The sequence below is a fragment of the Cydia pomonella genome, chromosome 10 (assembly GCF_033807575.1).
Source record: "Cydia pomonella isolate Wapato2018A chromosome 10, ilCydPomo1, whole genome shotgun sequence".
Classification (NCBI taxonomy): Eukaryota; Metazoa; Arthropoda; class Insecta; order Lepidoptera; family Tortricidae; genus Cydia; species Cydia pomonella.
The window spans coordinates 23,636,924-23,692,498 of NC_084712.1; the positions used below are offsets into that span (position 1 = coordinate 23,636,924).

The 55,575-nt window shown below is 41.8% G+C and overlaps 3 protein-coding genes across 5 annotated transcripts; all 3 read left to right on the forward strand.

Annotated features, from left to right (window-relative positions):
- The first annotated feature begins 4,239 nt into the window (after nucleotides 1-4,239).
- LOC133521774 (uncharacterized) lies at nucleotides 4,240-18,842 on the forward strand. Its single transcript, XM_061856842.1, has 7 exons — nucleotides 4,240-5,068; nucleotides 7,945-8,042; nucleotides 8,467-8,695; nucleotides 9,024-9,209; nucleotides 10,208-10,321; nucleotides 10,840-11,754; nucleotides 18,297-18,842. Exons 1-7 carry the CDS (start codon nucleotides 4,820-4,822, stop codon nucleotides 18,840-18,842), a joined length of 2,337 nt encoding a protein of 778 aa, XP_061712826.1. The 5' UTR covers nucleotides 4,240-4,819.
- A 1,401-nt stretch (nucleotides 18,843-20,243) lies between these two features.
- LOC133522467 (uncharacterized) lies at nucleotides 20,244-24,941 on the forward strand. 2 transcript variants are annotated; one of them, XM_061857832.1, is made up of 4 exons: nucleotides 20,244-20,536; nucleotides 21,630-21,829; nucleotides 22,678-22,898; nucleotides 24,684-24,941. In XM_061857832.1, the coding sequence occupies exons 1-4, from the start codon at nucleotides 20,522-20,524 to the stop codon at nucleotides 24,875-24,877; spliced, it is 630 nt and encodes a 209-aa protein (XP_061713816.1). In that variant the 5' UTR covers nucleotides 20,244-20,521; the 3' UTR covers nucleotides 24,878-24,941. The 2 variants fall into 2 exon arrangements, with proteins under 2 accessions (XP_061713816.1, XP_061713817.1); XM_061857833.1 differs by having other exon boundaries at nucleotides 22,681-22,898.
- A 4,709-nt stretch (nucleotides 24,942-29,650) lies between these two features.
- Nucleotides 29,651-40,134, forward strand: LOC133522468 (uncharacterized). 2 transcript variants are annotated; one of them, XM_061857834.1, is made up of 5 exons: nucleotides 29,651-30,552; nucleotides 31,094-31,181; nucleotides 33,274-33,396; nucleotides 37,159-37,303; nucleotides 38,761-40,134. In XM_061857834.1, exons 2-5 carry the CDS (start codon nucleotides 31,134-31,136, stop codon nucleotides 38,862-38,864), a joined length of 420 nt encoding a protein of 139 aa, XP_061713818.1. In that variant the 5' UTR covers nucleotides 29,651-30,552; nucleotides 31,094-31,133; the 3' UTR covers nucleotides 38,865-40,134. The 2 variants fall into 2 exon arrangements, with proteins under 2 accessions (XP_061713818.1, XP_061713819.1); XM_061857835.1 differs by lacking the exon at nucleotides 31,094-31,181.
- Nucleotides 40,135-55,575: the final 15,441 nt, after the last annotated feature.

Consider the following 55,575-nt stretch of genomic DNA (forward strand, 5'->3'; position numbering starts at 1 on the left):
CGCCACGAGCGCAGGCGCGAGCGCAGCCTCTCCCGGGGGGCGCCCACAGCATTTAAACTGACTGCTGAGACAGCGGAGAAGCCCCGCGAGATCATGTTAGTCCACCAAAACCTACAGGGCTTCTCCAGCAAGGAATTAGAGGTGGGTCTGTTCTTAGAATCTCTAGATGTAGATATTATGTGTATTACGGAACACTGGCTCAAGGAATATGAATTGTTATTACTCAATATTTATAATTATGATATAGTTAGCTCGTTCAGTAGAAAGTCGGCCATTCACGGGGGCTCATTGATTATAGTGAAAAGAAAATTTAAATGCAAGGAAAGAAACGACATAGTCAAACTTTCTATTGAGCGAACTATAGAAATATCATGTGTGGAAATGGAGAGTCACATTATAATATGTGTCTATAGACCACCTTCGTCGGATTTTAGCCAGTTTGAGTCCGTGATGGAAGATGCGTTGAAACGAGTCTTTGTTAGCAGTAAGAAGATAATAGTTTGTGGGGACTTTAATGTTAATATATTAGATCCCACACATGCACACACTGTAAGACTTCTAAACCTTTATCAGTCTTTTGACTTGTTTCCGCTATTCAACGAGCCCACAAGGATTACAGCTAGCACGGCGACATGTTTGGACAATGTATTCTATAATTGTGAAGTTATAAAAAAAGAGATCTTTAGCTGCTTCAACTCTGATCACTGTGGTCAAAAAGCCTATTTCCAAGTCAATGTTATAAGACAACAGCAATCATTTACATATAGACCCATCACTGCCAGTCGAATGGAAAGGTTTAGAGAAGGTGTTATATCCAAGGTACCAGCACTGATTACAGGTGAGCAAGATCCTGATACACTATACAAGGAACTGTCGAATGTGATACATGACGTCCACAAGAATATTTTTAAAACAAAGACTCTAAAGCAAGGATCACTGAAAACAAGGTTTAGTGAATGGGCCACAGTGGGCATCCATAAGAGTAGGAATAGATTGTATGACCTGTATGAAATGAGGAGCATTAACCATGACGAGAATTTTGCAGAATATGTAAGAAAATATTCAAAAGTGTTTAAGAAAGTCTGCGCCGCGGCTAAGTCTGCCTTTATAGGTCAGAAAGTCAGGTCAGCTGACAATAAAGTAAAAGCTACTTGGACTGTAATAAACACTGAAACTGGAAAAACGAAACCCCGTGATGGCCACTACAGACTGAAAGTTCAAGACCGAATATTGTCTGCAGACCTGGATGTTGCTGGCGCCTTTCAACACTTTTTCACCAACATAGCCACAGATGCTACACGGAACTTGAACTCCTCTGTAGCAAAGGCTGGTGTTTACTTAGATACAAACAATGTCAAGAAATGCAGCATGGAATTATACTTCCAATATACTGACCCCCATGAAATCATTAAAACGTTCAAGTCCTTGAAATTAAAGAATACTGAGGACCTTTGGGGGATCTCTGTGAAAGTCATGCAATCTGTAATCGACGTAGTGGCACCGTATTTGGCCGATATATTTAATGCTTGTGTTAGAGAATGTGTATTTCCCGATCTGATGAAGTACAGTAAGGTCATTCCTCTATTTAAAGCGGGCAGCAAAGATGACCTTGGAAATTTTAGACCTATTTCAATACTTCCTGTTCTCAGTAAAGTGTTTGAAAAAATTGTATTAAACCAATTGCTTCGACATTTCAACTCGAATGAACTACTTCAAGATCGGCAATTTGGTTTTACAAGAGGTCGTTCGACGACTGATGCCGCCTCTGTACTAATCAAGCACATATACGACGCCTGGGAACACTCGCTAGATGCTATAGGTGTCTTCTGCGATCTGTCCAAAGCATTTGATTGCGTGGAGCATGACACACTTCTACACAAGCTGAAGCACTACGGTCTGTCAACGGAAGCTCTAAGCCTTGTTAAGTCTTACTTAAACCAAAGAACCCAGAAAGTGGTTGTAAATGGAACGGAGTCTACTGGAATGACTGTAAAGCTCGGAGTTCCACAGGGTTCAATTTTGGGTCCTTTTCTCTTCCTTGTATATATAAATGATCTGCCGAACCTTGTAAAACATAAATGTGAGATAGTCTTATTTGCTGATGACACCTCACTAATTTTCAAAGTTGACAGGAAACTGAGCGATTATAGCCAAGTCAATGAAACTTTGGAAAAGGTACTAGAATGGTTCACAGCAAATAACTTACTTCTTAATGCGAAAAAGACGAAATGTGTCAAATTTTCGCTGCCGAATGTAAGAAAATCTGAAACTATCATCACATTAAATGGCGAAACGCTGGACCTTGTCGAGAATACGGTTTTTCTGGGCCTTACTTTAGATAGTAAACTGCAATGGGCCCCTCACATATCTGCCCTGGCGAAAAGGTTGAGCTCTGCCGCGTATGCAGTAAGAAGAATCAGGCAGTTTACTGACGTGGAGACAGCTCGCCTAGTTTACTTCAGTTACTTTCACAGTATTATGTCTTATGGCATACTGGCGTGGGGCAAAGCAGCTGACATAGAAACCATCTTCGTTCTTCAGAAGAGGGCAATCAGATCTATTTATAACATGGCTTCTCGTGACTCACTGAGAGAACGATTCAAGGAAATAGATATTCTCACAGTAGCTTCACAATACATACTAGATGTGATAATGTATACGCATAAGAATATAAAGTCCTTTAAGAAACTGTCCGATATCCATAGTTATAATACGCGAAATAAACATAAGTTAGTAGTCTCCAAGTTTCGTCTACAGAAAGTTAAAAAATCGTTCATGGGAAACTGTGTAACATTTTATAACAAAGTACCCTTAGAAGCATGGAACCTGCCCTATACTTCATTCAAGCAATACGTCAAAAATGCACTTCTCAAAAAGGGATACTATTAAATAGATGACTACTTGGGAGACACGGAATCATGGCCAAGTATCCAGTCTCAAAAGCTGTAATAGTTTTGCGTGCAGTGTCCCGGAGAGGCATATGGCGCTGTTGTTTCTGGCTGTTCAACCTTATGTATTAATGTTTGTTATGTTTTAGTTATTTTGATGATGACATTGACATATTAAATACATAGTAGTTATGTATTCTGTAGAACTAGTTTTAAGATTGTTAGCTTAACAGTCTCTTGACGTGAAATATGTATTTCATACAATTTTTTTTTTTTTTTCTTTGACATTTGGAGAACCTTTACACCTCCAAATCTTATTATTGTGTATTATTATTTTTCTCAGACCGTGGGGACCTTATACATCTCCAAACTTAATGTATTAACCGTGGAGACTATACGTCTCTGTCATATTGTATAATATACTTGACTTGGTACATACTAGTTATGTACAGAATGTAGCATTAGTTTATGAGACTGCTAGTTTAACAGTCCAGACGCGGTTTATTTATTTAGTATAAATTTTATTTTGACACTTGGAGAGACTTTACACCTCCAAATTTTATTAGTATTAGTACTCTGACATTGGGGACCTTTTACATCTCCAGATTTAATGTGTTTTTAACCATAGAGACTATACATCTCTATTGTATTGTATTAATTATTTATTTTAAGATTATTATAATGTAATGTTTACCCAGGTATTGGCTGTTGTATTTATAAATGTTGTTATGTATTTTTCATGTCACTATATGATGTTACTATAAATGTTGTATTGACTTGTAAAAGAGCCCTTGAGGCCTACTTGCAGAATAAATTTTTGAATTTTGAATTTGAATTTTGAATTTGAATTTTGGGAAGGGTGGATGCAATTGATGCTTTATTCAAAATATACATTATTCAAAATATGTGACTTGGCCGTTTCACTAACATCACATGGGCGTCTCTTTTTCAACCTAGCGTTTTTCCAGCCTGGCGCTAGGGTCCGCTTTCCTACTTAATCTTCTCCACTTTGCCCGGTCTTCGGCATCCTCAGATGTGAGATTGTTCTCTTCCATGTCCGCTCTCACGACCTCCAGCCAGCGCTTCTTAGGCCTACCGCGGCCGAGTGATCTAGGGCCTTGGACAGTGAGGTTGAGGCATCTATTTCCGACGTAGTCTACTGGTCTGCGGCTTATATGGCCATATCATCGGCGGCGACTTCCTGCAGCTTATCCGCTACGTCACGAATTCCGAGGTTGCCACGGATGTGTTCGTTTCGTATGCGATCTAGTGCGATCACACATCCATCGCAACATCTTTCGGTGACGTGAAGCTGCTGGACATGTTTTCCGAGGAGAAGGAGGCGTAAGGTGAAAAATGTACTCACAATTTTTTATTATGCAATAGTTCTTGTAGTAACGAAACGGCCAAAATATTTTTACTAAGATGTAGAGTTTGTTAAGTTAGGGCTTGTAGAGCAAAGAATATAATACTCACTAGGAGTAGAGTAGAGTAGTAGTAGTTGTAGAGTTAAAAGCTTGGCTCTACATACAATCAAATAACTTTTTAACAGTGCGAGCGTTATGGTTTCATCTTGGTAACATTTTACATGAAAATGTTTTTTGGAGGGATCTCAATCTCACTTCTTTTTCACTATATTTCCTTATAAAAAATGGGTCAAGTTTTATTAAATGATTTGGATAATTCATTCATAATTTCCGAACGAAGCGAAGTTGATTTATGGCCCCTGTGGCAATGGCAACACCGACTAGAAGCGTCGAGGTGACACTTTGACAGGTCAGACGGCCATTGGCATCGTTTAATGTTTATGAACGGCTATCGCGATCGGTGAAAGAGCCCGCATCCAGCATGAGCCCGCGGGCGGCGACGGGCATCGACAGCGGCGGCGCGCAGAGGCTGGAGAGACGGGGCGCGTCGTGAGCCGCGGCGCCATGGAGCGCGCCGTCGTGCGCTCGAGCGCCAGGCTCAGCGGCGGCGGCGGCGGCCCCAGCAAGAGCAGCGGCGGCGACAAGGCCAGCAGCCGGGCCGAGGCGGCGCGCCGGGCGGCCGCGGCGGCGCTGGCGGCGGAGCGGCGCGCGCGGGCCCGCGAGCGCGCCGAGGAGGTGGAGGACAGCCCGAGCGTGCTGCGCGAGAAGTGCCGAGAGCTGGCGCGGGTCGTGCGCCAGGCCAAGCATCTCGTGGTCAGTTAGCACAGCTTACAGCATTAACGAATCCGTCAAAACCCCGACTTTATCAGATAACCTGCAGTATTAAAAGTAGCATGCTTAATTGACCATTGACAGATCTTACTTATCTCAATTGTTATAAATAACGCTAATGGTCAGTTTACTGCGTTGACTACTTTTTGTTTCGAGGAGTTTACTAAGGCCACAATTGGCCCTCCAAGAAAAGCAAAGTGTGTGTGACACAATAAATTGTATCTAGTCTCCCTAGTTTGTTTTGTTTACAACATATTCAGTTACATCAAACAATTGAGAAGTTGGGATTGTTACAGTAAAGTTGCCTCCAGAAACAAGCAAACTATTGAAAAGTCAATGTGCTTAAATGATACCACAGTTTGGCTAGTGTTGTTCATATCAATATTTTCAAAAAAGTTTGAATTAGAGAATATCATGAGAATTCCCAGTTAGGGGCGCTACTGTTGCACAGTCAGTTCAAATGTAAGTCATTTTTTTATGTTATTTTACAAATGTTTATTGGTATTTCAAAAATAGTGCAATTTTATAATTGTAGTTGCATGTTAGACCTAAAATAAATATAATTTTTATTTTATTTCATGGTAATAGTGACAACAGTTGGGTTAATATATTATAATTAAAAAATATTTTGGGTAAAATACAAATAAGGCCAACCCAAGTTCTCACATGTAAATGGGTAATTTTTTGAACAATTTAATGATAAATCAGATAGCCCCATGTGCAGAGTGTGCATGGAAAAAGGAAACAACAAAACACATTCTCTTAGACTGCAAACAGGTAGAAGTATACAGGAGCAAATACCAAGGGACTCATGTTTTTATTGAATTCCGTGAACTCTCGGGTATGAGTAAGAACATTTTAGGAAACTGAATGGCATAGATAATTAAAAAAAAAAAATTTTATATTTTTTTTATAATTCATAATAAGTATTTAAATGTTGCATATAGCGATGTTTTAAATTAAATTAAAAATGTTTATTTCGGACTCTGGTTTTAACACGGGCATTATATTTAACCCTTTAGTCCGTAGCGGCAACATACTTGAAACAATAACGCATCTCTACTATAAGAACTACGGTTCGAAATCAAATGACTAGAAAGGAATGTCAAATGGTTAAAGGGTTAGTTCAACCAAACAATTAAAAACGGGACATATCAATGTCATTTCGAGCATCAATCGTTCAAGAAAATATGTTTGTTTAGTAGCAAATGTATACACTCGTACTAAACACTAATCAATATGTAAACAGGCCCCTGAGGTAAGTGTATACGCTCGTAAGGGCCTTATAAATAAAATTAAGATAAAAATAAATTTTTGATTATCTTCAAAGTGGAGTTAATTAGAATACTGATGTCTTTGAGAAAGTTACTTAATTAAGCTCAGGAATGCACCCTTAATTTTAACGGAAATCAATAAAAACACGGTGTATATCTTAGTTTACACTCATACTAATTAAGGGGAAACTTATGTTGTACAGTCAGCTGCAAAAATATGTATCGAGAGAATCGTCTCATAAATATGGTACTACGCTCTTATTACACTGGAATAAGATGCTATGAGACATATTTTTAAGTAAGATGTGTACACCCATATTTTTACACTTGACTGTACCTAATTGGTAGCATAGTGCACAAACAAAAGTTCTTGATTGCAACTGTATGTGTTATTAGCAAAGAGAATTGATTGTCATAGAGAGGTAAAGTAAAAAAAAAACCTCTTAGTTTGACATCCAAAACAGATGGTGCTGTACTGCGCTATAAGTTTTGCGGTCACTCAATTGTCAAACATCAACACTAAGGCATTGATATCTCTAATGAAAATTGATTGTGAACATTTACTTGCCTAAAACACTTCATCTCAAAAAATAATTTTTAAAATAATTTTGTCCTTATGATAGGTTCATTTGGTTTAGGATGGCAGTTTAAGATTAATTACCTACCTGTAGACTCTTGGTCAACTCAAAAAGCTTACTAGATGCAAAAATAATCTATTATAATTACTACAGTGTTTGTACACCAAATTTTTTTTCCTATCACCCATAGGCAAAGCTCTATACGAGATGTTCCGTGTAAATCATTAAAACTGGTCTATTGATTTTGGTATTGCTTCAATTGTATGTAATCCAGAATAAGTTCAAAATATAGCTCATCCTACACATTACATTTGTAGATGTAGTGTAGGGACGCCCGGCCGGACACAGGCGGGCTGTCGATCACGTGTCGCTTTTTTGCCACGCAATCTTGAGACATTACATTTAGCACACATTGACATCAAACATCATGACAATCATTTGGTCATTGATAGAGCTAGGATCGGCAACGCGCATGTATCTCCTCTGGAGTTGCAGGCGTACATAGGCTACGGAGACTGCTTACCATCAGGCGGGCCGTATTCTTGTTTACCACTGGCGTAGTATAAAAAAATTGTAGTAGTCTAATATGTATTATACCATAACCAGTAGTTGGTATTCAATTGCACTATTTACAGAATGTGTACTTAAGTATATTGTCACAATAGATAAAAGGGGAAGCTCATTAGGTAATAAGGTTCTGTTTTTTACAATTTATCCGTTGATCTTTGACATGACTACTCACAAACACATTTTTTTTCTACATATAAATATAAATATTAAATAAATAAATATTATACGACATTATTACACAAATTGACTAAGTCCCACTCAGACAACGTTATATTATTATATAATATACAGGAAGAAATATCTGTGCTCATCACACAAATAAATGCCCTTACCTTAGGCATGATGAATACCCACTAGGCCAGACCGGTCGTCAAATAATGACATATTTTGTAACGTTTTTACTAAGTCTTCAAATAACTATAGTGTATGTGTACAGGTGTACACCGGAGCAGGGATCAGCACAGCGGCCGACATCCCCGACTACCGCGGTCCGCATGGCGTGTGGACCCGGCTGCAGCGGGGAGAGGACATCGGGTGAGTGGCTGCCTGTCCTACGGACTAGATATAGTTGTTGATGTGTATACAGTTGTACATCCCCGACTACCGCGGTCCGCATGGCGTGTGGACCCGGCTGCAGCGGGGAGCGGACATCGGGTGAGTGGCTGCCTGTCCTACGGACTAGATATAGTTGTTGATGTGTATACAGTTGTACATCCCCGACTACCGCGGTCCGCATGGCGCGTAGACCCGGCTGCAGCGGGGAGAGGACATCGGGTGAGTGGCTGCTTGCGCAGATCGCGCTAGTGGCGCGCGAGCTGTGCAAGTCCATGTGTTGGTGTCGCAGAACATGAGAATGTCTTGTTTGCAGTCGCGTCGAAGTCTCTAGCGCAAAGATGACGATATTGGCGCACATGCTCATGATCGTAGTGTCGTAGAACAGAGAGTGTCTTGTTTGCAGCCGCGTGGAGGTGTCCCGCGCGCAGCCCACGTTCACGCACATGGCGCTGACGGCGCTGGTGGCGCGCGGGCTGTGCAAGTTCGTGGTGTCGCAGAACTGCGACGGGCTGCACCTGCGCTCCGGCTTGCCGCGCCGCTCGCTGGCCGAGCTGCACGGCGACATGTTCGCGGAGCGCTGCGCCGCGCCGAAGTGCCGCGCCGTGCTGCTCAGGAATTTTGACACTACACAGGTACTTAATTATTAGAAACCAAAGCAATGAATTGAAAGCAGCTAAAATTATTGTGTATTATAGAATATTTTTTTTTAGGAAATTAATCTATTTTGTTAATGTATTCAAAATTTTCTAAAGTTCATGCAAAATATTAGTAGAAATCTATTTATCGCAAGATGGACCAAAACTTTTAAATGTACATACCTATTCGTACTTATCAGTAATTGACAGTGAGGTTTACTTGTTGTTTATTAGTATTGTGGATGATCGTTCCAAGTGTAGAGAACTTGATTTGTATGCGTTAACATAAATGAAAAAGCTACTTCTGCTGTGTTTGCAACGGCAGCGTACTCGGCGCTACTCCCACGGCACGCGGCGCACGTGCCCCGTGCCGCGCTGCGGGCGGCCGCTGCGGGACACGATCGTGCACTTCGGCGAGCGCGCGCGCGCCGCCTGGCCGCTCAACTGGGCCGGCGCGCTGCGCCACGCCGCCGCCGCCGACGTCATCCTGTGCCTCGGCTCCAGCCTCAAGGTAACGTCACACCACACTCGTGGCCGCTCAACTGGGCCGGCGCGCTGCGCCACGCCGCCGCCGCCGACGTCATCCTGTGCCTCGGCTCCAGCCTCAAGGTAACGTCACACCACACTCGTGGCCGCTCAACTGGGCCGGCGCGCTGCGCCACGCCGCCGCCGCCGACGTCATCCTGTGCCTCGGCTCCAGCCTCAAGGTAACGTCACACCACACTCGTGGCCGCTCAACTGGGCCGGCGCGCTGCGCCACGCCGCCGCCGCCGACGTCATCCTGTGCCTCGGCTCCAGCCTCAAGGTAACGTCACACCACACTCGTGGCCGCTCAACTGGGCCGGCGCGCTGCGCCACGCCGCCGCCGCCGACGTCATCCTGTGCCTCGGCTCCAGCCTCAAGGTAACGTCACACCACACTCGTGGCCGCTCAACTGGGCCGGCGCGCTGCGCCACGCCGCCGCCGCCGACGTCATCCTGTGCCTCGGCTCCAGCCTCAAGGTAACGTCACACCACACTCGTGGCCGCTCAACTGGGCCGGCGCGCTGCGCCACGCCGCCGCCGCCGACGTCATCCTGTGCCTCGGCTCCAGCCTCAAGGTAACGTCACACCACACTCGTGGCCGCTCAACTGGGCCGGCGCGCTGCGCCACGCCGCCGCCGCCGACGTCATCCTGTGCCTCGGCTCCAGCCTCAAGGTAACGTCACACCACACTCGTGGCCGCTCAACTGGGCCGGCGCGCTGCGCCACGCCGCCGCCGCCGACGTCATCCTGTGCCTCGGCTCCAGCCTCAAGGTAACGTCACACCACACTCGTGGCCGCTCAACTGGGCCGGCGCGCTGCGCCACGCCGCCGCCGCCGACGTCATCCTGTGCCTCGGCTCCAGCCTCAAGGTAACGTCTATCGAGGCTCCGACCTGTAATGTCGATTTTCATTAATAAAAATGTTAAAGACGGTCTCCTGAGACTACTTTCGCGCGACGATAAGACATATAATTGTGTACGCGCAGGTGCTGCGGCGCTACCCGCGGCTGTGGTGCATGGCGCGGCCGGCGCGCGCGCGCCCGCGCCTGTACATCGTCAACCTGCAGTGGACGCCCAAGGACGCTGCCGCCGAGCTCAAGGTAGACCCCTCATATGATATGGTTGCCAATAAATATAAATATCATTTTTGAGGTTTTTTCTAGTAACTTCATCGATTCGAAACCGTCAATTAAACGACTGTTGTTTGCTAAAAAAGTACAGCATCAGTGTACAACGCTCAATTTGTTATTATTTTTGCACAAAAGCCATTAAAATATAATAATATACAACTCATCTATTACAATTTTATTATGAATAGAAGTTGTTTTCATCGTGACAATGACTCCAGTTTACATCAAACAACCATATCAAATATTTTGGTTTGTGTTTTTTAGTAGTCACACTACTGTATATAAATGATAAACTTAAGCAGATGTCATATATTAAAGAAAAAGTGACGAAGCCAGTGGGGAAGGCTTCTTTATCCGTCGCGGCTAACGCCACAAACCCCTTAGGCCATCTTAGTAAAACCGGACGTGTTACGGCTTAATATATGACATCTACTTCAGTCCAGTGAGTCGTGGGCCGCCGGCGCCCAGTTGAGTGTGTGTGTGCGCAGATCAACGCGCGCTGCGACGCGGTGATGCGCGAGCTGGCGCGGCGGCTGCGCGTGCGCGTGCCGCGCTACCGGGCGGCGCGCGACCCGCTGCTGGCGCACGCCTCGCCGCTGGCGCCCGCCGAGCGCCACACCTGCTCGCGCGCCGCGCTGCCGCCGCCCGACGGCTCCACCTCCAGCTCCAGCTCCGAGCCCGAGGACTTCGACTCCTCCTCCGCCGACGACTCCGACGACGCGTTGCCGCTGACGAGGCTGCAGGAGCGCCTGCGCGGCCCGCGCCCGGGGGCCGATGGCCCCGAGGACGGACCTCGAGCCCGCGCGGCCGGGGTCGATGGACCTTCGGCACCCCCGAGGCCGAACGGATCCTGGTGTCAAAGAAACCCACCGGAACGCCCGCGGGAGCTCCCACAGATGGACGGGCTCCGGGAGCCGCTGCGGCCCGTGCCGGCGCTCAAAAGACTTCACCGCCCCGCGCGCCCGGCCGACCCGCGCCCTCCGGCGGAAGGCTCGGGGGGCCCGCGACGCCCGGCGGACCACTCGCGGGACCGGCAGCACCCGACGGAGCGACTGCGACCGGACCTAGAAAACCTAGAAAACTCGGTGAAGCACTTGCGACGCTCGAACACCCCAGAAAACAACTCGCGGCGCCCCCGAACCCCGGGGGAGCGTTTCCAAGGAACGCGGTGCTCCGAGGACCATTTGCGAAACCAAAAGTGCCCCCCGGACCGCTCGAAGGGCCCCCAGGCTCTGACAGATCGCCTCCGAGGTCCCCGGTCCCCGATGGATCCGTCGCGAGGCCCCGAGACCCCGGCGGACCGCTTACGATACCCAGAGATGTTGGAGCCCGAAGAAAAGAAGCCCAAGCTGGAGAACGGCATTTGCGCCGTGGTCAAAGAGGAACACCTGAGATCTTTTCATGTGAGTATGAACCTAGCCGGAGAAATTGTTTTTTGCGTAAATAATTTAATATTTGCTAAATTTAAAAGACTGAAACAATCACATTCCCCCAAAAATATACACCGTGGGCTCGAGTAACCCGACAGATGTTAACCACGCATTCCTTGCGTCTAATCTTGTCTGATGGATACAATTGTCAAAAAATATTTGAAAAAAATTTCCACTCTTTTTCCAAAATGTATTGTACTGCTGATCTATTCAAATATGGTTAACTGCTCAAAAAGAACCCTGTATAAACAAGTTTAATGTATTATCCTGAAATCAATTTGGTTTTAAAAAAGGTTACTCCACCGAAGATGCTATTATCCCTGTCTTAGAAAATATTAGAAATAGTTGATAAAAAAAGTGTCCGACCGTATTTCTAGACTTAAAAAAGGCTTTCAACACGGTATCTGTACACACTCTTATAAATACATCGGAAAGCATTGGCATCAGAGGAACTCTTCTATTTTTGTTAAGAGATTATCTTCAAAATCACAGGAAAAGAGTCAAAATAGAGAAACATGTAAGTGATGAATGTGATGTAACCTATGGAGTTCCCCAGGGGAACGTATAAGGTCGTACGTTCTTTCTAATATACATGAACCAACTTTGCAATCTGCAACTTTGAAATTGAGCTGGGGTCCATCATTGCTTACGCTGATGACAAAGCGCCAGCGGTTATGTTTTATGGAGATACCTGGAATGATGTGCGTAGGTTTGCGGAACTTGGACTAGCCAAAATTGCCCGCTGCTTTCAGGCAAACCTTTTTACCCTAAACACAGATAAATCAAACTATATGTTGTGTTAAATTTGAACCTTATGCATGCCTGTTTAAGTATATTCCCGCCTTCTCTTTCTATTTTATATGTCCTATCAGTCGCTTAATAAACTCGTACAAGATCACACGTCTTTCTGATTTTGTTAAATGCAAAAACCACAACTTACCAAAGTGAACCTTATTACAACCACCATATGGTCGCAATCGAACCGGATAAATTAGTGCATCGGACACCGGCCGCCCGGCGGCGAGAACAATAGCGAGGCGCATTCCAGAGATAAGGAGCCGGCAAATGCTAACGAATTGCACCTCAAACTAATGAGTTATATTGAATATAAACAAGTTTTATTGCTTAAAGTTATAACAACGTTTTATAGACTTGTACGTGAAATTGCAGTGTTTTATCGTTAACAATGACTGATAAACAAAAACAATTACTTGCTGTGCTTGAAGATAGTGCTATAGTGCTTCGGAAAACACAAACTAACTTAAAGAAATGCCCTAAAGAAAGATTAACCAAGGGTTACATCGAGTCTCGCATTAAAATGATTGATGAGTACTGGACTACGTTCAATAATGGACATCAAGAGTTGGTTAAGGCTACACCTTCGGACCAAAGGGGTGTTTTACCATACTTTTTGAATGAAGAGTTTTTTATTTACGAAGATTTATACAACGTACTCCGGGGAGATTTAATGGACAGACTTTCAAGTTTAGTGCAAGATACTTTAATGGAAACTTCTATTACGAATGCAAGCTATGCTATAGCAGGAACACAAAACAACTTTGTACGTTTGCCGCGGATCGAATTACCTACTTTTAGTGGAAGTTATGAAGAGTGGCCCGCGTTCAAGGATTTATTTATGTCACTCGTGCATAATAACAAGATGTTAAGTGATGTACAAAAGCTACATTATTTGAAGACAAGTATTACTGCCGAAGCATCGTCGTTACTGAGGCACATTCAAATTACGTCTGATAATTATTCACAAGCATGGCTGATCCTGAAAACAAGGTATGGCAACAAACGATTAATTTTGAACAATAATTTAAAGAAATTGGTTAATCAGCGTAAAATGACCACACAATCATCTGTTCAATTGAAAGTACTCTTAGATACAACGTCAGAGTGTTTACACAATATTCAGAACCTGAATGTTTCTGTTGACTCTTGGGATCCACTAGTGTTATTTTTGCTTGTTCAGAAATTGGACCCAGAGACGCATAAAGACTGGGAAGAACATGCTTATAAGAGTGACTCTGAACCCTTACCGAAGTGGAGCGATTTTAAGGAGTTTCTAGAGGCCAAATTTCGTACGCTGGAACTTCTTTCTAATAATACAAGGGAAGTGAAGTCAAACAAGGAGCGAAGTACATGCCATGTTGCCATACCTACCTTCGAGAACAGGAGTTGTGTAATGTGTAAAGAAAGTCATACATTATGTCACTGCAAGGAGTTTACCAAGATGGAACCTACGGAGAGAAGCGAATATGTCAAGAATAACAACTTATGTTACAACTGTCTAGTGCCAGGGCATTCAGCATCAAAATGTCGAGTACCTGTGTCCTGTAGAATATGTCACCGACGTCATCACTCTCTTCTACATCAACTAAAGCAGACTGAGCCTGTGGCCCCTACGAGTCCCTCACAACCACTGGCTTCATCATTACATGTTGTAGAAGACATAGAAGAAGTACAAGCAAACACAGTGATCGCGTTACATCTCACTACTAGACAGAAATCAGCACTACTAGCGACTGCTGTGGTGGAAGCAAGAAGCAACCAAGGTCACATCATTCCACTGCGCGCGCTAATAGACCAAGGTTCCGAAGAATCATTTATAAGCGAGAAAGCGGCTCAACTGCTCAAGCTTGACCGACAACATGTAAGGGGTAGCATCACGGGGTTGGGTCCTATGAGAACAGAAATCAACCACGTCTGTGAGCTACAAATAAAATCACAGTGGGATAAAACATTTGTCCTACCGGTCAAAGCTTATGTAATGTCGAAACAGCTGACCAAGAAGTTACCCAAGAAGCATATTGTTCAACAACCATGGCCTCATTTACAAGGATTACAGCTAGCAGATCCTAATTACAACAACTCGGGACCCATAGATCTCTTGCTAGGGGTCCGAGTATATGCTAGAATACTGCAAGCAGAACTAGTCAAAGGTCCACCAGGTACACCATGCGCACAAAGAACTGACCTGGGCTGGATTATTTTTGGAGAGAGTGATAACACATCACAAGAAGATTCTTACATCGTCATGCACCATCAGGTCGATATAGAAGACACACTGAAATCTCTATGGGAAATAGAAACAGACACTAAGAGAAAATACACCGAGGAAGAACAACTATGTGAAGAAATTTATGAGAAAACAGTCACTCGAAACCAAGAAGGAAGATACATTATGAAGCTTCCATTTAAGACTGAGAATCCAAGAGTACTTGATGGAAATACAAAAGAGATAGCTAAAAGGAGATTCATGCAATTGGAAAGAAAGTTTAAGCGTTCGCCGAACCTGAAAACAGAATACATAAAGGGTATTAATGATTACTTGGATGAAGGACATCTAGAAGAAGTACCAACTACAAGCATGTTCGCATGGACCGACTCTTCGATAGTGATCGCTTGGCTTTGTGGAGAACCCAATAGATGGAAACCGTTTGTAGCCAACCGCGTCGTAGAAATTGTTGAGAACTTAAACAACAAACACTGGTACCATGTGCAATCTAAAGATAACCCTGCAGATATCGCTTCAAGAGGAATGAAACTGTCCACACTTAAGAACTATGATCTGTGGTGGCACGGCCCGAGCTGGTTATCTGAAAAAGAAATAAATATTAGTAAACAAGAGGATTTTACAACAGATGAAGAAATAAAAGTACAAAAAATTCAAACTTACCTGAATATTGAGGACCTGGAAAAACAAGAAAAGGCATTGACTACACAATTTGTAGATTTTGATAAACTAACTGAACTACTTAAAAGTATTGTCTATTGCCGAAGATTCCTAAACTACAAGCAAAATCCAGATGGCATTGACAAAGATATAACTACAATGGAATTACAAAACGCCATGAATATTTGCATAAAAATGGCACAGCAAGAAGAATATCAAGAAGAAATAGTACGGTTAACATCAAATAAACAAGTCAAAAGAAAGAGCTGCTTACGATCCCTCGCCCCATACGTAGATGAAAACAAATTCCTCAGGGTGGGCGGTCGCCTCAGATATGCAAATATAGATGAGAACAGAAAGCATCCAATCATTCTGGGAAACAAGAACTTGTTAGTACCACTAATAATTGCTGATGCACATACGAGAACGCTTCATGGCACTATAGCTGAAATGCTATGCTACTTACGTTCTAAATACTGGATATTACGAGCAAAGTCCTTAGTCAAGAGACACATACAGAAATGCCTTACTTGTGCAAAACAAAATGCTACGTCGAAACCTCAAATCATGGGAGATTTACCGGAGACGAGAGTCACTCCTTCGAGACCATTTCTACACAGTGGAGTAGACTTTGCAGGACCATACCAGATATTGACGTCTAAAGGCAGAGGAGGAAAAACTGTGAAGGCATACATTGCTATTTTTATTTGTATGGCCGTCAAAGCAATTCACATTGAACTAGTTGGAGACCTTACTTCAGAAGCGTTCATAGCAGAATTCAAACGCTTCGTCGCTAGAAGAGGAAAATGTACTCACATGTGGAGCGACCAGGGTAGAAACTTTATAGGTGCTAACAAAGAACTTGTAGAAGCCTGGAATGAAGCTAAATTGAAATTTACCGGACCAATAGCAGAGACACTTGCAATCGAAGGCACACAATGGCACTTCATTCCAGCTTATAGCCCTAACTTCGGTGGTCTTTGGGAAGCTGGCGTCAAGTCCATAAAACACCATCTAAAGAGAGTTCTGACAACAAACCTGACGTTCGAAGAGATGACGACCGTACTTTACGAGATCGAGGCCTGTTTGAATTCTCGGCCCCTGTGTCCTCTCGATAACTCAGACCCTGAAAACGCTGAAATACTCACCCCAGGACATTTCTTAATAGGTGAAGCCCCTATAGTTGTTCCAGCAGCAGATTATAAAGAATGCAAAATACATACCTTGTCACGCTGGCAACTTACTCAGAAACTGCTGGCAGATTTTTGGCGTCGATGGCAAGATGAGTACCTATCCAGACTGCAACAAAGACCTAAATGGCTTAAAAAGAGAAGGAGTTTAAAATAGGAGATATAGTGCTTATTAAAACTGATAACTTACCTCCAGGCAAATGGTCACTGGGCCGCATTATGGACAAACACCCTGCTGAAGACGGTTTTACTAGAGTGTATAGTGTGAAATCTGGTAGTGCTATAGTGAAACGGTCTGTAACTAAACTATGTGCGTTGCCCGTTGATACTGAAACTTTGTAATGTCAATTTGATTCAATTTAAATTGTACTATTGTAAGGTTATGAAAAGGACGTAAGTGTCCTTTTGGTGGGCGGTATGTTGTGTTAAATTTGAACCTTATGCATGCCTGTTTAAGTATATTCCCGCCTTCTCTTTCTATTTTATATGTCCTATCAGTCGCTTAATAAACTCGTACAAGATCACACGTCTTTCTGATTTTGTTAAATGCAAAAACCACAACTTACCAAAGTGGACCTTATTACAACCACCACTATATGTATCTCAAAGTACAAAAGAACACAACCAGATCACATGTATACAATTGTAACAAACTGACCTTGTTCACCTATGTTCGGTGCATTGCACCTTCAACACGTTTATAGCCTCGTGCGGCGCGTGCATGCGCTGTCAGCAAAACACGCGTAAAGCAACAATTTACTTTAACCCATTTTTAGTGTACTTTTTGGTACCATCGCGGCCGGGGGCATTCATTTAACTATCATAACATTAACATTCATATAATAACATTTAATAATAACAATTAATAAACATTTTCGCTACTTTCTTTCTGACTTTTAACACTCAACGCGAACCCGAACCCGCACATGGTCCTTCGAACACCAGGACCTCGCGCGTTTTGATACTGTGGTTGATAGTCGTGTGAGGTGAACGAACTTTTTAAAACAACGAGTGAGGGTTGCAGCGTTGTTTGTTTTCAACCAATGCCTAGGTATTTAACAAAATCAACCAAAGTTGATTTTGTTAAATACCTAGGCATTGTTATAGATCAGCGATTAACATGGCATATGCACACAGAGCTAATCATGTCGCTTACTCGCAAACTCTTCTTCCTCGCGTTGTCCCGGCATTTTGCCACGGCTCACGGGAGCCTGGAGTCCGCTTGACAACTAATCCCAAGATTTGGCGTAGGCACTAGTTTTTACGAAAGCGACTGCCATCTGACCTTCCAATCCAGAGGGTATCCGGTTTCCTCACGATGTTTTCCTTCACCGAAAGGCGACTTGTAAATATTGATATATAGTATAGTTAGTATAGAGGATAGTTTTCAATTGTTTGGTTGAGTTAAATGTAATGTCCGTGTTACAACAACGCTATATGCAACATTTAATTACTTATATATATATATATATTACAAAATTACCCCTGCCATTTAGTTTCCTTAAACTCATGCTTTGAAGTTAACGGAATTCAATAAAAACACGGTGTATATCTATTACTGTATGCAAGTTCCTGAACCGTCTAAATAGGGCTTCGTAGTCGATGGTAGGGTACATTTTTAATTTCTATCTGTCTCGTTTCAGGTGTCACTCGCCGACGGGTCGGCTCGCATCCTCCTGCGCGCCGCGCACGCGCCCGAGCCCAAGGAGGAGGAGGACGAGGGCGGCGGCCTCGGCCTCCCGCGGCCCCCGCGGCCCCGGGGCCGCGCCGCCGGCCTGCTCAGACTCGACCCCAAACCTGCCGTCAAAGAGGAGGATTCCGAAAGCGAGGCCGAGCGGGCCGCGGCCGCTTTCATAGCGCGGGCCGTGCTCACGTGCAGAGGGAAGCTGTACCCCGGGCTGCACACGATCCTGGGCGCGGGGGTGGAGGCGGCGGCGGGGGGGTGCGCGTGGTGCGAGCGGCAGCACGGCAGCCGGCGCTGCCTGTGGTACCCGGCGCGGGAGCCGCTGGCGCCCGGCCGCGTGTGGCGCCGCGCGCGCGGCCGCCGGTACCTGTGCACGTGCTGCCCGGGGGGCCCGGGGGGAGGGGGGGGCCCGGGGGGTGGGGGGGGAGGAGGGGGCGACGACGACGCCGGCGACGGCGGCTGGTACGGGAAGGGCTACCGGAAGGGCCGGAGGAAGAAGCGGTAGCACGAGCCGGGCGCGTAGGCGCGCCGCTGTACATATTCCTATTTATTTTTTTAACGAGTGAAGGACCAATAGAACGGTCGTGTGCGAAGTTCTGACCTAATTGATTAAATGCGGCTCGAATGTACTTAGTGAGGTCCGAGTGAAGTGTGCGAGAATACTTGTGGCGTCAAAAACAACTTCGAAGTCAGCGTGGTCGCGTTTCGATCGCCCGTCCTCCGATGCGTCACTTTTGCACCTCCGTACCCGTTGGAACGAGACGGGCCTGGCGACGGACGACAAAGGGCGCCCGTGCCAACGCCGCTCGAGTTGTGCTACGAATACTTGTATCGAATCCGTCGAGCTAACTGCCAACTTGAACACGACAAAATTAAGGGGGGGGGGGGTCATTTTATTTATTTGTTTATTTATTGTAAACGTCATATTTTCACAAAAGTTTAACATTAATGATGACATCGCCACGCTTGGTGCCAGTGCCATGCGAGTTGTCTGTAATCATGTGAACGTGTGTCTGATCACGTATAGTCCGGTGTGCCGCCGGCCGCCGCACGTGGCCATGTATGAACAAACTACTGATAGTCGCAAATGAACAAATGTCGTGGATGTGTGTTTAGGAATTGAATTTAATTACGGATACTTAAATTAAACGATTGAACTAATGTTGTAATTAAAGTAACTAATTGTAATGAATTTGAACTGAATTTTGTATAAGTTAAGGGTAATCTTAGAACATGCATGGACAAATTGTGTCAACATTTTAATACATGAATTAAAATAATTAAGTGAACAAATCGGACTTAGTTTTACTTTTCTGTTTCCTTCACTTGGAGTTCATCCATCAATTATGTACTAATACGAATACGTTTATTCTGCTTAAAAATGTGGTACAAAAAATGATATAAAATTTTACCGTGGTTACACACATTCCACCAGAAACTGGCATGCAAAATTATCACAGAAAGTACCTAAATATACATTTAGAGTATTTAAATCTAATATTCTAAAGCACTAATCTAACGTATTACTAGAATGTCACAATTCCATTATTGAGTTAGTCCAAATAATGGATATTAACGTTGAAAGAAACTACTGCATAATCTCATAATTTGTGATTAAAGCGCCTACAACGCCATCTGTGATGTCAATAGAGAACTAACAAAAGTAGATTGCGTTAAAGTAATAAAAATCAAAAGCTTTCATGCTAAATGGAACAGGACCCGCGTGCCGACTCCCGGCACACTCGTTCAAGTGTGTTTGTTTACATCACACAGCGCGTCGGTCTATAAATAGCCTAACACGTGACGAACACACGCTGGCGCCGGCGTTGCGCGCTGCATCCTAATGTTAAAAGTTCCAAGTTTTGGTTTAACAAATAGACCACAGAATTCCTAGCTAATCATGAAACAATTTCAGAACTAAAAGAGTGTTAGCGTTGCAACATTGTGGTGATATTGATCCTTGAGTTATTTTATATTATATTTTGCAATCAATCTCATTCAGTAGCTGCCGGGCGCGGGGCGCGGGCCGCGAGCATCATTTGTGCGGAAGCTGTTATCTCTTGAGCTTCCGCCTCCGATGACGAGCCAATGGAATGATATATTACTCTTATTTTGTGGCGGGTTGTGCCACATAATTACCTACTTGCATAAGTGGTTTGTGAAGTTTTCAGTGTTATTTATCATATGTTGAAGTACCAGGTGAGTTTTATATCACATTTTAAAATAATCAATAGGTAAGTAACTTAGATAAATAACTAGCACTATAGTCCTTGGTCCTAAAGCATTAATGTTTTGAAGTACTTGAGTATTACAATATACATAGCTGACGTAGCAGAGTCAATTAGTGATCGAGGAACGCTTTTAGTTTCGCCAGGTGTCTGTCCGAATACTCCGGCAAATATGAAAGGTTTTTTCCTCAACCCCATAGTGTTTGAGGTCGTCGAATTTGCCTACTTATCGTTGAATTCTTTAGTTTGTATTTATTTTATATCATAGTTTGACTCGGGTCCTCACTAGATGGCATTAGTAGTAGCTGTTTTCAAATTTATTTCGTTTAATTTGGTTAGAAATCAACACAATATATATCCTAAAATATGTGAAATAACGTAAATTGTTAGTCTGACAAACACAACTTGTCAGTCAGTAGGAACCAGGATAACTATACACAAACAAAGGTTTTGGGTGCTAACTTACTAAGTAGTACTCGCGTTAGACTAACAGTATGTTTTCTCTGTCTACGTTTGAAAGGAAATTCGTGGGCCAAACTGTAATATTACGCAATAATAATAATATTTCGTGTAATATTATGTCAGTTTGCAAATGTAAATAATTGGTTAACCGATAACCCAAAAGATGGCGCTTTGCTCTCAAAGCGATTTTGTACATCGCGTTGTTAGGTCCTATCATAGAGAAATAAGAAGTAATAGAGTGCTCACTCCATACATCAGTTTTGGTACCAAAGATACCAAAATGCTTACTATTTTCGTAGTCGACATCTAGCATCGAGTAGCGGAACTCTCAGTACTGCTACTCGACAATAGATATCGCGCGGCAAACAAAGTCTAATGCTCAACCATTTTCCGGTAGTATTATAACCAGAGTAAGCGTAGGAGTAGGAGTTGAAAATAGAGTTCCGGTTAGAGATAGAATTTTTTTTCAAACGATATGAGTTGGGTTATATGTATATAATTCATCAGTTACTTTCTTGTACAAAAAATAATCAGGGAACATATTTTTACAAGTTGTCTGCTTTTATAACATTTATTTATTTAAATAAAACTTCGTTCGTCAGCAATCCCGCCCGTGGAGCACGTGGGGGCGCCGCCGCGTAGGCTGGCGCACTCGGGCGGCGCTGCTGCTGGCGCTGGCGGCGGCGCTGGCGCTGCGCGTGCGCGTCACCGGCGAGCTGTCGGCCGAGCTGCGCGCGCCGCCGCACAAGCTCGCCGCGCACCTGGCAGACTTCAACAGCCTGCGGCTCCTGTACCCGCACATGTGAGGGTTGTGCTATCTAGCGCTCTTACCCTACCCGCATACACAGAAACTTAATGATGTATGAAGGGGTCTTAGTTACGACCTTTTTTCATGCTTCAATAAGTCTCGATTTTTAGAAGTATTTTAAGCGCCGTCTTCTGGAGTCGAATTTATCAAATTAATAGCGACCCGCCCCGATTTGGCACGGGTAGAACCTTAACATATTATTTATTTATTTACACCTAAACCTTCCTCAAGAATCACTCTATTGATAGATAGATGGAAACCGCACGAAAATCCGTTCAGCAGTTTTTTAGTTTATCGCGAATATACAGACAGACAGACGCGTCGGGCGACGTTTTTTTTAAAAGGTGTAGGTATTAGTGATAAAGATGCGTAAGATGTATAATACTTTAATTGTAACCGACTATGTTTCCTATGAAATTATTAGATTTACTGTGCCAACTGCCAGGCGATCGATAAGAGCACGCTAAACGCAAACTCTACTTTTCATGATATTTTCTTGATTGCAGGATTTTTATTACTAATTTTTTTTTTTTTTTTTTTTTATATTATAGGACATTATTACACAAATTGACTAAGTCCCACAGTAAGCTCAATAAGGCTTGTGTTGAGGGTACTTAGACAACGATATATATAATATATAAATATTTATAAATACTTAAATACATAGAAAACACCCATGACTCAGGAACAAATATCCATGCTCATCACACAAATACATGCCCTTACCAGGATTTGAACCCGGGACCATCAGCTTCGTAGGCAGGGTCACTACCCACTAGGCCAAACCGGTCGTCAAAATTGTAATAAATATAATTAATTCTGAACTTAACTCTCCTGTCCAGCAGCTCATCCTGGAAGCTAGAGTCACAATGGACCAACTACACGTCGTGGCGCTACTCGCTGTCGTTCTCGTGCGGCGCCCGCTGCGTCGGCGCGGCGCACGTGCGCGCGCACGACGAGTACGCGTCCGGCCCGGCGCACGGCTCCGCGCAGGCGCACAGAGGGGACTTCAGCATACAGACGTGCCGCACGCTGCCGCTGCTCTTCTGGCCTGATTTCTGCGGTGCGTAGGTTGTCGTTCAGTTGTCGTATACGAGTACCTGGCCGGCCCGGCGCACGGCTCCGCCATGGCGCACAGGGGACCTTCAGTATACAGACGCGCCGCAAGCTCCCGCCTGATTTCTGTGGGACGTGGGTTGTCGTGGGATGTACGCGGCCGGCGGCCGGCCCGGCGCTAATTGGGACCGTGCGAAGTGCGTGGTGGGGGTAAGTAAAGCGATCTCAGCGCATAAGGTGGTAAAAATTTGAACTAACTGCAGATAGCGTCTTTAACATTTCGTACAATTATATGGCTCGAAATGAAACTTTGATTTACGATTACTCCTGAAATATTCATTTAACTTGTATGGTGTAAGGGACCATTGTAATCTGTATGAAATGCTTAATATAACTAACGTATTTATTTTGATAATTGTTAATAATGTATCCATGTAAATAGCTTTGCAAATGCCACATATTACGTGATCTTTTTCTAGAAGTTAAGAATGGATATAGTAAGTTATCCTTAAAAGATAGACATTTCACATCGCGGACTTTTTTGTAGACCTATGAATGAGAAACAACCCCACCATACATTGTGTTGTTATAGCTCAAACGGATTAGGCAGCGTTTTCGATTAAAGCTCCTAGCTAGCGTAATTTTTTCCGACAACATCGTTATATTTCAAACAATTTACACAAAACCTTAACAAGTTATATCCTTAAACCTTTCTCAAGAATCACTCTTTTGATAGATGAAAGTCTTATGAAAATCCGTTCAGTAGTTTTTAGTTTTGGAGTAGTTTTATAAGATGTAGTGAATTGACGTTTTCCCCTAGAATTGCGGACACTAGGTTGCGTGACAGTCGTGCACGCTCCCAATAGGCTCCGCGCAGGCACACAGCAACGCAGTGCCAAGTTATATTGAGAATTAAAGATAGATTATTTTTCAAGTGGGCATATTACAATTCAGATTTTAAATTCACCAGGAACAATGTACTAAACAATTTTTTGTCAAGCACATACGTCTGCAAGCGATACTGAACCTGACCGAATCAGCCGCCGCCGCCGCCGCCCCGAGCGAGCGCGAGCGCGAGTGCAGCCTCCACGCCGTGCAGTGCACGTCGCACCAGCACCGGTGACACAACCTTTAGGAATGATAAGTGTAGTGTGAGTGCGCGAAATCGCGCGAAAAGTGTCAGTGAAGGAGAAATAAATAGTGCGCGAGTGCTAACATGTCATACACGCGAGATGAGTGGAACGAAACATATGGACAGGGGAAGCTCCCCAATTTTAAGAAACATATCATTTAATGAATAACATTCTAGTTTTAAAACGATTGTACAATCACCTTGTATCATTATTTTAACATTCTCATCTCATCTTATCGTTTGCCCCCCGCAAGATGTTCGGTGCATTGCACCTTCAACACGTTTATAGCCTCGTGCGGCGCGTGCATGCGCTGTCAGCAAAACACGCGTAAAGCAACAATTTACTTTAACCCATTTTTAGTGTACCTTTAGGTTCCATCGCGGCCGGGGGCATTCATTTAACATTCATAACATTAACATTTAATAATAACAATTAATAAACATTTTCGCTACTTTCTTTCTGACTTTTAACACTCAACGCGAACCCGAACCCGCACAACAAGTAATTAAAAAAGTAATTTAATAGCTATAAAAATTGTGCTACCGCGCACGCAGACATATCTGATAAAAATGAGAACGTGAGGTTGTTTGCAACTTGTCGTACGTGGTGTTGTCAAATGGTAACCGAGACCTATTTTAAGTCGGAGTGTTATGTTACAGAGGAGCTAGAAGTGGAGTGGTTCGTCGGCGGCGGCGCGGCCGGCGCGGACGGCGCGGCCGGTGCGGCGCGGTACGCGGAGCGTGCGCGCAGTCGGCGCGCGCTCGGCGCGGCGCTGCTCGGCTGGCTCGGCGGCGGCGGGCTGGCCGACGCGCGCGCCGACCACTTGCGCGCGCTGCGGGAAACTGTCCACTGACGTCTCTCTCTGACTAAATCACTAACTTGTAGAAGGATATTAATAAATTTTGTAATATTATAATACTTCACTGTCTTTTATTGATGTCCAGGCATATTATCATACCCTATTGTTGAGAAGCGGGCGAGCGAGCTTTGCGGTGGTTGTTAAAAGTCCAGAAAATATGCCAGAATGTTTATTACACTGTTATGTTACATGAATTATGTTAAGTACAAAACTGTTACAATGTTAATGTTAAAATTGTTAGGAATGCATCCGGTCGCGACGGTTCCGAAAAGTGCATTGACTTGTGCAAACGGCCGCATCGCCAAACTAAACTGGGTCGCGGGCGCCTGTCCCGTGTTCACGTGTTCGGTGCGTGTGCACTGAACATCTTGCCGAGGGCAAAAGTAAGAAATTAACAATAGAAATTTAAATTATAAAAATCATAAAATGGAAGTATATCAATAAAACGTGTACAAATGTTGTATAAAATTACAAATAAAATTGTATAAAACTTAAAGTCGTATTAAGAATTGTTACGTTCACATAGAATCGTCACTAAACGCAATTTTTCTTAACACTGGGGTCGTGCCCCTCTCTGTATAGAGAACACTATCGCGGTCATTTATTTGCACTCGCGCACTTTCACTAGGCTCACTAGATTTAACACAGTCGATGTTGCGCCTGGGGGGCTGCGGCTGCGTCCCAGCCTCCCGGCTGGGGACCTCCTCGGCCGCTTGTCTTGACGTTGCTGCTACAGTCTCTCGTTGCGACTGCATCCTTCGCCAGCCGAGGAAAAGGATTATTATCGCTCCGACTATCAAAATACCGTAGATGAGGGTATAGTGGTGTATATTATGAATGGACACCCCATTTGATAAGGGTTGTTCTTCTTTCATCATCTTAATTTTCTGCTCTATGCTTTCCCATAATAAGGCAGTGCCATCATCTTTGCCATCTGTGATCGTTTCCATTTCCATAATCTGAACTGTTATGTTAATTACGTGATTAATTGGGGCAATATCCGGAACTTCTGCATCAGGGTTTATGTTGAGTGTGCTCTCCTTCTTGTTGTGGGTGTATACAGTCAATTTTTACTATACAACCTTCGGGAATGTTTATAATGTTTGCGCCAGTCAGCTGATGTGCGGTAACTTGATCTTTACACAAATTTCGTAGGTTACACTTGTCACAGCAAAAGGATAGGTATTGGTTTATCCTGGATAAGCTTATCCATTTGTTTTGGCAGGTAATAATATTAGTTTTACACCTATCTACGGTGTTAACTTCTCTTACACAAAAGTCCACTTAAACCCTTTAGACTGTGCGACCAGCAAAGAGTCGTATAATTTATTGGTTCCCTTTATTCCTAAATAATACTCTAACTAAACTCTTCTATTTTCGCACAGACTCGAAAATTGCAGTTCTTGTGTGCTTGTCTCACTTGAAGATAGGAAACACCTACATAAATAACAAAAATACCTACTTCATTGTACTCAAATATTTATAGTTTTGAAACATGTTTTCTAACTTCTTTTTAATTCTAATATACGCTACATCTATACAATTCGACAACTTTATTGTTCGCTGCATTTTTTGTTTTGTAGATTTCGTGTAAATATTTATTTCATAATATTAAGGTATGTCTTTCCCATCACGGAACAATGGTGTTCCGGACCTTTGGGAGGCGTGCGCGGAGCCGAAGCCAACACGTAGAGGCCCTTTTGACACTTTAATGAAATGTAAGGGGTACACCTAGCGGATATTGCCCTTGCCCGTGTCATGGGACGCACGCAGAGGCAGCACCCGCCAGGGTGTAAGGACTATTTCAGGGTTGATGGAATCTAAAATGAACTGGGCTATTGGGTGAAAGCGATGGACTAAATACTGGGCTAGGGGATAAAAAACCGGACGCCTGCCTAATAAAACGGTATTCAATTTTATTTCCGGCAGACGGTGACTCGCCCCCACAAGATGGGCCCCCACAAAAAGCGACATCTAGGATGGCTCAAGGGCAACACCGGTGTGAGCGGCTCAGGGGTGTCGAGAGGTGTACGCCGCTTTCTACCCAGTGGCTGCGAGCAGCCACTGTGCCAACTCGCGTCTTATGCAATTTTTCACTTCCACCCCTGAAGCTTATAGCTCTAACGACTCCACTCTGGCCGGCCATATTAAGGTTGTTATTGTTTGTGATTCAAAAGATCCTTCCTTCGTGATCGTCCTTCTATCGGTCCTCTTTCCAGATAAACGTTTTACTTGTTATTAGTTATTGTATTGCTTTTGATATAGTTAACGTCCATAATACGGTCAGTAGCGGCTTTTTTGTAACTTTTTTGCAAGCTGCAAACTGAACTTCGGATAGGTATCGGGAACTGGACTGAACTGATTCTGAATCTTGCTTGCTTGCACTTCCTGATTTCCGAAGTTCAGTCTAGGGGATCGTCTTGATGAATGACCTGATATCTGATCTACTACTCATTAAGACCATTTTCGTCGATGACTTCGTACAGAAAAGTAAGTTGGAATCAAATATATGTCAAAACCTATTGGGAGCGTGCACGACTGTCACGCAACTTAGTGTCCGCAATTCTAGGGGAAAACGTCAATTCACTACATCTTATAAAACTACTCCAAAACTAAAAACTACTGAACGGATTTTCATACGACTTTCATCAATCAATAGAGTGATTCTTGAGGAAGGCTTAAGTATATAACTTGTTAAGGTTTTGTGTAAATTGTTTGAAATATAACGATGTTGTCGGAAAAAATCACGCTGGCTAGGAGCTTTAATCGAAAACGCTGCCTAATCCGTTTGAGCTATAACAACACAATGTATGGTGGGGTTGTTTCTCATTCATAGGTCTACAAAAAAGTCCGCGATGTGAAATGTCTATCTTTTAAGGATAACTTACTATATCCATTCTTAACTTCTAGAAAAAGATCACGTAATATGTGGCATTTGCAAGGCTATTTACATGGATACATTATTAACAATTATCAAAATAAATACGTTAGTTATATTAAGCATTTCATACAGATTGCAATGGTCCCTTACACCATACAATTTAAATGAATATTTCAGGAGTAATCGTAAATCAAAGTTTCATTTCGAGCCATATAATTGTACGAAATGTTAAAGACGCTATCCGCAGTTAGTTCAAATTTTACCACCTTATGCGCTGGGATCGCTTTACTTACCCCCACCACGCACTTCGCACGGTCCCAATATCTTTCTGAATGGTTTTTTATCTGAAAAAAGCAAGAAAGCATCACTAACTTGGCAAAAATCAGAGAATGAAAGTGCCGCGAAATCATCTCAAATTTTATTATATTATGAAAATAAGGCGTCCCATGTCCCAAGGCTCTCAAAATGTCTGCACACCTCTTGGGATTGAGCAAATTCGGTTTAAACACATTACAGGACAGTAGGCGTATTAAAACGATTGCTGGGATTTAATTTCTCAAAGCGCTTTTTAGGGTTCCGTAGTCAACTAGGAACCCTTATAGTTTCGCCATGTCCGTCTGTCTGTCTGTCTGTCTGTCTGTCTGTCTGTCTGTCTGTCTGTCTGTCCGAGGCTTTGCTCCGTGGTCGTTAGTGCTAGAAAGCTGAAATTCGGTATGGATAAATAAAACAATAAAGCCGACAAAGTCGTATAATAAAATCTAAAAATTAAATTTTTTTGAGGGTACCTCCCCTACACGTAAAGTGGGGGTGAATTTTTTTTGCTTCAAGCCTACGGTGTGGGGTATCGTTGGAAAGGTCTTTGAAAACTAATAGGGGTCTTTAACAAACATTTTTTGATAAAGTGAATATAATCGGAGATAATCGCTCCGAAAGAAAAAGAAAATGTGTTCCCCCCCTCTAACTTTTGAACCATAGGTCCAAAAAATATGAAAAAAATCGTTGAAGTAGAGCTTAAGAAAGACATTAAATGAAAACTATAGCGGACATGATCAGTTAAGCTGTTTTTGAGTTATCGCAAAAAGTTTCCCCTTCATAGTAAAAAGACTTACTTTAATTAGGTACTGATTATGCAAATTTGCCTATTTGTTTAACTCGCGTGAAAGGTACCGTTTCATCCCTTGGTTAACAATTCACTATACTTTAAGCTCCAGTTTAGCTTATTGTGACAGAAGAGTCTAACTACGGAACCCTACACTGAGCGTGGCCCGACATGCTCTTGGCCGGTTTTTTTTTATCTAATTTGATTGGCCTATAGGTACGTTCAATCAAAAAACGCAACCAAATCTAATGATGAGCCACGCCTTCCTTCATTTTGCTTAAACATTTTCTATGACTTTTAGTTACATTACATTAAAAATAAATTTATAAATTTTAACTTCTAAGAATAAGAATAGGACTTCTTAATTGAGTGGCGGCTCACACAATACACCGTCGTTCCCAATTTAATTACTAAAAGGTACCGGCGGCGGGTCGTTAGCGTTACCGGGCGCGGGAAAGCTCACGCATTTCCATCGCTTTGGTAAGCGAAGCACAACTCTGCAACTAGGCAACAGCGACATTTCATTCATGCGTGTACCTTGAAATACATATCTTGATAGTGCTCTGGACCGGAATTCGACTCATGGTAAGTGTTGATCTCTCGTTTCGTTTCGTTCGTCGGAAAAATCGAGTGTCAATCAATCAAAAATCAAAATCATAAATATTTTATTACCTTAAAAAGTTTTTGACAACATAACAATAAGGTAGACGTCTTATTAAGTAAAATAATACCTGTATCAGGAAGTCCCGCTCCTCTATAACAATTTGTCTATATATAATTAGTTATGGTCTAGTCCAGGGGTTCCCAAAGTGTGCGCCGCGGCGCCCTGGTGCGCCGTAGAAAGTAAAGAGGGGCGCCGTGAGTTCTATCATTATCCGAAACCACAAATATTCGCGGGTACCTATTTGAGCGCTCGCATCGGTAAATAATATAGCGTCGTGTCACTCTTTTTCGACCGTGATTTTAAATTTACAAGGGCGCCGTTGCAAAATACTAAACTTGTAACTGCGCCGCATGTTGAAAAAGATTGGGAACCCCTGGTCTAGTCTAAAAATAACAAAGTTAGGTATTTTAACGTTAAATTAGTAAAAGCTATTCTATCAAATTGAATTATAAATTCATAAATCTGTTAGAGAAAATAACGCCTGCTGCTAGCCCATTATGCGAATGGGGAGGTATACATGAACGGGAAAAAACTCTAGTGGGTAAAATGCGAATGGAAATAATGCTATACGCGGAACTAACGCGTTTGGGGTGTAGATGGAGCTTCGTGACTTGTCGAATTCCTACATTGTACGGTTCATCTGCCGCTGCACTCGTGAGCCGCTCAGAACAACATACATAGGTCCTGCATCGGGCGGGGTTTGTCGCGAACATCGAAATTCGTAAATCGTCTATTTGCCACATCCGTCCTGCGTTATCGAAGTGACAGGGACGGATACACCGAATCTACATTTCAGATATTTCCCGTAGACGCCCTACTGCAAGCGGGTGAGATGCCTCCCCTGCACCCTGCACCCTGCAGCCGGCAGCCTGCACCCTGCCCCCACCTGTCCAGACGGGCGCCGGCCGGGGCTCGAGCGATACGTCTATCCAATCTGTCCGCTATCAAGGTACTGCTAAAATAACAGGCTGTAATCAATACAATCCAAAGCGTCAGGACACATTGTCGCACGTCCTTTAAATAAGGTAAGGTTTTATATATGTATATCTCTTATTGATCGAGCGTTAGCGGAGGTCTCCGTTTTAGCTTGGGAAAAAATGCAGTCGTATGTCCGGATGTTTTACTCTGCACTTGCAGGTCGCAGGTCGCAGGGGGCTGATTTTTGAATGTCGATCGCTCGATCTCATGTTCTCCCTTTAATAATATCCCCACTACTAACTAGCCATTTAAATTCTACTAATAGAATTTAAAAAAAGCGGCCAAGTGCGAGTCGGACTTGCGCATGAAGGGTTCCGTACCATTTATGACGTATTAAAAAAAATCTACTTACTAGATCTCGTGTAGAGGAAGTACCTACGCGAAATTCCCGATTTTTTTTATCTTATCACTTTGTCGCAGTTTTTGATTTATATTTCCAATTATCCATAAACCAAATTTCAGCTTTCTAGCACTAACGACCAGGGAGCAAAGCCTCGGACAAACAGACAGACAGACCGACGGACATACCAAAACTAGGTACCCTAAAAAATTGAAGGAATTATAACAGGAACACTTTTGGCGTTGCAGAGAACCGTACGAGGACAGAGGGCAAGGATAAGCATAAGGCATGCAGTCGATAGTGGACGCCGCGTTCTTGCTGTACTTCGCCAGTGCGGTACGTTCCGTGCCACTCACCTACTGGGCCTTACACAGTTGTCATTTACTTTATTTTACTTTTTGGTTACCAACAAATGCAAACCGAAATAACTGTCACATATCCACACGATTTCCGGTTTTACGGCACAACTGCATTGAAAATACGGGATTCGAGGTTAAAATACGGGACAGGCCGTTTTTAGGGTTCCGTACCCAAAGGGTAAAACGGGACGCTATTACTAAGACTCCGCTGTCCGTCCGTCCGTCCGTCTGTCACCAGGCTGTATTAGTTGAAATTTTCACAGATGATGTATTTCTGTTGCCGCTATAACAACAAATACTAAAAAGTACGGAACGCTCGGTGGGCGAGTCCGACTCGCACTTGTCCGGTTTTTTTTATTAAAAGTATTAAAATTTGCCGCAATCAATTAAGAACGTGATCTTCCATTTGGATACAAAAACAGAAAACGTTTTTCCACTTCTAAATATGTACCATTCTCCGTGATTTTTAGGGTTCCGTGCCAAAAAGGTACAAAAGAAACCCTTATGGTGCGATTCTGTCCGTCCGTCCGTCTGTCACATTGCTAAATTTCTCGATAAGTACTTAAGCTATCGATTTGAAATTTGGAATAGTAATGATTAACGGTAACCCAGACATATTATAAGTGTATTTTTAATTATTTATATTAATTATGGAAAATTCCCAATATAAAGAGGGGGCAAAATTTCAAAGTCTAGTTACTAGGTCAAGTGGCGTATCATTTGAAAGAGCTCAAATTGAATATTACAAAACAATTTTTTTTTCATACTGAGAAAATATTGACTCCCCCCCCCTCCTTATCTCCGATGTTTACGAATGAATAATTATGATTTTTTTACATAATAATAACATTATCTTATCATAAAGATTACAGGAAAAATAAAATCAGACCTCTATCTTGATAACTTTCTTTTAATTATCAAAAAACATTTTGTAATTTAATTTGCAATTTAATCCCGTTTGCGGGTGTTTATTATAGTTGAAATTCCTATGAGATTACACTAAAGTCAATAGTCTTTCGTTACAAGAGAAAATTGAAATTTGGTACGGAACCCTCGGTGCGCGAGGTAAACGAACTCGCACTTGACCGGTTTTATTTAGTGTTTTATTGACACAATGAAAAACTAGGTTTTCCTTTTCTTCAAAATTCGCAAATGAAAAACTTTTTTTTAAAGCGAAACCTCTAACTAACCCTAGAATATATTGCGTTAAGGTGAAACGGTCGACATCAAAATCAAAGCAATTTGTCATGATTCAGTTAGTGGAAACTGTTTTCTCTCGAAATGGAAATTCATAGAAAAAGTACCGTTATTTCGTTAGAAACAAAAAGCTATACTTCCCTCTAGGTTAATTACCTACACAATTGCAAAATTTCTTAATGAAAGACTAAAAACACAATATTAAATATTTAAGGAAACACAATATGAAAGGAAAATGTGAAATATATAATAGGCCTATTCATCTGTGTGAGATGTTTTAAGCAGCATCCTGGTAACGACACTTGCGTTCGTGGCTGTATAGCCCTATGCGAGAGAGGATCCCACGTCCACACACGCGGCAGGTGTATGCTTGCCCAGGTGGGCGAGGGTTGGAGGCCTGCTCGTGGCGTCTCATACGTTTCTCTCTTAAAGAGGTAAACCAGGCATCGTCGTGTTTGGCTTGACCATCGTGAACAGCACGACGCCGTACGGGTTTACTCTCATCGCTAAAGCTCTGCGTTCCCTCTCGATGTCTGCATCATCACGCAGATCTTCGGTAACCATTTATTTACCACGGTATTTAAAAGACCTCACCCTATTTAGTTCCTGTCCATCAAGAAGAATGGGAGGGACATACGATGGGCTCTTGGTTCTCGCTTAAGAACCATATATTCGCGGGCGTACGATTCGCAAATGTCAATAAGTATTTTCAATCCCCCTATCGATGGGCTCCGCAACGACAGCAACACCATGATGTACTTAGTTAGTAGTGTTTCTTCTTGAAATAACACAAACTGAAATTAAAATAAAATGGATTCTTCTGACATACCTACTGGCGTAAACTATTATTTACACTTACTTCTTGGTTGCAGATAATATATTCAATAGCAGTGGGCGCTAGGGTGGTGACAGAAATGAAGATCGACATGCCCGGCGACATCATGAAGTTTACTCAGGCTATATGCTTGCTGTCACTGTACGGGGATACACTTATGGTACTTAATGTACCTAGTTCTCTTTCTCCTTTGTGACAGCGACAGTTCCGCAAAACCGTAGAAAACATCGCGGTCGCCTTAGATTAGTTACGCACAGATAAGAGTGTCCGATCATCCCTATTGAAGCCATTTCAACTATTACGACATCATGTCGCACTCGTCCGAAGGGCCCTCGTCCCGGTTGTAAATTAAAACATACGGGAAAGATGGCTGTTTGTGCGGTGAATGGGTTTCACAAGTCATCATTAAATATAAACTTATCGCCTGATATTACATTTAATTTTAAGTATCGAGTTTAATATGATTTTTTTACGTAATTGTAAATACAAATACCAATTACTTCGCCAGCCGCCATTACTTATAAATGTAGCCAGTAAAATGAATAATTTTGCCTCCAAATGAGGCATAACGTTTACATTCTAAAATTAATACGCATATTTTAAGTTCCTTGTATTAGTTGTATTATTATAGAAAATTATATTTTTCATTATTTTATTTCAAAGTATGTTTCTTTGTATAAAATTTCAATTTAAATTCTTACTTTTATTTGATGTAATGTTCGCTTATATAATACCGAACCGAGTCGGCTCGTGAGGTACCTGTTTGTAAATATGTATAGAACTTTTTTATAGTATTTTTTGCACATTTGTAAAATAAAATTTAGTACTATTGATTTTATGGCAAGAATGTTAAAATCCCCTACTCTAAGGGAAATAAATAAATACCTTTTAATATATTTTGTACAAATGTGTGTGTGTTGCTGAGCGTAAGACACGAGCATTGCACGTACACATCTATCATGTTTCGACTTCACTTTTGGCAGATTAACCGTTTGGGGACTATCGGTCTATGCGTAATAGGTCAATGGCGGTCGCTGTGTTCGAGCGAGATGCGAGACACGAAAATCTAAATTTCATTATCTGCCCATCGCTCGAATTTCGAGTTTCACGGTAGGCCCTCAGTAACGAGGGAGCTTAGAGTCAGGCGTAGTTAATTTGGCAGCGATTTTGATACCCAGCCCAAGTGCTAGTGCCAGTGCAAGTGCAGCGGCTGAGCAAGTGTTATTTTAAACGTCATAATTCTATGAAATTATGATGTTTACTTAACACTTTCACAGTCTGTGATATCAAAATCGCTGCCAACTGAACTTGGTCTGACTCTACATACACGGCGCTATATGTATCGCACCTGCATGTTTCCGCCACGGTAGAAGATGTGGTGGAATATGTCCGCAAGAAAATCCGTCACGAGCTGAAAGTATTCCAGCTGCGATCGCGGCATTACGTGCACTCCAGCTCGTTCGTGGTGCGCGTCCCGCGGCCGCTGCTGGAAACCATCGCGAGCACGGACTTCTGGCCGAAGAAAGGTGTGATATTTCGGCGGTTCCGTGGGGATCTGCCGAATCCCGCACCAGAATAGGTGGCGCAACCCGAAAACTGCGTCGTCAAAATGATATTTATATTTTAAGATTTTTATTATGTAGTCTGTAAGGTATGTATATATGGGCCATAGTGCCTGAAAATAAATGATATTTATATTTAATTTTTAATATACTCGCTGTCACTACAAATCCTCAACCCACCGTGTTCAGAATGTGTAGTGACGACGTATCATATCACACAATAACTAATACTCGTAGTACCCGGGCGGGGCGACGTGGCCCAGCAGGTAACTGACGATATTATGTAGTAACGTATCATATCACACAATAACTAATACTCGTAGTACCCGGGCGGGGCGACGTGGCCCAGCAGGTAACTGACGATATTATGTAGTAACGTATCATATCACACAATAACTAATACTCGTAGTACCCGGGCGGGGCGACGTGGCCCAGCAGGTAACTGACGATATTATGTAGTAACGTATCATATCACACAATAACTAATACTCGTAGTACCCCGGGCGGGGCGACGTGGCCCAGCAGGTAACTGACGATATTATGTAGTAACGTATCATATCACACAATAACTAATACTCGTAGTACCCGGGCGGGGCGACGTGGCCCAGCAGGTAACTGACGATATTATGTAGTAACGTATCATATCACACAATAACTAATACTCGTAGTACCCCGGGCGGGGCGACGTGGCCCAGCAGGTAACTGACGATATTATGTAGTAACGTATCATATCACACAATAACTAATACTCGTAGTACCCGGGCGGGGCGACGTGGCCCAGCAGGTAACTGACGATATTATGTAGTAACGTATCATATCACACAATAACTAATACTCGTAGTACCCGGGCGGGGCGACGTGGCCCAGCAGGTAACTGACGATATTATGTAGTAACGTATCATATCACACAATAACTAATACTCGTAGTACCCCGGGCGGGGCGACGTGGCCCAGCAGGTAACTGACGATATTATGTAGTAACGTATCATATCACACAATAACTAATACTCGTAGTACCCGGGCGGGGCGATGTGGCCCAGCAGGTAACTGACGATATTATGTAGTAACGTATCATATCACACAATAACTAATACTCGTAGTACCCGGGCGGGGCGACGTGGCCCAGCAGGTAACTGACGATATTATGTAGTAACGTATCATATCACACAATAACTAATACTCGTAGTACCCCGGGCGGGGCGACGTGGCCCAGCAGGTAACTGACGATATTATGTAGTAACGTATCATATCACACAATAACTAATACTCGTAGTACCCAGGCGGGGCGACGTGGCCCAGCAGGTAACTGACGATATTATGTAGTAACGTATCATATCACACAATAACTAATACTCGTAGTACCCGGGCGGGGCGACGTGGCCCAGCAGGTAACTGACGATATTATGTAGTAACGTATCATATCACACAATAACTAATACTCGTAGTACCCCGGGCGGGGCGACGTGGCCCAGCAGGTAACTGACGATATTATGTAGTGACGTATCATATCACACAATAACTAATACTCGTAGTACCCGGGCGGGGCGACGTGGCCCAGCAGGTAACTGACGATATTATGTAGTAACGTATCATATCACACAATAACTAATACTCGTAGTACCCGGGCGGGGCGACGTGGCCCAGCAGGTAACTGACGATATTATGTAGTAACGTATCATATCACACAATAACTAATACTCGTAGTACCCGGGCGGGGCGACGTGGCCCAGCAGGTAACTGACGATATTATGTAGTGACGTATCACATCACACAATAACTAATACTCGTAGTACCCGGGCGGGGCGACGTGGCCCAGCAGGTAACTGACAATATTTTGGAACAAACACACTATTTTGCAATGACACTCGGATTCTGATTTTGAAAAAGACCTGTGTATTTATTGACAATCTGTGGAGTAATTAATAGAATCAGGCGTTACTTTGCGGAAATCCATGCTAATTAAAGCAAGAAATATTACTTTGCTAATCCGCAAAGTCAGACCAGTCAGTCAGTTGTCAGTTGTCGGGTGTCAGACCGTCAACATCTCCAGCATCTCCTGAGGATGCCTCGTAGAGAGGCGAAACACGTGTCGAGTTTTGTACTTTTGGTGGTGGGTTGTTATATTTATTTGCGTATTTATTTTTGCGGTGGGAGGGTGGGAACATTAATTGCATGTAAAAATACGCAAGAAAGTATAACGGGTTAGCACTGTTTGACTAACACGTTATTTTCTCGTGGATTAGCAAAGTAATATTTCTTGCTTTAATCTGTGGAGTGTCGTGACGACACGTTCACACTTTGTCACGTCAAAATCGGTATAGAGTTAGCTTATTCCGACTAAACAATATTTGGTTTTCCAGCCCTTTCACGCATCAAGCCACTGGATGGCGGTGGTGAAAGAGTACGCGTGCGCTGTCCTTCACTTCGTGGTACTGCTGGCCACCTACGTAGTCCCCGGCTGCGAGCGCCCCGAGGACGAGTACAAGCGCGCCTCGATGGCGGTCGGTGAGTGTCTTAACCGTAATAACTTCTTGCTTAGCATCCATTTCAGTTAAATAATTAAATGTATACATATACTTGAATAATCACTCAATCAGGTAAATTTAGTTCTGCCTCTCGTCGACGGATGGCGTTAGTAGTAGTAGAAATAAATTACTTTCTGTCGTGAATTGATTGCATTAGGCAAGTAAGTTTAATTTAAATAGATACCTTATACTTAGTGTTTATTATAAATTTATTATATTTGTCAGAGTAAATCAATGTTATTTTTACGTTTTAGTTATTTGCGTATTGCGTATGAAAACTGCCACCCTACTGCTAATTATAATTTCAAAACGTCCAATTGGACTGTTTTGAAACGTCAATTTGACTGAGCGCAGTCTTTAAATTCTTGCTTGCTAGCCAGGATGAAAAATAACAGATGGACAAATATAGCTATGAATTGGAATCCAAAAATTGGCAAAAGAAAAAAGGGCAAACCAAACACAAGATGGGAAAAAGACCTCATAGAAACAATAGGAAAAAGTGGAATGAAATGGCAATAGATAGACAAAAATGGAAGAAAATGGGTAGAAAACGGCGTACACCTCTCGACACCCCTGAGCCGCCCACACCGGTGTTGCCCTTGAGCCATCCTAGATGTCGCTTTTTGTGGGGGCCCATCTTGTGGGGGCGAGTCACCGTCTGCCGGAAATAAAATTGAATACCGTTTTATTAGGCAGGCGTCCGTTTTTTTTATCCCATAGCCCAGATTTAGTCCATCGCTTTCACCCAATAGCCCAGTCCATTTTAGATTCCATCAACTCTCAAATAGTCCTTACACCCTGGCGGGTGCTGCCTCTGCGTGCGTCCCATGACGCGGGCAAGGGCAACATCCGCATACCCCTTACATTTCATTAAAGTGTCAAAAGGGCCTCTACGTGTTGGCTTCGACTCCGCGCACGCCTTCCAATGGTCCGGAACACCATTGTTCCGTGATAGGAAAGACATACAAATAATAATAAAAGACTAATATTTATTTATCATGTCGACGAGAACAAATATAATTAAGAAATAAATTAACGCTACATGCCCATAGAAAGTAGTTCTATCACATCACAGTGCCACCCGCCATCGGCCTGGTGTTGATCGTTCCACCCTATAACCTAAATAGTCGTGCACTGTGCGGTTTAAGAGAAACTTCCTCCCGCGGACGCTCCGGCTGTGGAATGAGCTCCCGCTGAGTTTTTCCCGAGGGTCTACAGTATGAGATTCTTCAAAAAAGGAGTGTACAGGTTTTTAAAGGGTCGGCAACGCATATGTAACACCTCTGGAGTTGCAGGCGTCCATAGGTTATTGTGGCTGCTTACCATCAGGCGGGCCGTAAGCTTGTTTGCCACCATCGAGGTATAAAAAAAAAAGTTTCGTATCCATAGAATCTGCTTAGGGTAGAGTATTTATTCTTTGATATCGATTGATTTCAGGTGCGTTAGCGCACTACGTGTCGGCCTTCCACCTCATCTACAAGGGCGAGGGGGAGGCGAAGGAGTCCCCCTCCCCCCGCCGCCCTCCACCGCGCGCTGCTTAAAGATTCAAGCAGATTATTTTTTAATTTATTTATTAGTAACAAACCGTCGTTTACAATTAAGTTTTCAAAAATATTGCTTAAATTAAGACTTGGATTTTCCTTATTTTTATATAAATTGCAGTCTATAAAACAACAAAAAACATAATGTAATTCATAATGAATTTATTGCATTTATAATCATGTTAGTTAGGTAGCTAATAGTTTGTAGGTACACACAGGTGGATTCATAAGAACTGGCGCGTGATTTGTATTCAACTGTCGACTTTCTCATATAAAATCCACGCCAATGTTCATGCATCGACCTGCACGTATGATAGATAAGGAAGCAATAACCCTCTATCAAATAATTACGCCATCATTAAAAGTGGGTAGCTTCATTTCTAACTTGACATTCCGACTCCGACTCGGCACAACACAAATACTATTTTTAATACAAACCGAACATGAAACCAAAAATAGTTCTTTGTTTTATGAGCAGAGTTTTTGTTTAACCCCGTGCCACTATGGATACCCGTGCAAGCGAAAGTTTCCGAAATTGAACCACGAGCGTAGCGAATGGTTCCAAAAGTGAAATATTGAGCGTTGCGAGGATTTTAATGCACGGGATAAACAAAATTAGGTCGCGAGCTAAACAAAAAAAAATTTCATCACACCATTCACATCAACGCGAAAAAAACATTGAATGTAAAACATTTCAAATCAAATCCAAATTAAAATCCCTTCCTTTAAAAGTCTAATCTACCACTCAAAATTACTTTGCAGCTCAATTCAATGTCATTTTAGGATTATCATTTTGACCAGCGAACCTTGAAGACATTTTTCTTTATCATGATTCGCTGCCCACACTTAGTAACATATCTGAGAATTTCCCTCCTTATAAACAGTAGAGTAATAAAAAAAAAACAATTCAAACAAGACGTTCAGCCACAATTGAAAATTGTGTAAAAATATTTCAAACAGCTATTAAATGAATCAAATTAAATATTTTTAAACATGAACAAAAATACTAAATTATAAACGTTAATATTTTAAAAGTAAAACTCATAAACGTCATACCTATTTAATTCGTATGAATTAGTAACTAAAAAAAGAAGCTATAACTCCCTTCACAATACATATTTCCCACGGGAACAATGTAGGCCTTTGATCCTTCAGTACATCCGCATGAAATAAGATCTTTTTCGAGCAAGTGTGATGTAACAGCTTTTAACGGGCCCTCTTTGTTCGAAAACACTCAGACCTATTCCCGACAAAACCCGAAACAGCAAAAACTACAGGGTGGGCAAATAAGAAGTATACATTTTGTTTTTAAATTTTAACTGTATTAAGTTCAAAAATTATAAGGTATTGTTTTAAAAATATATTCTTCAGGGTTGGCAAATTCATGCGAAACATAATGTCTGGCATATGTCCACCTCTAACAGCAGGCAAATGTAAGCCCTTATCATCCCAATGTTCAGCATCTATTCGCACATTTTTGGCATTATCTTAGTACATTTGTGTCGAATAGTCGGTTTTAACTGTTTAAATTTCATCAGCTCGTTAGCATAGACACGTAATTTTAGATAGCCCCACAGAAATAAGTCAAGAGCTACAAAATTTGGTAATTCACCAATGCCAATCACTGTCACTTTTTTTTTTTTTTTTTTTTTTTTTTTTTTTTTTTTTTTTTTTTTTTTTTTTTTTTTTTTTTTTTTCAAAATTAATCGAGCAAACAACGTGTTTTAAACAACAGAAACATTTGAGATAAAATTGCTTGCTGCTAGTGGTATACATTTGGCAGAAATTATCTTCCGTATACAATTGCCAACCCTGAATAATATATTTATGAAAAAATATTTAATAAAATTTCCACTTAATGTACTTAATTAAAATTTAAAAACAAAGTGTATCATTCTTATTTGTCCACCTGTAGAAGCCAATATAAAAACAAATTACTACCACCAAAATGTAACTAAGCTATTTTTAAAAATGGGCCACTATCAATATATATTATAGTGTATTTAAATTTTCAATAAACTCCCGGACAGTAACAAACCAGAATCAAGTGATAAAATATTTAAAAATAAATTAAAAAACATGTTAATTCATAAATGCTAGGTACTATTCAATTGAATGCTCAATTGAGCAGTTTTTGAGCAGTTGGCGAAGTATAGTAGCGCAAACACTTAATAATAACAATTTAAAATATTTTAATTGGCGATCGGTCTGGCCTAGTAGGTAGTGGCCCTGCCTATGAAACCGATGGTACTGGGTTCGAATATCGGTAAGGGCATTTATTCGTCTGCTGAGTACGGATATTTGTTCCTGAGTCATGGGTGTTTTCAAGCCTTCTTAAACTTACTCTGGGGCTTAGTCAATTTGTGTAAGAATGTCCAATATTTATTTATTTTATTTATTCATTTATTTATTATGGCATCGAATTTTAAATGATTGCATTAAACATTATTATTATTAATTTTATTTATTTATTTACTTTAAATTACTAGTGATAAAAACTGAATGCATGGAATGTTGTTGAATTTTTATCCTATATTTGCTTTTACAATGTTATTATTATTCGATTTTTTATACACACTATTTACGGTCGATATATTATGACGAAATGTTTTAATAGGTATTAGATAGTAAGTTACATATATCAACATTGTGTGTCCGAACAGAGTGTCATGAATTGACTAGCTTTAACTGTAACATCTTATTTTGTAATTATGTTCATGACTATGCAATATGCAATGAAATGAAATGAAGTGTCATTTTAATCAATAAAATAAATAAATAATATCATGTTTTATTGTTAGCTATTTACATACAGTCTAAATAGACTAGATTATCGGGTTTTATTTTGCGCTTGTGCAAGACAAGGTGGCCGTATCTTCAATCTTCATTGATTTTATATTCAGCTGTCCCATTCCGTTTTGCTCAGCGAAATTTAGAAATAATTACACTGTCCGACTAGTAGGAGATAAGTTATAAGTATCAGATACATATAAATATCTACCCTCATCTGTTGTTTATTTGTGATATTTCGTCACTTCATTTTTCAGATACAAATTTATTTTAATCATGTGGTTCCTTATTGTACAGGTAGCATCGCACACATTTAAGAGTAACCTATTTTGATTAAAACTGCCAAAGCAACTTCCGGTTACTTCCAGCTACCCCTCGCCGGCACTCTTAATTTTTTTGCTTTTATTTTGGGTTTTTCACTCGAAGTGACACGTCTGAACACAAAATGAACCAGAAGTGAAAAATGAATTCATTAGTGAAACTTTTCATTCGCATCTTTCACTCACACTCCGAATGAAGAATGTGAAATGTTCACATGTGGGTTCGACCATAGATCTCAAGAAGAACCATAATTGAAGCCTCGTATAAATTGCTGAGGGAACTAGCCGATGAAGCTCGAATCGTATTATACCAGATGAACAAAATTCTCGGGATATAATTTCAATAGTGTAGGTACTTATTAAGCATAAAAAATAACAATTGAATAGCTCTTATTCTTAAGATTTTATTTATTTCTAAAAAAACCCGTTTCCATCACTGACTCACTCACTCACTCCTCACCGATGATCATCAAATCTTTTAGGGTTGTTCCTGAAGTCCGAGGAAGCTGAAAGTTGGTATGTAAGATAGTAATAGTATTAGTACGCAATAAACAAATTCAAAAACCTGAAATTTTTTAACCCCTGAAGAAGTGAAAAGGTGGTGGAGTTTTGTATGGGGAATCAATAACCGCTGAACCGATTAATATATAGTAATCCCAAAATCACCCCGTAAGGGTGAAAAAGGGGATGGAATTAGGCGTCAAAAAAAGGGGGTTGGAGTTTATATAGGTATCAGTATAAAGCTGACTGTATAAAAGATACCCTCAGATACGTATTTCAAGGTTTTTAAAAGTAAATCAACCCCAACCCTTTATATTAGAGGATGGAAGATTGTCCTAAGCAACTTACAAAAAAAAGTAAAATACCATCAAAAATATTTTCATGTAAAATGTTGCCAAGACGAAACCATAAGGCTCACACTGTGAGAAAGTTCAGATCTTTTGACTCTTGTAGAGCCAAGCTTCTAACTACAAGCTATACACCTTAGTCAAAATATGTAGCTTGGCCGTTTTGTTACCACAACAACTATTATATGTATAATAAATAATAATTAAGAGTGAATAAATTCTTCACGTTACGCTCATGTGACTGTAGGGAAACGGCTAAGCACGTATTTTGACTAAGGTGTAGAGCTGACGTTCGGATTCCGACCGCAGCTGCGTTACCTGGAAATATTTAAACACAGTTTTACGACACCTTTGAAATACATACATACGAGTCAAACTGAAAACCTTTTTTTTGTTTTTGTTTTTTTTTTTTTGTTTTGTTTTTTTTTTTTTTTAGGAGTTTTACGAATGTGTTGAAAATTATACAAATCAGCTTTATGCAGACAGCCTTCAGACCTTAATCGACTGCTATAACTTCATTCTTGATTGGTATCAACTCACTTGATTAAATAACTGTCTGTGTTAATAAAAGTTGTTCAGTATGGCCTATAAATTCACTTGTAATTTAATTAGGTAAATTTAGTTCTGCTCCTCGTCGCCGGATGGCAGTAGTAGTAAATGGTTTTTTTTTTTTTTTTTTATATCGTTAAACAGAATGCATTAGGCACGTACAGTCAAGTGTAATATATATATATACACATCTTACTCAAAAATATGTCCCATAGCATCTTATTCCAGTGTAATAAGAGTGTAGACCATATTTATGAGACGATTCTTTCGATACATATTTTTGTACTTGACTGTACATATAGAACAATAAAAATGTCTTATCTACTTACTGTTTTTTATTATTATTATTCTTCTCTGCCTGGTCTCTGCTTACCCGTCCGGGAAATAGGCGTGATTATATGTATGTATGTATTATTATTCTTATTTAGGGTTACATAGCTAAGTAGTAACTGCCTACTAATTCCTTTGGTTATTTTTTATACTTAATTTTAAGTTTGATATTATTCATATTTAGATTTAGGTGTAAGTTTAGTTATAATGATTTAATTTTATTTAATGGTTTTGCTAATTAGTAAATTATTTATGATAAGAAATCGTTTTACATAAAGCCGACAGATGGCACTTACCTAGCATGGCGTCGTAGATAGATCGCGCTGTTAAGATTTTTCCGCAAAGGGCCTGCTCATTTCGGCAGTACATAGGTTAGGTACGGTTCGGAGTTAGGTTAGGTTTTGAGTTAGGTTAGGTTTTGAGTTAGGTTAGGTTTTGAGTTAGGTTAGGTTTTGAGTTAGGTTAGGTTTTGAGTTAGGTTAGGTTTTGAGTTAGGTTAGGTTTTGAGTTAGGTTAGGTTTTGAGTTAGGTTAGGTTTTGAGTTAGGTTAGGTTTTGAGTTAGGTTAGGTTTTGAGTTAGGTTAGGTTTTGAGTTAGGTTAGGTTTTGAGTTAGGTTAGGTTTTGAGTTAGGTTAGGTTTTGAGTTAGGTTAGGTTTTGAGTTAGGTTAGGTTTTGAGTTAGGTTAGGTTTTGAGTTAGGTTAGGTTTTGAGTTAGGTTAGGTTTTGAGTTAGGTTAGGTTTTGAGTTAGGTTAGGTTTTGAGTTAGGTTAGGTTTTGAGTTAGGTTAGGTTTTGAGTTAGGTTAGGTTTTGAGTTAGGTTAGGTTTTGAGTTAGGTTAGGTTTTGAGTTAGGTTAGGTTTTGAGTTAGGTTAGGTTTTGAGTTAGGTTAGGTTTTGAGTTAGGTTAGGTTTTGAGTTAGGTTAGGTTTTGAGTTAGGTTAGGTTTTGAGTTAGGTTAGGTTTTGAGTTAGGTTAGGTTTTGAGTTAGGTTAGGTTTTGAGTTAGGTTAGGTTTTGAGTTAGGTTAGGTTTTGAGTTAGGTTAGGTTTTGAGTTAGGTTAGGTTTTGAGTTAGGTTAGGTTTTGAGTTAGGTTAGGTTAGGTTAGGTTAGGTTAGGTTAGGTTAGGTTAGGTTAGGTTAGGTTTTTTTTTTTTTTTTTTTTTTTTAAAGAGTTAATACTGTCAATTAAAGCCACAGGGCCCTCGCTATAGATACGGGCGACCCTGTGGCTGTGATGACGTGAGAGAAGTTTTGTATGGCTTTTGATGTCGGGTTTGGCATTGCAATCGAGGAGATTGCAATGCTCGGGTTAAAAACCAGACTTTTTAGACATTATGATGCTGTGTGATATATGATTCCCGCAGAGATACGGGCAACCATATATCCTGATGTATTATTTATTTATACGGGTGTGTATTTATCTTTTGTAATGATGTGTGTTTAAATTTAATCATAGTTGATTCTATTTTCTATATTAGCTTTAGCTGCAGCAAGACGAGGACAAATGTGATTTACGGCGGTATGATTTGTGGCGATCTGTGTATTATGTTTTGAGTTGTGACTATTGCAATTATAGCACTTAGGTATGGTGTTGCGGTTGGGACAGGCTTTGTAAGTATGTGTGGATTCTGCGCAGTGGGAACAAGGTTTAATTGTGGATTTGCAGTGGACACGTGTGTGTCCGAACTGCAGGCAGTTGAGGCACTGCTTAAACGGAGAGTGCTCCGAAACGTGAACACGTTGATGCTCAACGTTGAGCCGACCCAGTACCATTATGGCTCTCCATACAGCAGGCGAGCACTTCATAACCGCATTGTATAAGTTATTGTTGCGGTTATTCGCGACGAAACACAGCTCGAGCCGATTGTCTTCGCTCAGGGTTTCTCCCACCGATGGGTTCTGAGAGGATATGATTTCAACAAGTTCTTCCTTGAGGGTATCCTTGTATATCCCCTTCAGAATAACCATCGGCGAGAGGGTCCTGGCAGGCTCAGCTTTAACGTTGTTGGTGTTGTTAAGCCTGCTCAGTGTTTCGTCGCGTTGAGCTTCGGTTTCAAATTCGAATCGTACTTTGGAATTGGCGAGAGGTTTAATTTTAGTTGGTGCATAGGTTTTTGTTTTAAATGATATTTTGCTTCTGATCGTGCCCATTGCCTCAGTAGTGTTTTGGGCGGTTTCTACTGTCGCAACAAGTGCAGGATTGTTCTTCTTAGTTTTAGCTGCAGATTTAGCTACAGCGCTATATGTTGGGCGTCCTTGATCGGTAGGGGTGTCGGGTTTTGCCCCACCGATGGCGCCTTTTACCAGTTCGCTGAGGGCCTTCTGTTCCTCGCGAATCTGGTCCAGTTGCGCTTGGACCGTCTCTACGACTTCCACCGCTTTCTCCTGCAGTCTGTCATCGGGATCTGTTTGTATCCCTTTTGATGACCGATCTGTGGGAGTAGGAGTTTGTAATAAAATGCCCCGGATCTGCGCACGCATCTGGTTGGCGTAGCTTTCGAATATAGCTGGGACATTTTGTGCCGAGATCTTTATCTGCCGTTTGTTTTCGACAGTTATACTGCGGTGAGTCTTTGTGGTTTCTAAATTTTCCAGAATCTGCTTACATTCAAATTCTAGATCTCCGGCCAATTCGTCGATCAACCCTAACACCGGGTGGATGTTGTCGCGTGCAGGCGACGGCGAACGTACAGGCTGGGCAGGAGTGCCCGGCGGTATGGTGAAAAGGTTGTCGAAGTTATCTAAAAGATCAAGATTATCTAGGCTCAATGAGCTCATTTTGTAGGATTAATGAGTTTAATTTGATACAATTACTAAAAACTTTAAAGAGAAATCAAAATATCTTTATGATAGGGAGTCGCAGAAACAATCGGAAAGACGGAAAAGATGACGCTAATTGGGTTCTATTTAAGACAGCAAACAGAATTAATTTACATTAAACCAAAACGAGACTATGAATTTATAAAGGTAAAAAATTTTGTGACAAAAAAGTAAGTTTTGAAAATTTTGTTAGAAAAAGGTGATTATTATTTCAAAAGTTGACAAGATTATGAAGGAGATAAATTTTAGGAAACGATAGACACAAAAATGGGGAAAATCGGAGTGATAGATTTGAAGATACGAATTTTTGAAGTTTGAAGATTTTTGAAGTTTGACCAAAAAAGGGGAAAATGGGATTATCTCCGGAACCAGAAGGGTCCCGGAGGTCGGGATAGTCTTGAAAGATGGGGAAAAATTAGGGGATCATATATTCCAAAAACGAGTGAGATGCGGTTATGTTAAGGTAGTTTGCGAAAGCTTGGTTAGGTTAGGTTAGGTTAGGTTAGGTTAGGTTAGGTTAGGTTAGGTTAGGTTAGGTTAGGTTAGGTTAGGTTAGGTTAGGTTAGGTTAGGTTAGGTTAGGTTAGGTTAGGTTAGGTTAGGTTAGGTTAGGTTAGGTTAGGTTAGGTTAGGTTAGGTTAGGTTAGGTTAGGTTAGGTTAGGTTAGGTTAGGTTAGGTTAGGTTAGGTTAGGTTAGGTTAGGTTAGGTTAGGTTAGGTTAGGTTTTTTTTTTTTTTTTTTTTTTTTTTTTTAAAGGTTTTAAGTGTCAGTTGTAGACACAGGGCCCTCGCTAGGGATACGGGCGACCCTGTGCCCGAGGTGACATTTGCGATGGGGTTTTTATGTTTTATGCGATGCCGGGTCCGGCATCACCATCAGTCGAAACAATGGTGATGCTCGATTTTAAAGACCCGGCGTTGTTTTTCTGTTTGGGCTTAGATGGACCCATGGTCCCCGCATTGATTACGGGCGGCCATGGTTCCAGGTTGGTATATACGTTTTGTTAAGTTACTTGTTGATGCGGTGAAAGTTGTTTTGTTAGATTTTTAGTTTGTGTAATAGTGTGAGATTTGGTTTGATTTTTGGTTTTGAATTATTGGTTTGGTTTGGACGTTGAATAGAAATAGTTGAGATTTTTAGATTGTTAATTGGTTGTGGTTGGAGGGACCGCAGTAAAGATAGATAGATAAAGGCACTCAGCGGACGCTGCTGCCCGTCCGCCGGTTTTCCCTTAGTCGCCTTTTACGACACCCACGGGACGAGATGGGGTGGTGCTATTCTAACGCCGGCACCACACGGCGAGGTTAGGTTAGGTTAGGTTAGGTTAGGTTAGGTTAGGTTAGGTTAGGTTAGGTTAGGTTAGGTTAGGTTAGGTTAGGTTAGGTTAGGTTAGGTTAGGTTAGGTTAGGTTAGGTTAGGTTAGGTTAGGTTAGGTTAGGTTAGGTTAGGTTAGGTTAGGTTAGGTTAGGTTAGGTTAGGTTAGGTTAGGTTAGGTTAGGTTAGGTTAGGTTAGGTTAGGTTAGGTTAGGTTAGGTTAGGTTAGGTTAGGTTAGGTTAGGTTAGGTTTTTTTTTTTTTTTTTTTTTTTTTTTAAAAGGTTTTATAGTGTCATTTGAAGACACAGGGCCCTCGCTAGGGATACGGGCGACCCTGTGTCCGTGGTGACATATGCGAAAAGCTGGTATGTTTTATGCGATGCCGGGTCCGGCATCACCATCAGTCAATAGCGATGATGATGCTCGAGTTGAAGACCCGGCTTTATTGTTATGATTTCGATGGACCCATGGTCCCCGCATTCAGTACGGGCGGCCATGGGCCCAGGTTGAGTTTTGTGAAGTTGTTTCATGTTTTAGTTTTAATTGTTGTGATTTTATTATGGTAAGGTTGAAATTTGTAAATTTTGATTGTTGTGTTTTTATTTGGTAAGTTATGTTTTTTATAATTGGTTTAGTTAGTAGTTTTTGATTTTTTAGGTTGTCGTGATTGGTTTAGGTTGAAGGGACCGCAGTAGACTTTAAAAGATGCACACAACGGACGCTGCTGCCCGTCCGTCGGTTTTCCCTTAGTCGCCTTTTACGACACCCACGGGACGAGATGGGGTGGTGCTATTCTAACGCCGGCACCACACGGCGATCGGTTAGGTTAGGTTAGGTTAGGTTAGGTTAGGTTAGGTTAGGTTAGGTTAGGTTAGGTTAGGTTAGGTTAGGTTAGGTTAGGTTAGGTTAGGTTAGGTTAGGTTAGGTTAGGTTAGGTTAGGTTAGGTTAGGTTAGGTTAGGTTAGGTTAGGTTAGGTTAGGTTAGGTTAGGTTAGGTTTTTTTTTTTTTTTTTTTTTTTTTTTTTTTTTTTTTTTTTTTTTTTTTTTTTTTTTTTTTTTTTTTTTTTTTTGCTGCTCCTCCAACATTATCGGAGACTTTTTCTAGCTATTTATACTTTCATACCAGTTCCCGCTTGTATGCCTCTCGTACTTACATGCTTCATACTGATCTTTCTTTCATTCATCTCTTTCGTTCCATGTGTGGGTAGGGTCCCACCTATCAGCTTATTTATTACTACTTTTTCGGGAAAATAAAGGAAAACAGGGCAGAATTTATTTCTGAATAGCGCTTTACATACAGTTTATATAATTACATGCTTATATCTATTTCGTATGTTACATTAATTATTTCTATTTATAACTACTTTTATACAATACAATACAATAGTGCGTTTCTATTGACATGCGAGTTTAGCTGTTTTACCCTTATAATTATTTATTCCTACCGAGCTTATTTATGTTTTTCTTAAATATATTTACTATATTTTAAAAACATATATTTCTATCTAGTTTTATTCCGTTTTACAACTCTCCTCACAATTTTTAAGCAAAACTCTATAAATGTGTTCATTTCCGCACTAGCCATTATATTTTGCAGGTTGTCGATGGTTATGCTAGTTTTAATTTTTTGTTCTAAGTCAAAGCGCTCACATTCATGAACAGGACACTCGAATATTACATGTGGCACCGTTTCTTGCTTATTGTTGTCACAGACACACGATGGACTCTCCTTACACTTGAAGCGGTTCAAGTACTCAGAGAATCCACCGTGTCCCGTCATCAACTGCGTCTTTAGATTGTTTGGCGCAGATTTCCTCGTCACTCTGTATGCCGCCACTGCATCTGGGAAGAATAACTTCGTGATGGAAGCCGTTTCTCCAGACTTATACCTCCGGTTCCATTCGTCAAGCGTCGACATGCGGATGCTACGCTTGACGAACGAGACCGGGCAATGGTCGTAGTCTGGTTTTCGTTTGGAGCCTACAGCTGCTCCTTTTGCTAACTCATCTGCCCGCTCGTTGCCCTCTAACCCTGCGTGAGCTTTAATCCAGTGTAGAGTAACTACTTTACCCTGGAGAGACATGGATTTTAAGTTCTCTCTGGCCTCTACGGCAAGGGGGTGAAGGCAACTGTGGTTTTGTATTGTTTGGAGGGCCGCCATGGAATCGCTGTAGACTCCATACGATTTCTCATTATACTTTTTCGCTTCCCTAGTGGCCTTGCATAGAGCAAGGAGCTCCGCCTGGTAAACCGTGCAGTATCTCGATAGAGCAAGCTTGTGGGCCTTGAATTCGGTTTCTCCCTTCCAGATAGAAAGTGAGGCTCCAACCCCGCCCTCAAACTTGCTACCATCGGTGAATATCCGTACGTCGAACTCGCTGTTCGAGTCCACATCGTCTTGGTTCACCAGGCGAACCACCCTCAACTCATCGCGATCCGCGGGATGGGGCATTTTAGTTGCGGATGCCATTTGTTCCACCTCTCTATCTCCAGGCCATAGGGCAGGTAGAGACTCTCCCTTCTTGGCTTCGTACAGCGAAGCCGCCTCTCGCACTCGGAGGTCAAGAGGGAGCATCCCCGACAGGACCAGCGCCGAGTTGAGAGAAACGGTGCGGTACGCCTTACAAATTTTCTGCGCCATTCCGCGTTGCACCACTGCCAGCTGCCTTTGGACGCCCAACTTGTTTGCAGCCATCGCCCAAACACTGGCGGCATACAGGATAATGGGCTCTACAGTTGCCACATAAATTGTTTTTATGACTTCAGGATGGAGTCCCCAGTCTGTTTTTGCAGCCCTAGATAGCTGTTTGTAGACAGCTATTGCTTTCCTGCAGACATTCGAGACATGGCTATTAAATGTCAGCTTGTCGTCAATGGTTACACCAAGTACTTTCATTTCTTTTACCATGTTGATGCTGGTTCCGCCCATACTCAGACGAGGGGTGTCATATTTAAGTTTCCGTGTAATAACCATAGCATTAGTCTTATGAGGTGCGAATCGAAGCTTATTTCTGACACCCGGTTAGGTTAGGTTAGGTTAGGTTAGGTTAGGTTAGGTTAGGTTAGGTTAGGTTAGGTTAGGTTAGGTTAGGTTAGGTTAGGTTAGGTTAGGTTAGGTTAGGTTAGGTTAGGTTAGGTTAGGTTAGGTTAGGTTAGGTTAGGTTTTTTTTTTTTTTTTTTTTTTTTTTTTAAGGTTTGTTGTGTCAGTTGAAGACACAGGGCCCTCGCTAGGGATACGGGCGACCCTGTGCCCGTGGTGACATTTGTGAAAAGGCTGGTGTGATTTATGCGATGCCGGGTCCGGCATCACCATCAGTCAGAAAGCAATGGTGATGCTCGAGTTGAAGACCCGGCGTTGTTGTTATGATTTTAATTGGCCCCATGGTCCCCGCGTTAAATACGGGCAGCCATGGTTCCTGGTTGATATTTGTTAGGTGAAGTTGGTTTATGCGATTTATTTTAGATTTTTGTTTGTGAAATTTATGTTGTTGTAATAGTGAAATTTAGTTTGGTTTGGTTGGCTGAAATTTTTGGTTTGGTTGAATGTTGGATAGTTTTGAAATGGTTTAGTTTAAATTGGTAGAATTGGTTGTGGTTGGAGGGACCGCAGTAGAAGTAAATAATGCACTCAACGGACGCTGCTGCCCGTCCGTCGGTTATCCCTTAGTCGCCTTTTACGACACCCACGGGACGAGATGGGGTGGTGCTATTCTAAACGCCGGCACCACACGGCGAGTTGAAGATGATGAAGTTGAATTGTTTTTTGATGGGGGTTTAAATTGGGGGTTTTGGTTTGTTTACGCGAATAGGGACCGCAGTAGGTGTTGGTAACACTGTTCAACGGACGCTGCTGCCCATCCGTCGCTTATCCCTTAGTCGCCTTTTACGACACCCACGGGACGAGATGGGGTGGTGCTATTCTAACGCCGGCACCACACGGCGGGGTTAGGTTAGGTTAGGTTAGGTTAGGTTAGGTTAGGTTAGGTTAGGTTAGGTTAGGTTAGGTTAGGTTAGGTTAGGTTAGGTTAGGTTAGGTTAGGTTAGGTTAGGTTAGGTTAGGTTAGGTTAGGTTAGGTTAGGTTAGGTTAGGTTAGGTTAGGTTAGGTTAGGTTAGGTTAGGTTAGGTTAGGTTAGGTTAGGTTAGGTTAGGTTAGGTTAGGTTAGGTTAGGTTAGGTTAGGTTAGGTTAGGTTAGGTTAGGTTAGGTTAGGTTAGGTTAGGTTAGGTTAGGTTAGGTTAGGTTAGGTTAGGTTAGGTTAGGTTAGGTTAGGTTAGGTTAGGTTAGGTTAGGTTAGGTTAGGTTAGGTTAGGTTAGGTTAGGTTAGGTTAGGTTAGGTTAGGTTAGGTTAGGTTAGGTTAGGTTAGGTTAGGTTAGGTTAGGTTAGGTTAGGTTAGGTTAGGTTAGGTTAGGTTAGGTTAGGTTAGGTTAGGTTAGGTTAGGTTAGGTTAGGTTAGGTTAGGTTAGGTTAGGTTAGGTTAGGTTAGGTTAGGTTAGGTTAGGTTAGGTTAGGTTAGGTTAGGTTAGGTTAGGTTAGGTTAGGTTAGGTTAGGTTAGGTTAGGTTAGGTTAGGTTAGGTTAGGTTAGGTTAGGTTAGGTTAGGTTAGGTTAGGTTAGGTTAGGTTAGGTTAGGTTAGGTTAGGTTAGGTTAGGTTAGGTTAGGTTAGGTTAGGTTAGGTTAGGTTAGGTTAGGTTAGGTTAGGTTAGGTTAGGTTAGGTTAGGTTAGGTTAGGTTAGGTTAGGTTAGGTTAGGTTAGGTTAGGTTAGGTTAGGTTAGGTTAGGTTAGGTTAGGTTAGGTTAGGTTAGGTTAGGTTAGGTTAGGTTAGGTTAGGTTAGGTTAGGTTAGGTTAGGTTAGGTTAGGTTAGGTTAGGTTAGGTTAGGTTAGGTTAGGTTAGGTTAGGTTAGGTTAGGTTAGGTTAGGTTAGGTTAGGTTAGGTTAGGTTAGGTTAGGTTAGGTTAGGTTAGGTTAGGTTAGGTTAGGTTAGGTTAGGTTAGGTTAGGTTAGGTTAGGTTAGGTTAGGTTAGGTTAGGTTAGGTTAGGTTAGGTTAGGTTAGGTTAGGTTAGGTTAGGTTAGGTTAGGTTAGGTTAGGTTAGGTTAGGTTAGGTTAGGTTAGGTTAGGTTAGGTTAGGTTAGGTTAGGTTAGGTTAGGTTAGGTTAGGTTAGGTTAGGTTAGGTTAGGTTAGGTTTTTTTTTTTTTTTTTTTAAAGGTTTACCAGTGTCAATTAAAGACACGGGGCCCTCGCTATTGATACGGGCGACCCCGTGCCCTAGGTGACGTTTGTGAGGATCTGTTATGATCGTAGTATCAGATTCGGCATCATTATCATAAGGTTGTTAATGATGCTCATTTTGAAAATCTGACTTTATTAGAGTGATTGAGCTAGGTGAGCATATGGTCCCCGCTAGGATACGGGCGGCCATATACTCAGAGACGTTTGTTTGATTGGGTAGTATGTTTATAATTTGTACATTATTCGGAGATTTACTATATATATAGGTTATAAAAGAAAGAAGAAGAAGAAGAATATGAATTTAATTGTGTCATGTTGTGTTTTAAGAAGTTTACTTGAAAATTTATTCGTATGCAATCCTGCTGTCAATATTAAGTTTTGCTGCGGTGAGTCGTGGGCAGTTAGTGCTTATTGCCGTATGGTTGGTTTCGTGATTGGTTTTGAATTTGAGATTGTGGTTGTGGCAATTGAAGCACTTCGGTATATTGTTGCGGTTGGGGCAGTTTTTGTAATTGTGAGTATTATCGGCACAGTGGGAGCAAGGTTTGATGGTTGCCTTGCAGTGGACACGTGTGTGTCCATACTGAAGGCAATTGAGGCACTGCTTGAAAGGAGAGTGCTCGCTAGCGTTGACACGCTGGTGGTCGATGTTGAGCCTGCCTTGTTCCATAATGGCTCTCCAAGCAGCAGGTGGGCACTTAAATACAGCGTTGTATAAATTGGGGTTGCGGTTGTTGGTAACAAAGCACAGCTGAAGCGTTTGTTCCTCGGCCAGGGTTGCCTTCACCGACGGGTTCTGATGGGAGATGATGTGTACAAGTTCGTCCTTAAGGGTATCCTTGTAGATTCCCTTCAGGATTACCATCGGCGATAGCGTCCTAGCCGGTTCAGCGCTGATGTTGTTTGCTTTCAGACTGTGCAGTGTTTCATCGCGTTCGGTTGGGTGATCAAATTCTATGCGAACTTTTGAATTCGTGAGGGGCTTAATTTTTGACGGTGCGTACTGTTTGTTCTTGAAGGACACTTTGCTTCGTAGTGTGCCCAAGGCCTCAGCAGTTGTTTGCGCGTTGTCTATTGTGGCGATTAAAGCGGGTTTGGCAGATTTTTTCATCGCAGTAATTTTGACCTTGTCACTGTAAGAAGGTCGAACTGTTTCGACGGAGCAGCCCGACTCTGTTCCGCCGATTGCGGTCTTGACCAGTTCGGTGAGGGCTTTTTGCTCCTCCCGAATCAGGTCGAGTTCTGCTTGGACAGTCGACACGACGTCCCTAGCATGCTCCTGCAGACCGTCATCGAGGTCTGTTTGCACCCCTTTTGACGACTGGTCTGTAGGAGTAGGTGTTTGATTTAGAATGTCACGAATCTGCGCACGCATTTGGTTGGCGTAACTCGCATAGATCGACGTGACATTTTGTGCCGAGATCTTGATCTGTCGTTTGTTTTCGATGGTTACGCTGCGGTGGGTTTTAGTGGTCTCCAAGTTTTCTAAAATTTGTTTGCATTCGAATTCTAGGTCGCCGGCTAACTCATCGAGCAACTCTAACACCGGATGTATATTGGTGGCACCAGATGGTGACGGTGTGCGTTCGCGCTGGACAGGCGTGTCCGGCGGTATGGTGTATAGGTTGTCGAGATTTTCGAGGTTTAGATCTAATAAGCTTTCAAGACTCATTTTTCACTGTTTATTTATATTTTTAAATGTATTAAATTTAGGATTAATATGTTGAAAGCTATAACTAATTAAGATTTTACAATATTATCAATAAAAGACTAAATTACACAAAAGGAAACAATTTTTAGAGTCGAAATATCAGAAAATGTTAAAATCTAAAAGTGAAAATTTTTAATAATTTAGCAAGGGGACGTCGGCAAGAATGCCCAATTACTGAAAAAGGTGGCGGCAATTAGGGTCTATAAAAGACAGAAAACAAATATAAATTACTGTGGACTAAAGGTGAAATATGAAATTTAAAGTAAAAAATTTTAGGGCCAAAAAGTGTATTTTGAAAATTTTGAAAGAAAAAGATATCTAAATGTACAACAACTATTAAGAACTATGAAGAAACAATTGAAAGGAAACGATAGACATCAAAAAGAAGAAGATCGGACAAATAGGCGAAGAGATATGAATTTTTAAAGATTGAAGATTTTTGAAGATAGTCTGAAAAAGAGGAAAATGGGAATATCTCCGGAACTAGAAGAGTCCCGGAGGTCGGGATAGTCTCAAAAGATGGGGAAAAATTAGAGGAGCTTATATTCCGAAAATGAGGGTAATGCGGTTATATTTAGTATGTTTGCGAAAGGCTTAGGTTAGGTTAGGTTAGGTTAGGTTAGGTTAGGTTAGGTTAGGTTAGGTTAGGTTAGGTTAGGTTAGGTTAGGTTAGGTTAGGTTAGGTTAGGTTAGGTTAGGTTAGGTTAGGTTAGGTTAGGTTAGGTTAGGTTAGGTTAGGTTAGGTTAGGTTAGGTTAGGTTAGGTTAGGTTAGGTTAGGTTAGGTTAGGTTAGGTTAG

Bases quoted from the DNA above. Each gene is read 5' to 3' on its own strand.
- LOC133521774 (XM_061856842.1), top strand. From the start codon at position 4,820: ATGGAGCGCGCCGTCGTGCGCTCGAGCGCCAGGCTCAGCGGCGGCGGC. The intron at 5,069-7,944 runs GTCAGTTAGCAC...GTATGTGTACAG, and splicing joins GCCAGGCCAAGCATCTCGTG to GTGTACACCGGAGCAGGGAT. The intron at 8,696-9,023 runs GTACTTAATTAT...TTGCAACGGCAG, and splicing joins GGAATTTTGACACTACACAG to CGTACTCGGCGCTACTCCCA.
- LOC133522467 (XM_061857832.1), top strand. The intron at 21,830-22,677 runs GTGAGGGTTGTG...TCTCCTGTCCAG, and splicing joins CGGCTCCTGTACCCGCACAT to CAGCTCATCCTGGAAGCTAG. The intron at 22,899-24,683 runs GTGCGTAGGTTG...GTTATGTTACAG, and splicing joins CTTCTGGCCTGATTTCTGCG to AGGAGCTAGAAGTGGAGTGG.
- LOC133522468 (XM_061857834.1), top strand. From the start codon at position 31,134: ATGCAGTCGATAGTGGACGCCGCGTTCTTGCTGTACTTCGCCAGTGCG. The intron at 31,182-33,273 runs GTACGTTCCGTG...TCTTGGTTGCAG, and splicing joins TGCTGTACTTCGCCAGTGCG to ATAATATATTCAATAGCAGT. The intron at 33,397-37,158 runs GTACTTAATGTA...TTGGTTTTCCAG, and splicing joins TGTACGGGGATACACTTATG to CCCTTTCACGCATCAAGCCA.